General features: G+C 37.5%; 2 protein-coding genes and 2 long non-coding RNA genes across 9 annotated transcripts; 2 read left to right on the top strand and 2 right to left on the bottom strand.

The window, feature by feature from the left end:
- Nucleotides 1–16,762: 16,762 nt before the first annotated feature.
- On the top strand, nt 16,763–18,143 carry LOC110777786 (uncharacterized). 2 transcript variants are annotated; one of them, XM_021982371.2, is made up of 2 exons: nt 16,763–16,921; nt 17,396–18,143. In XM_021982371.2, the coding sequence occupies exon 2, from the start codon at nt 17,464–17,466 to the stop codon at nt 17,872–17,874; it is 411 nt and encodes a 136-aa protein (XP_021838063.1). In that variant the 5' UTR covers nt 16,763–16,921; nt 17,396–17,463; the 3' UTR covers nt 17,875–18,143. The 2 variants fall into 2 exon arrangements, with proteins under 2 accessions (XP_021838063.1, XP_021838062.1); XM_021982370.2 differs by having other exon boundaries at nt 17,399–18,143.
- Nucleotides 18,133–20,133, bottom strand: LOC110777785 (pentatricopeptide repeat-containing protein At5g40410, mitochondrial). The gene has a single exon (XM_021982369.2). The coding sequence runs from the start codon at nt 19,980–19,982 to the stop codon at nt 18,228–18,230; it is 1,755 nt and encodes a 584-aa protein (XP_021838061.1). The 5' UTR covers nt 19,983–20,133; the 3' UTR covers nt 18,133–18,227.
- Nucleotides 20,134–33,529: 13,396 nt separating this feature from the next.
- Nucleotides 33,530–38,051, top strand: LOC110779786 (uncharacterized). Its single transcript, XR_002531229.2, has 3 exons — nt 33,530–33,858; nt 34,853–34,944; nt 37,840–38,051. It is a non-coding gene; the product is annotated as an uncharacterized lncRNA (long non-coding RNA).
- A 3,810-nt stretch (nt 38,052–41,861) lies between these two features.
- On the bottom strand, nt 41,862–48,258 carry LOC110779787 (uncharacterized). Of its 5 annotated transcripts, XR_008920987.1 has the most exons (6): nt 48,042–48,258; nt 43,930–43,990; nt 43,416–43,531; nt 43,147–43,281; nt 42,778–42,834; nt 41,862–42,117 (listed from the first exon to the last, which is right to left on the bottom strand). It is a non-coding gene; the product is annotated as an uncharacterized lncRNA (long non-coding RNA). The 5 variants fall into 5 exon arrangements; XR_008920984.1 differs by lacking the exon at nt 43,147–43,281 and having other exon boundaries at nt 43,301–43,531; nt 48,042–48,256; XR_008920986.1 differs by lacking the exon at nt 43,147–43,281 and having other exon boundaries at nt 48,042–48,255.
- Between the last annotated feature and the right edge of the window lie 23,831 nt (nt 48,259–72,089).

A 72,089-nucleotide genomic window follows, 5' to 3' on the forward strand; every position in this document is an offset into this window, starting at 1 on the left:
AATTAAATAAGTGGATTCAATTATAAATTTATATGAGCTTTAAATTTTAATTAAATTTGTATGTTTCCGGTTAGACTAGAAATACATTTTTATGTTTAAAATTAGTAAAGCATATGAATTTATTGGTTTAAGTGGGAGCAATTTTAGTCATAAACTCTTGATTAGGTCTACAAATCCTTTAAGGTTAAACAACTTGATTAGAATTAATAAGGACTCGATAATTGGTAGATTATTGGTGCCCTTGATTAATTGCTGCAAATATTTATGTGATGCATAACGTGTTTTACTAACCAGCTATGTGGGTCATTCATGATAATGAAAAGGTGAATGGTATATATTGTATATGTACTGTTTTGCAGGTTATGAAGTGACTAGTATGGCCCAAATAGGATAGAAAATATGGTATGCGTACCATTAATTTGAATGTAATTTGTCTAAAGCACCAAATTTGTTTTTCAATTACAATATGGTCTGCGTACCATCAAATAGTTGTAATTAGTTTAATTATAGCTTATCCTATTTGAAGAAAATGGCGCCTCCCACGGAGATTTTCAAGACGGACTTTGAAGTAGAAGCTTCAAGATGAAGTCGGGCCATACTAGATCACATTTATCTTATGCATGCTTTAAGTTATTTATTGCTTTTAAATATGTCTTAAATATGCATGAGACTGTGGCTTGACTATGTTGCATGATTAAGGATTTTAGTTCACTTAAAATCTAACCAACATAGTAAGAGCCTTAAGTTCCAAACTTAAAAATTGAGTTAAAAGGTGCCATGCCAAAATAACACTTACTTGGATATCCTTTTTCATCGATCTTAGTAATAGTTTTCCGCCATAGCGAGGTGTTACTTATCGGTACTAAAGGGGTAAGGTACACAAATAAATGTGAGTACATGTTAGTTTTGGTGAAACTCAACGATATAAGTAAGGAGTCCTTTTATGTCGTGGCAAAATCGATAGGTTTACCTAATAAGTTCTTAGACGTACCTATCAACCAAGAGTAGTTTCTTGACTTTTAGCAAAAGGCTTTTACTTACCTAAAAGATTTTAGAATTGAGTCTAAATACATAATGTGCTTAATTCTTCAATGGTTTTTAGGATATTGGAATCATTTTATTCACACCTGCCGGAACACATAACTTGAATAAAATGCTTAATAACATTAAATTATGCATGTATGCTAGAATTTAAGTTTATTAAGAGAAACTGTGAATGATTATTTATTTGTTTATTCTTTTCAATTGTAGTTTTACTATGGCAAACAACAATCAAAACATCATCATGGGTTCTGAGCTTATGGTCAAGCTGAACCTAACAAATTTTCTTGAATGGGAAGCTAAGCTAGTTGAAATAGTCAGACTCAATGGACTTGAGTATGTACTGTCACATCCCATGCCAAGCTACTATGCCAGAGACATGACCCCTGAAAGATTTTCTGCCTGGGATGCGGATCTCAAAAAGGTTATGAGTCTCATGCTGAACAATATCCCTGATGAATGGGCTAGAAGGTTTGTAGCTTATGAACCTTTCACGCTCATTAAGAATCTGAGGGATATCTGTCGTGGAAGCACGGAGAACAGGGACCTGAACGTCCATGAGTTGATTGAATCAATGTCTGGTCTAAAGGTTAGTTCTCCCAACAGGTGTTATAGGATGGAGGTCCAAGAAACACATGTTCAGCTCCTTCGCACTAAACAAAGGGTAGGCGTCCCACTAAGGTTTCATGTGGATCTTATGCTTTCATATTTTGATCGCCTAAGTCTGCTAGGAACACCAATAAGAGAAAGGATGGTAGTCTCTATCTTGCTCAATTTACTGCACAGTGGGTTTGGTCGCTTCAAGCAACTATACCTAAGTGAACCAAGAGAAGAAACAGTTGCAGAATTTGTTCACCTTGTCAGAAAGGCTGAGATAATACTGGACTGTGAAGCCAAGATTTACTCAAGGCTAAAGGGAGACCGTTCAAGAAAAGTGGAAAGTCCAAGGGCAATGCTAAATCAAAGCAGGACAAGTCCACATCGAGTTGTCTTTATTGTGATGGAATAGGCTATTACAAAAGAGAATGACCAAAGCTAAAGGGAGATCAGAAGAACGGAACAGTTGTTCCATCTTCAGGTATTTTCGTTATAGACTGTACACTTGTTAATTCAACTTCATGGGTATTAGATACAGGTTGTGGCTCACACTTATGTTCCAATTCACAGGGACTAAGAAGAAGTTGGAAGTTAAGCAAGGGTGAAGTCGACCTACGAGTGAGAAATGGAGCACGGATTGTTGCATTAGCTGTAGGAACTTATTATTTGTCGTTGCCCTCTGGGATAGTTTTGGAACGGGAAGAGTGTTTCCATGTTCCAAGTCTTACTAAAAACATCATTTCTGTTTCTTGCTTAGATGCTAAGGGATTTTCCTTTTTAATAAAAGACAATAGTTGTTCGTTTTATTTTAAAGAGATGTTTTATGGATCTTCTAGATTAGTCAATGGACTTTATTTATTAGATCACGACAAAGAAGTTTATAACATAAATACAAAAAAGGCCAAAAAGGATGATTCAGATCTCACCTATCTGTGGCATTGTCGATTAGGCCATATTTACTTGAAACGCATGGAAAGACTTCAAAAGGAAGGAATTCTAGAACCATTTGACTTAGAGGATTATGGTAAGTGTGAATCATGTTTACTTGGCAAAATGACAAAGCAACCTTTCTCTAAAGTTGGAGAAAGAGCAACTGAACTATTGGGTTTAATCTATACAGATGTATGTGGACCAATGAGTACAAATGCTAGGGGTGGCTAATTTCAGCTACTTTATCACTTTCTCTGATGACTTCAGTAGATATGGTTATGTCTACCTAATGAAGCATAAGTCTGAATCCTTTGACAAATTCAAGGAATTTCAGAGTGAAGTAGAGAATCAATTAGGCAAGAAGATTAAGGCACTGCGGTCTAATAGAGGCGGTGAATATCTGAGCTATGAATTTGATGACCATCTGAAAGAATGTGGAATTCTATCAGAATTGACTGCTCCTGGAACACCACAATGGAACGGTGTGTCGGAACGGAGGAACAGAACCTTGCTAGACATGGTTAGATCAATGATGGGTCAGGCCGAACTTCCAATAGAATTTTGGGGACATGCACTAAATACAGCCGCACTCACTATAAAAAGAGCTCCGTCTAAAGCTGTTGAAAAGACTCCATATGAGTTATGGTTTGGAAAGCCTCCAAAAGTGTCTTTTCTTAAGATTTGGGGATGTGAAGTATACGTCAAACGATTAATTTCAGACAAACTTCATCCAAAATCTGAGAAATGTATCCTTGTGGGCTATCCAAAGGAAACAAAGGGGTATTACTTCTACAATACATCTGAGAACAAAGTGTTTGTTGCTCGAGATGGTATCTTTTTGAAAAGGGATCACATTTCCAAAATGACAAGTGGGAGAAAAGTAGACCTCGAAGAAATTCGAGTCGAACAACAAACTCTAGAGAATGCTCAAGATGACATTCAGGATGAAACTCAGAGATCTTTAGAATTTTCTGGTGAGAATCATGGTCAATCTAGAAATATAACCCCGCGTAGATCGCAGAGATATAGATCTCAACCGGAAAGGTACTTAGGTATTTTGACGAACGAGAGCTATGACGTTCTATTACTTGAAAGTGATGAACCCGCGACTTACAAACAAGCTATGACGAGCCCTAGCTCCAAGCAATGGCATGAAGCCATGCAATCTGAATTAGACTCCATGTCTGAAAACCAAGTATGGGATTTGGTCGATTTGCCAGATGGCTACCAAGCCATTGGAAGAAAATGGGTTTTCAAACTGAAAAGGGACAAGGATGGGAAACTCGAAGTTTTCAAAGCTAGATTGGTTGCAGAAGGTTACAGGCAAGTCCACGGTGTGGATTACGATAAAACCTTTTCACCAGTTGCAATGCTAAAATCTATTCGGATAATGTTAGCAATCGCAGTATATTACGATTACGAAATATGGCAGATGGATGTCAAAACCTCTTTCTTAAACGGCGTTTTAACAGAAACTGTGTTTATGACACAGCCTGAGGGTTTTAAGGATCCAAAGAATGCTAAAAAGGTATGCAAGCTAAAGAAATCAATCTATGGATTGAAGCAGGCATCCAGGAGCTGGAATATACGTTTTGATGAAGCAGTCAGTGACTTTGGTTCCATCAAGAACGCAGACGAATCTTGTGTATACAAGAAAGTCAGTGGGAGCAAAATTGCTTTTCTAGTATTATATGTCGACGACATATTACTTATCGGAAATGACATTCCTATGTTGAACTCTATCAAGATTTGGCTTGGGAAATGTTTTTCAATGAAGGATCTAGGAGAAGCACAGTACATATTGGGCATCAAGATTTACAGAGATAGATCTAAAAGGATGATTGGACTTAGTCAAAGCACTTATATCAATAAGGTACTTGATAGGTTCAAGATGGCAGACTCCAAGCGAGGCTACCTACCCATGTCTCATGGAATAACTCTAAGCAAGACTCAGTGCCCAAAAACACTTGATGAACGTAGACGAATGAATGGGATTCCATATGCATCATTGATTGGTTCAATAATGTATGCTATGATATGTACACGCCCGGATGTTGCGTACGCACTCAGTGCTACGAGCAGATACCAGTCAGACCTAGGAGAGGCACATTGGACTGCTGCCAAGAATATTCTAAAGTACCTGAAAAGGCACAAAGATGACTTCCTGGTCTATGGTGGAGATGATAAATTAATTGTTAAAGGCTATACGGACACAAGTTTCCAAACCGACAAAGATGATTTCAGATCACAATCTGGGTTTGTCTTCTGCCTCAACGGAGGTGCAGTAAGTTAGAAAAGTGCTAAGCAAAGCACCATTGCGGATTCTACAACTGAAGCAGAGTACATTGCTGCACATGAAGCAGCAAAGGAAGCTATATGGCTAAGGAAGTTCATAGGTGAACTTGGTGTAGTCCCCTCCATTAAAGGACCAATAGCCCTGCATTGTGATAATAACGGAGCTATTGCACAGGCAAAGGAGCCTAGACACCACCAAAGAGTCAAGCATGTACTTCGTAGATTTCACCTTCTACGAGAGTTCTTTGAAAGAAAAGAAGTCGAGATAAGCAAGATTGGAACTAATGACAACATATCAGATTATTGACTAAACCTCTGCCGTAGGTGAAGCACAACTCGCACACTGCAGATATGGGAATCAAGCATATTGGAGAATGGCTTTTATGTCCTAGTTTATTGTTTTAAAGTTTTAGAGTTTAATACTTTGTAAAACATTATTGGTTAATCATTCACAATAAATGAATAGAATTCATTTTTCCATTTAATTTGTGGTTTATTAAATGATGAGTCCCTTCAATTTGAGGAAATATTCAAGATAGACTGTCAGGACCAGTCCTGTGACTAAGAAATGTCTATCAAGTGAACTTGAATGTCAAAAGTTGAAAATGGTCCCTGGTCGGAGTTTTCTATAAAATTGTACGCATAGAAAACGTTAGACGACTAGAATGCAAGATGACTAGTAGTTCTGTTTCTTGAACTATTTGGACATGGCAATGTCGTAATCATTTGCATAGATACTTACTTTGGGAAGACTAGTATCGGACAGACCTATGAAACTTTACTATAAGAGATGAAGATCTGTCATAAGTAAATTTCATTAAAATTATTAGACAGTAAATCCTCAATACCTGAGTGATTTAAGATTACTTGTTTGAGAACTGGTTACTTTGACGTTGACCAACCGTCGCACCGCAAAAGGAGGCTATAAAGGCAACGCTCAGGTAATCACCTATCAAACGAAGTCTAATATCAAGATCGCAAGATTGGGATTGTCCTCCCATAAATCGGGATGAGATGCTTAAAAGTTGTACAAGGCCACTCGGAGAGCTAGAAACTGTAAAATGCATGGCCGTGCTCGGATAAATCATAGGATATGATTATCTGTTTATTTGATCAGTTGAACTCTGAAACCGAGAAACACCTCTGGACATAATAAGGATGACAACTCTTACCTTATGTTCAAGAGCAAGCATCGAGCGACAAAGGAATTAGGAAATGCACACTTGTCCCTAAGGACAAGTGGGAGACTGAAGGAAATAATTCCCTTGGTCCAAGTATGCATATAATGTTAAGTCTAATAAATGCGGTTCAGTATTAATTAACAAGTTAATAATTCAGTGAGATCAAGTGAGCTGAATGCCTAGCTAGAGGCCGCTTCAGTTCAAGTGGAATTAATTATATTAATCCACAACTTACTCTTGACTGAACCCGTAGGGTCACACAAATAGTACGTAAACGAATCAAGTATTTAATGGCATTAAATACTCCATTTATGGATATTCGGAATCGACGGATCTTGGTTCCAGTGGGAGCTGAGATCGTCAAAGGCAAGAAATGAATACTCTGAAAACGATGATATTGCCGGAAACGGAAATATGGATCGTATCGGGAATATAAATATTATCCAAGTCGTAGATGTTGCCGGAAACGGAAACATGGTGCGTACCGGAAAATATTATCGGAAATGGAAATATTGCCGGAATCGGAAATATTACCGGAAACGGAAATATTGTCAGAATCGGAAATATTATCGGAATCGGAAAATAATTCCGGAAACGGAAATATTAAATATTTGTTCGAAACGGAAATTAATTCCGGAATCGAAAATATTAAATATTGTTCGTATCGGAAGTAAATTCCGGAATCGGGAATTTAATCGGAAGCGTATCGTACGAATTAGCATCGGACGGGGCCTGCCAGACGAAGGCCCAGCATGAAGCCGGGCCATCGCCCAGCAAGCCAGCGCGCCACACGAACAGCCAAGGCCACGCCAGGCCCAGCATAAGGCCAGGCCCAGCAGGCCGTGGCTGCGCGCGCAGCTACTAGCAGTTGGCTGCGAGCATTGCTGCTGCGCTCGCGTGGGCTTGTAGCTCACGTGGGCCGAGCGGCCGTGTGGGCTGTGCGCGGGCATGGCCTGCACGCTTGCGGGTCATGCTCGTGTAGAGTTTGTGTTCACATACGAAACCTAAAGTGTATAGGATTTGTTTAATGATTAAATTCCTAATCCTAAAAGATAAATTAATTAAATAAGAGTTCTACTAGGATTCTAATTTAATTACTTCGTATCCTAGTAGGATTCGATTACTTATTCCATGGCCTATAAATATGAGTTGAGGGCTTATAATTTATATAGATAATTTCAAGTATTCAAACAATAAAAAGCTAAGATTTTTAAGTAGAAAAATCAGCCATATTCTTGCCCTGTTAGCCGAAAATACATAGTACCTTAAGGGTGATTCTAGTTGGTCAATCTTAAAGCGGATCCGGACGTGCTGTGGACTACCTACGGAGGGACGACACTTGGAGTCCTAAAGACTTGTTCTTGTTCGGTTCGGGCGCAGCTAGGGAGGGCACGCTACAAAGTGTATGCATCTGAATTATGCTAAATGATTATGTGTTAATAATATGTTTCCTGGCTTTATGGTTTTTCCGCATGATTTATGTTTAGTCATATATATCATAACCTAACAGTTATATTTCGTTGTCTTCCTCCATCTCGAGCTAATAAAGGTCCTTCTTCAAGGACAACTTGTTGGTGAATGGCTTAGATGCGTACATCTTAATGAATTTATCCCATAACTCCTTTGGATTATTATACTCTAAGAAATTGTACTTGCTCTCCGGTGCAAGAGCCATTCTGATCGTACTAGTAGCCCGTACTTGCATATCCTCCCACTTGTCCTTGTTCACCAAATCAGGTTTCTTAACCTCCAAAGTCTTACGAATACCTTGATGTATAAGAATATCCTTAATTGTACTTTGCCACAACGAGAAATTTGTCTTTCCGTTAAAAGGTTCTACCTTGTAGTTGTTCCCGAAATCATCCATGGCTAAACCCAGCTCTTGATACCGTTTGTTATAACCAAACACGTGCCACGAACGATTATGAAGAAACCCTACAAATACAATATAGAACATGTTGGAATTTAAAGATGGAAAAGCGCTCAAAACCTGCCTGCCAGGTTTTGGAAAACCGGCAGGTTTCTCAAAACCTGCCTGCCAGGTTTTCCAAAACCGGCAGGTTTCGAGCGTAAGTTGAAAAACGGACTTAAAAGGCATTTCTTGAAGTGAACCGAAAACCGGCCGGTTTTGGAAAACCGGCAGGTTTCGAGATCGGTTCTTGGTGTTGTCCGTTTTTGATCTTCTCTTTGGATTCCTCCTTTATGATAAACTTTTAAGTATGATTTACGGACAATTATCATTCTGATTATGGTGATTAAGTTGGTCCATTATTTCTCTTGATTATGGGGGTTATCAACTCTTCATTATCATGGGTTTATGGTTGATTAATATCATTTAATTCTTTTGAAACCTTTGATTTCTTTGGATTGTTTTGTCTCCTCCACAAATCCTATAAGTACTCTTCATTTTCTGAGTTGTTGGTACACACATAGATTGATCTCTTCCTCTCCTCCTTTCCTCTTTGTTTTGGATGGAAGAATTTTGGTTCATGATTAAGTCATGATTATTCGTATCTCTTCAAACTTTTCCTTCTTATTCTTTTGGGCATAAGTTTATGTGGCTCCATCTCATCACCCAAAAGTGCCTTTGTGTGTTGAGAGTTGTGTAAACCTTAGGGAACAAATCGGTGGATACAATTGTGCACCCCGGTTGCACCGAATCTCGTTTTCAAGGCAGTGGTTTGGTTACTACGGCGCAACGATTTCCTAAACTCGTTCTTATTCTTATTCTAGTATTTGCCTTGAAAACCCAATTATTACAACAATTTGAAAACGAGATATATTTCAATGGCTAAATACTTCTTATGGTCTTTGAGGAATTTATATTTGTGAGTTTGAGTGAAAGATATAGGGAATTTAGAGGGTTTCCAAAGATGTTTTTCATTCACGTGTTTCTGGGAGCAGTCTCAAAGATTGATCCGGATGGAGGGTCATCCGTGGTCCGATTATCCTGAAATTTTTGACACAATATTCGGGACATCTTGGGCTTGATTTTCAACGGTCGGATTGTCATTGGATGATCTTGATCGTCAGTTACAACTTCAACAACGAACCTGATTTTTCTGGATACGGAAAGTCAAAAGTAACGTCTTGGAAGAAGATGATTGATGAATGGTGGTCATGATATCATGATGGATGATTGATTGAAGATTTTTGAATGTCATACAATACACATACTTGATTTAATATCAAGGGGAGGTTCATTCTAAACTACTTTTAATAAGTTATTATTCTAACATGTTAAATTCTAATAGTCATTTCAACAAATTACATTTTGTGAAGTTGACAATATTTAAAATTGATTTTTATATTGTCAAATGATGTTTGGTGGAATGATTACTAGAAAGTAGAGATTTTGAATTATTTGTGAAGTATGAACATGTGATTGCACTCCATAGTTTACTTTGGTTTCATGCATGTTTAATTTCATGAGGAGACCTTAGTTTTATTAGTGTTATGTTTTTAGTCTTTTAAAGACTAATGTGAATTGTTTGTGCATTGTCATATTTTCCTTGGTAGAGAATTTTTGGGCTTGTGACTTTGTGTACTTGCTTTACTAAGGGTATTTAGTAAGTAGTTTTATTCTAATGGTGATTAGATTATTAGCCTTTGTACGTTGTCATTTCAAGTGTTAACTTGTCATGGTAATATTGGTGTATATTTATGATTCCAAGATCTTGTTAATTACCATGAATATTGGGTATGTAACATTATAGTTAATGGTTTCTTATGCATTGTTGGAAATATGTATATTTTAATTCCTTGGGGTTTTTTGTGTACCCATTGGAGCAAGTTATCATAAGCTTGTGATGACCCCCTAGAACATAAGTGTTTGAGTTTGTGTAAGCAAACAATGTTGAACCCTTTTCCTTGGAATATGTTAAGTGAATACTTACGTGTAATATTTTCCTAGGATGTATACCGGATTATTCGAGTCACTACACTTTTGGGAATTAGACCATTAATCTTGTCATGTTGTTTAATGAATTTTCTATGGTTGAGACTAATTAGACTTTTTATTCCCACATTGTGTGGGTGTTGGAATTTCATTAAAGTTAGCCAAAAGTTTTGAGACTTGAGTTTTAAGGGTTGATTGATTTTTTAAATGGTTTTATGGGAATTGTTGAGTACATAATTTTATTATGGTATTTTTCATAGTTTAACCTTGTTGAGTGATCATTTTATGATCTTAACTTTTGGGCTTATTATTTCCATGTGGGGGTTGTATTTTGTATGCTCATGTATCTTGAGAGTTTCTCTTGGGAAACCTTTAGACCCCGGTGTTTTTTGGAAAGTGATTGTAAGTCCAAGTCCTCATTTCCGAAGTTTTAATATTTAGACATCATGCAATGAGACTTTAAGCCCACTATATGGGAAGTGCCTAATATTTCAATGTTGGACTAGTTTTCTTGGTCCTTGTATTCTTGTGGGTACTCATTTTATTATGCGTTTAAATCCATGACTTTTTGGGTGTCCATCTTATTGATGAGTCTTGGTATGTATTTTATTTGAGTAGTCTCAATTTTAATGGTAATTCTTCTTTTAGCATGTTTGTGCATGATGAAATTAATTGTTTGGATATGCACGTTGGGATTAAAGTGACTCTTGCTTGATTGTTCTATTTTCTTCTAATTCTTTTGTTAGTAGTGAACAAGTTGAAATTAGAAGAGACTTGAAGTTAGAATTTTCATAGCATGAGCATTGCGCATTATGCTAAGAGACGTTTGTATGTATACCTTGAATTTGTGATGTATTTTCAATTCCTATGAGTAAGACCTTAATTCCATGATTTGTCAATGGAGACTTTTTGTCGTTAACCTTTGAGGGGAAGCTTTTGGGAGTAAGTTAAGCTTACTTTTTAGTTTCGCAACCTACCTAAAGAATGTGAACATCTAGATGTTTTCTTGAAAGGGTTGATGACTGTTCACCGGATGGTTATTAGGAGTTTCAAGGCTATACTTGATTTTTGGGAGAACCTTATCAAAGTAAGGGATTGAGATTTTCTTATTCTTATCATTTTGGGAACAAGTTTTATATCACTTAGATTTTTGAGCAGTTTGACTTTCATTCCTATATTGCATGCTCTTTTATCTTAGGTATGTAAAGTGATTGTTCTAAGTGGTAAAACCATGAGTAATGAGTTCTCATACTTGAGGATAAGAATCACGTGTTTATGGAATTCATTATGTGTGTTGAGGTTATCACCTTTGTAATGGTACATGTACCTTATCAATATCTTGATGCATATTGATTGTGTAGAATTTAAATTCTCATAGTTGTTTAGATTAATGACTTGGGTGGAGTATTTCAGTTCTTAGTTTTCCAAGGTGATAATTATGTTTGGTTGTTTTACTCGAAATGTGGGTGATGTGCTCAAGTTATTTTTACATCCCATGTTGAATATTGAGTTTCAAACCTTCATTGAATTCCATGTCTTCTCCCTTGAAAGTTGAAAGTGTTATTTAAGTAAATGGTTTTGAGTAATATATGAAAATAAACGTTTGATTTTCATAGTAAGTCATCTTCTTAATTTTTGAGAAGATTTGTGAAAATATAAGATCATATCATTTGTGGGTGTGTGGAATGTACTATTTAGCATCAACCTTTATAAGGACCTAACATGTGATTTAGGTTGTGTACGCTGATATAATTTCCACTATGATAATGATATGTATAGTTGGTATTTTGACATAGCAATTATTTGTGAATTTTTTGTGAAATATTTGAGTTATTGTTTTTTCACAAATTTTATGGTGAACGTTTGTTTACTTCATTTTTAAGGGTACCATGGATAAGGTTGAATGGTATTTATTTGCAATGTTTTCAAAGTATGTTACTTTGAAATTTTCGATGCAAATTACAGAAGTTTGATATTGATGAAGTACTTTCACTAAAGTGGCTATGTTGTTTTGAGGATCATACTTTATGAAAGAATTTTTTTGTAAAAGAGAGTTGTACAAAATTGTCCCATCAAATTTAATTTGTTTTGGTTGAACCAAAAACAAAGTGTTTTATGATTTCTAACCCATGTGTGCTTTTGAGTGAGCATATATTATCCTTGCTTGTGGTTATATTTCTAACAGAAATTGAAATGCAAGGTACGCACTATGGTAAGAAGATCTAATTGGGACATGTAATGATCCTTGATGATTGAAATGTCGAGGGGGATAGGCTTCATGCCCATTTGAGTAAAGTAATAAGCATTACTTGCTTATCCCTATGGCATGTGTTGTAATGCTTGAATGAGGTTGAGTCTTTGAACTCTTAATGGTAGGGTTCTAGTTGAGATGCACTTTAAAGAGAACCACCGCTTGTATGAGGGTTGAGTTGTATAAACTCTTAATGAATCTAACATATTGAAATGGACGCATTCAACTTGTGGATTCACCAACCAAATTATTTGAGAGGTTGAACATTATATTATGTTCTTAATGAATCTATGGTCTTGTGGGGGTTAATATGCTACGAGGTAGCTCTTGATGGTTCACTAAAAGTGAACATATTTTAACCCTATTGACTAAGTGCTATTTTGAGAAGCACTTGAGGATTCACCTACGTGGTTGTGAAGACTCGTCATCTTCTATGGAAACTTGGGTAGTTTCCTATAGCTTCCATGAGAACTAAGGTAAACGCATGGCTTAAAACGCGTACACTTTGCGGAGTCCACATAATCTTTGGAATGAGGTATGTGTTGTGGGGGCGTGACTTAAATCTTAGAGTTTCAAGGTTAGTCCACTCTTTGATCAAGGACTTAAGGGTTTCAAGGTTCGTCCACCCTTGGGTTTGTAAGTCATAATTCACTTCACTAAGCATTTGGTTTCAATTTACTTTATGTAACACCAAGTGTTATGTATTAAGCTCCTCTTATGCCCAATATCTTCCTCTTTCATGTGGTATCTTTTCTCATCTTTAGTGGGGGATTGTTGGAATTTAAAGATGGAAAAGCGCTCAAAACCTGCCTGCCAGGTTTTGGAAAACCGGCAGGTTTCTCAAAACCTGCCTGCCAGGTTTTCCAAAACCGGCAGGTTTCGAGCGTAAGTTGAAAAACGGACTTAAAAGGCATTTCTTGAAGTGAACCGAAAACCGGCCGGTTTTGGAAAACCGGCAGGTTTCGAGATCGGTTCTTGGTGTTGTCCGTTTTTTATCTTCTCTTTGGTTTCCTCCTTTATGATAAACTTTTAAGTATGATTTATGGACAATTATCATTCTGATTATGGTGATTAAGTTGGTCCATTATTTCTCTTGATTATGGGGGTTATCAACTCTTCATTATCATGGGTTTATGGTTGATTAATATCATTTAATTCTTTTGAAACCTTTGATTTCTTTGGATTGTTTTGTCTCCTCCACAAATCCTATAAGTACTCTTCATTTTCTGAGTTGTTGGTACACACATAGATTGATCTCTTCCTCTCCTCCTTTCCTCTTTGTTTTGGATGGAAGAATTTTGGTTCATGATTAAGTCATGATTATTCGTATCTCTTCAAACTTTTCCTTCTTATTCTTTTGGGCATAAGTTTATGTGGCTCCATCTCATCACCCAAAAGTGCCTTTGTGTGTTGAGAGTTGTGTAAACCTTAGGGAACGAATCGGTGGATACAATTGTGCACCCCGGTTGCACCGAATCTCGTTTTCAAGGCAGTGGATTGGTTACTACGGCGCAACGATTTCCTAAACTCGTTCTTATTCTTATTCTAGTATTTGCCTTGAAAACCCAATTATTACAACAGAACAAATAGCAAAAACAATAATAAAATACACAAATGTTTCTCCTAAAATATTATCGTATTATTAAGTTCCTACAAAATTATACAATAACCCCTCAATTGATAATTCTCTCACCAATGTGTTTTCCCTCTTATTTTCTAGCTAGGCTTAAATCCCCTTTTATAGGCTAAACTAGAAACCCTCGTCTAATGGAATTATACTTACTCCCCAAGTTAAATAATTCTAGAGATTGTTACATACCAAAACAATCTAATTTCCTAATTACAATTCTAATTAAACTAGGAAACAAATAATATAGGAAGCTAATGTACTTAAATCGCCAAAGAAAAAAATTTACTTTGAGTTGCCTTATTTCCCTATAATATGCTCCACGTAGTTTAGGATTCTTAACAATGAAGTCAACTCTAAGGGCACGCTTGGATTGGGTGTAATGGATTATGGGGGTAATAAAAGTCAAACCACCATAATAAAAGGACAATGAAGGTGAATTGAGGTGGTTGCAAGGAGGGTGGTGTGGTGGTATTGTGATGAGAAGTTGTGGTAGTGGTGGTGTTGTGAGGAGAAGGGAGGAAGGGGGGGAAGTAATTAGCCCCCAAATGAGGGTAATAATCACCCTAGTGGGATGGTGGGTAACTATTCCCCCCATGATGAGGGTATTTGTTCCCCCTTCCCTTTTATTTTCTTCTTGCCAACACTAGCGTGTTCCCTTTGCCACCACTTCATCCCCTCATCATCACCTTCAATTACCTTAGTTGACTTTTATTACCCCTTTAATACATTACTCTCAATCCAAGCATGCCCTAAGTACAATTGTTGTTGTTGCCGCACACTCACTCGTTCCTAGTTTATCCGGTGTTTTGGCATGTTCCCAAATCGAGTTCCGACTCCAACCTCCAATACGAGTCATTGTCGGTTTAATTAAGTTGTGTTTGACTCCTAATACCGTGCATGTAAGGATATTCTATAACTATTTGACCAATTTTTTTAATAATTTGTAATATATTTAACAGAAAAATTTCTCTTTAGTCTGCAGTTTCCGTTCTACTATATATTACGTATTATATATACTACTTTGTTCCTTAATGTTCTTTACGGCTACTATTTGCACGGATTTCAATGCAATATTTAACCACTAATTTATCCAATTTCGTATGTGAAAAAATTATAAAAAGTTGACATTCGAAAAATACATACTGAGACCAATCTAACAAGATCTTACATGATAACGTTTTGATGTATATTAATTTATGGTCAAAGTTTTTATACTTTGAACAATATTCCTAGGCGTAAAAAAATTCCAGGAAAGGAAGTAGTACTCCCTCCGTCCCATATTAGTTGTTACACTTTCCTTTTTCGTCCGTTCCAGATTAGTTGTTACACTTCTAAATTAGGAATGACCCCACAATTATTATATTGTCTCTCTATTCCCACTATTTTTTTTTTGTCCCAACAACCTCTTTCATTTAATTTAAAAAAAATCCCCACTAACTCCTATTACATCTACTTTTTCAATAAAATAGCAAGTGATAACCAAACAACCACTTATCACCTAAAACTTTGTGCAAATATAAGTGTAACAACTAATATGAGACTGAGGGAGTATCTTTTATACCTTAATTATTTGACTCAAATTATTCGATAGACTAACATGCTAATTTGGTCAAGATATTGAGTAACAATATTTTCCATTATTAATATAACGATATAACTAAAATATAGGGCATAATCAATTTTAGCAAATTATATTTCTATGTGGCACATATCATTTCTATAATATATAAAGAAATATTTTTTCCAAACGTAAACCGCTAATAAAAAATACATAGGAAATAATAAAATACAAATTTTTTAGGAAAATTGATTTTGGGAGAAAAAATTTCAACAGAAAGTAACAGGTGTTAATTTTGGTGTCTGTTTTATTAGATTGTGTATGGATGTACAGTTAATTTTATTTTATTTAAATTTTTTTGAGTTTCTCTCTTATTTTATTTTAAAAAAAAGAAATAAATCTTTGGAAAAAAAACAAAGGGGGTGTTTGGTTAGGAGAGGTTTGAGGGAAAAAGAGCTTTTTGGGGTGAATTAGAGGTTTGACCTTTAGAAAAAGCTAATTTGGAGTGTTTGGTTAGGAGAGGATTGGAAGAGAGTTTTGGGGTGAGAAAGCTAATTTTGAAAAAGCTCAACATAGGAGCCTTTTGCAATTATAGGTTTGGGAAAGTGGATAAAACTGACTCTTTTGTCCTACTATTGCCTATTATTACAACCACTATCAACCATGGTACCCTTCATATTTTTCTCCTCAAAACATTACTCACACTCTTTTTTTCATTTCACCATATTTACTAGATTCGTTTTTTGTTGTAATAAATTTTATATTAGTACTTTGATGCAATTGAAGTATATTGCAATCATGCTTAAAATTTCATTAGTAATATTTATCTATTTGAAAAATATATATTATTAAAAAAAATTAAAAAAATATTTTTTTAGAAAAATATACTCCCTCCGTCTCAGATTAGTTGTTACACTTTCCTTTTTTGTCCGTCCCAGATTAGTTGTTACACTTCTAAATTAGGAATGACCCCACCATTATTATATTGTCTCTCTTCCCACTAAATTTTTTTTGTCCCCACACCCTCTCTCATTCAATTAAAAAAATACTCCACTAACTCCTATTACATCTACTTTTTCAATAAAATAACAATTGATAACCAAACAACCACTTATCACCTAAAACTTTGTGCAAAGTTAAGTGTAACAACTAATTTGGGATGGAGGGAGTATTATTTTATTTAGTCAATGTTTATTAGAAAAATATAAAGAGAAAAAATTAACACAATAAAATAATTGTCTAATATTAATAAGAAACAAAATTTATCAATGTGTCATTTTACATATTAAACAGCTAACGGCTATCAGCTAATTTACCAAACACTTTTACACAAACAGCTAATGCTACCAGCTAGTCAAATCAACTAATACAGCTAGCAGCTCCTAACCAAGCAGGGCCGAAGGAATTTTCTCTTTTCTCGTACTCCAACCCCCATGTACTCTTCCTCCAACAAAACCACCTCCTGTAGTCGGCGCCGTCTCTTCCAAACACCTCTCCTTCTCTGCCACCGCTATTCTCGTTATTGAAGAACGACGACAGTGTATAGCTTCTTTTCCTCCTCTATTTTATTCACTTTTCTATTCTTTCTATCGATTTGTTTTCTGGAATTTTCTGCTGATTTCATTTGTATTGTTATTGATCCAAAAATGTTTTGCCTGATCTTATGTTCATGAAATGTTGTTAGATACAGTATATACTGTTGGGTTTTTGGTTGGCTTTATTTTGGTGTTGTTTTATATCTAATTAGTCTATACCCACTTCATAATTGTATTTGAAAATCATAATTAGCCAATTAGGTTTTGTCTGAGGTATGTAGGAATTTCTAGTTAACAAGAATGGGGGAATATCAAATATGTTACTCTTAATCACCATTTTGTTGGAATTAAGAGTTGAATATTTCTCAACTGTGTTAATCAGATGTTCAGAAATCAGTTTTAATTTTCCTGGAAATGCAACTTACTCCATTTTGTTATTCCCAAATGGGTTTCTGAGCAGTTCATATATATATATGTAGCAGGAACACATTAAGAGCTAAAGCGTTGCATTAGAACATTGAGTGTCAACACTAGATTTTAGTGGAACATGGCGTCATTAAGATTCTTTCAAGCATTGTCAAAGGGTAATATTGGAGCAAGAGATGCGGTTTTCAGGAATATGCCATATGATTCAGCCAGTATCCTTGCAGAAGCGTCAAAAGCAGTAATTCAGTACAAAGATTCTGATGTTCAGCCCACGGATGTCCGAGTAGCAAATATTGGGCGAAATGCATGTGGAGAAGCTGATGTTGTGTTGCAAATTGCCGGCTCGTGGCAAAAAAGATCTTTGACAGGTGGGGCAGCCTGGATTATGAAGGATGAATGTTTGCAGAAAATACATGGTAGCTGCTTGCAGACTTTTGGAGTCTCTGCCTTAGAAATGGATGCTTTGGCTTGTTTACATGGTGTTAAATGGGCAGCATCACAACGTTTACATAACGTAAGCATCTACACGTAATCTGGTGCAGCTTTTGCAGGGAAGTACACCACCACTGGACATTGTACTATTATCGACAATCCAGGAAATCAAATGTCAAGCTTTGCAGTTGAATTGGTGTTGTGTTCACAAGGTCGCAAGGTCTAAAATTCAACAAGCTCATAATGCTGCTATTGCTTGTAGGGCTGGGTTAGTTACTCCTGAATCCTGATAGTTTTTAACTACTCGTATTGTTTTGGTTCCCTTTGATGATGTCAATAAAAATTCAAACTGTGAACATTGCAGCTTAACATTATAATTCTTGCATTCATCATGATCAGACAAATGAATAATCTTCATACACTGACTGACAAACAATAGTTCAAATAATATTATTACCAATAATCCTTGCAAGAACAAATTCCATTGGCAAAATGATGAAACCGTTTAGAATCCCGGACAATGATTATACGCTTCTCGATCAACGACACAACCTTCATGACGGAGTGACAGTCACCACAGATTCTGAGGTTCTTTATTATAGTAATTGGCATGCTAGTAGTTGTTACCAGCAAACCAAAAGCAAGAGCTAACTTCTCGCTGTGTTTATTGATCATATCTAACTTGATTTCCTCTGCAACATCATGTAAGATAAATTCTGTTTGGCGAGCTAACCCTGCTTCATCAATCTTCTTAACAATTTCTTCCAGTTTGGCATAGATCTTGTCCGAATCTGGATGAGACTGATCTCCCACTGTAAACTGATATACTCTGTTTCCATGTTCAATCAGACTGTATCCTGGGTTCCCAACTAAATGCCTTCCTTTCATCAAAGACCTGATTTTGGAAGCATCTTTCCATTGACCGGATGCAGAATATATATTTGACAACATGATATAGTTTCTGTGATCGGATGAATTTAACATAAACAAATTCTCCGCTGCTTCCTTTCCTAACTCTACATTGTTGTGAATCCTACAAGCACCGAGAAGAGCACCCCAAACGCCAGCATTTGGCTCCATTGGCATGCTCCTAATCAGCCTAATTGCATCTTCCATTAACCCAGCACGACCTAATAAATCAACCATGCATGAATAATGATCTATCCTAGGATGAACTCCATAAACCCTGGACATATCTTCAAAGTATTTCCTTCCCTCTGAAACAAGACCACCATGGCTGCAAGCATTTAACAAATGAGTCAAGGTAACATGATCAGGTCGATTCCCACTATCGATCATGTCCTCAAAAAGCATGATTGCTTCACTCCCACACCCGTGCATAGCATAGCTCGCAACTATAGACGTCCAAGCTACTGCATCTGGATCTTTTAACTCTCCAAAAACAATTTCTGCTGCATTCAACTCTCCCGATTTCGCATACAAGCTCATTAGAGATGTCCAAACAAGCATATCACCCTCAAACCCACACTTGAAAATGCAAGCATGAACAACTCTTGCCTGTTTGGCAATCCCTAATTCAGTGCATCCTTGAAGTAAAGCAACCATAGTAGCTTGATCAGGCTTAACTCCAACTCTTCTCATTGAAATAAACAACCCCATAACTTCATTGGACGCCCCATGTTGAGCATGTACAGCAAGAATAGAGTTCCACGAAACCAAACTACGCGTTCTCATGCCATTAAACAATACATAGGCAGCATCTAACATACCCAACTTGCCATACATGTTAATCAAAGCATTAACGACCTTAACTTCCCCCATAAATCCCATTTTTACACCAAACCCATGAATGCATCTCCCTTCATACAAAGCTCCATCAACCGTACAAGCTGAAACTACTGATATAAGAGTAACCTCATTAGGCTTGAGGTCCGCCATGTTCCGCATACGACCAAACGCATCCAAGCAAAAATCAAGAATCCCTCGTTTAGAAAACCCAGAAATGAAGGAATTCCAGGACACTAAATCTTTCTCAGGAATTTCATCAAACAGCTTATGTGCATAATCGCTGGAACCCAAATTTGAGTACAACGAAACCAATCGATCACCGATAAATCCATCGTTGATAAAGCGGGATTTGATTACAATTGCATGGATTGCCTGACAATGCCAAAGGGAGCGGCATGAGCTGACAGCGTGTAAAAGAGTGGAAATTCTGTTGTGGGTAGTTAAATTAGTTAGAAACATAGCAACATTTTATTTTAGGAGGTAGGATGTGTCATGTGTGAGTGTGTGACAAAAACTTTCCCTTCCTAGTTGGACAACCCAAGAAGTAGAAGTATGAATTCAAATCGTTCAACAATATCAAAAGAAAAAAAAAAAAAAGCGGCACACAAAAATATCCATTAACTAGAATTAAGTTTATGCAATGCACGGGTATAGGTTAATATTTTGCATATCTAACTTAGTTACTCCATCTGTTTCAGAATACTCGCACCGGTTCGAGTTGACACGCTTGCCAATGCACTACTTTGACCATCAATATCTTTAACTACAAATTATAAAAACTTATGTAAAGATGAAGCCAACAATATATTATATTTTAAATTTTGTTTTCATATACTAGAAATAAAATAGGGTCAAAGTGAATTATGTGAATAGTGCAAAAAGTCAAACCAGTGCGTGTATTCCGGGACGGAGGGAGTATTTAATCTGTGGTGTATTTGCTGCTTTATAATAAACTAGTCTTATATGCACATGAAGCGTGCGTGCGATATAAGAAAGTAGATTTGTATTATTACATTTCAACCCGAATAACATTTGAAAATTTATAAAACGCCTAAGACTGTCTCTTGTTCAACACCCTATAAAGAGGTGCTTTTTCGCCCACTTTTGACTTGACCTTTCTCTATTCTCTTTCTAGAATTGAACATTGAGAAGGAGTACACAACAATTACCATATTTAATATTTCTCTTTTGTTTTACAGTATAGAATTTTTACATCAGACAGTCGTTTTATATTTTTCATTTCTTTCAAAAAAAAACTAAAATAAATAAACAACGCATCAAAGATATACAGGGTAGACAATTTTAATCTACATTCAAAGGATTTGAGAGTTTTCCCCTTGTTTTCCGGCCTCTTAGCAAGTTCAAGGGCAACAATTGTATTATCCCACTAGTACATAATTAACTTTAGGTAACACCGAAAAACTGTTACATAAAGGGGGTAAAGTGTTTCCATAGATAATAGGTAACACTTTATGGGTGATACATCTGCTCGTGCTACCTATTCTATTAGGTAACACTTTTAATAACATATGATAACACTTTTACTAGTGTTACCAAAAAAAAAAATTATGTAACACTTTTCCATTCCTATTGTAGCACTTTAAAAGTGTTACTCGTAATATCTTAGGTAACACTTTTTAACCATTCGTATCACTTTTTTATATCATCTTTTGATTTACAGTAACACTTTATTGAATCGTAGGTGTTGTGGGCAAAATTACCATGCCAACGTATAAATGGACACTTGACACGTATTACGCCCCGTAAGTAAACCATGGAAGTATAAATGTCCGTGTACGCATAAGTATGAGTATCCCTCTACGTATCTACATAGTATACGTACTTGCATTTGCGTACGTATAAATGTATGTACTATGTCTGTACATGAGGGGTATACGTGGCAAGTATCCCACGATGGTCGCAAAGGCCCAAACAGCCCACTTATGCCCTAAAAAGACATAAAACTGCGAGAGGAAAGGACACTTGTCCTCTCCTCCTGCCTCAACCAATTGAAGGAAATAATGCCCTTGGTCCAAGTATGCATTCAATGTTAAGTCTAATAAATGCGGTTCAGTATTAATTAACAAGTTAATAATTCAGTGAGATCAAGTGAGCTGAATGCCTAGCTAGAGGCCGCTTCAGTTCAAGTGGAATTAATGATATTAATCCACAGCTTACTCTTGACTGAACCCGTAGGGTCACACAAATAGTACGTAAACGGATCAAGTATTTAATGGCATTAATACTCCATCTATGGATATTCGGAATCGACGGATCTTGGTTTCAGTGGGAGCTGAGATCGTCACAGCCAAGAAATGAATACTCCGGAAACGATGATATTGCCGGAAACGGAAATATGGATCGTGTCGGGAATATAAATATTATCCAAGTCGTAGATGTTGCCGGAAACGGAAACATGGTACGTATCGGAAAATATTATCGGAAATGGAAATATTGCCGGAATCGGAAATATTGCCGGAAACGGAAATATTGTCAGAAACGGAAATATTATCGGAATCGGAAAATAATTCCGGAAACGGAAATATTAAATATTTGTTCGAAACGGAAATTAATTCCGGAATCGGAAATATTAAATGTTGTTCGTATCGGAAATGAATTCCGGAATCGGGAATTTAATCGGAAGCGTATCGTACGAATTAGCATCGGACGAGGCCCGCTAGACGAAGGCCCAGCACGAAGCCAGGCCATCGCCCAGCGAGCCGCACGCAACGCACGCCTCGACCAGGCCCAGCGCAAGGCCAGGCCCAGCCAAGGGCGCGCGCGCGCACGCAGCACCGCACATGGGTTGTGCGCTTGTCGTGGGCCGCAAGGCCTGCGCGGGTGCACGGCTTGTGCGATGCGTATGCCGGAAATCCTAATTCTATTGGGATTCGTGCGAAGATTAAAATCCTAATCTTATTAGAATTGCTTTGTTATTTAGAGTCCTAATAAAGTTCTAATTAACAAATCCACATCCTAGTAGGATTACAATTCCTTTTCCATACCTCTATAAATAAGGGCCTAGGGGTCATTATTTATATACTACCTCCGTTCCTTAATGTTCTTTACGGTTACTATTTGCACGGACTCCAATGTAATATTTAATGACTTATATATCCATTTCCGTGTGTGAAAAAATTATAAAAATTTGATATTTTGAAAATACATAACGAGACTAATCTAACAAGATCTTACAAGATAACATTTTGATGTATATAACAATGAGAATCCACGGTCAAAGTTTTCATACTTTGGACACATATTCCAAAGCGTAAGGAACATTAAGGAACAGAGGTAGTATAAGTTTTCAAGTATTCAAAACTAGGATTTTTAAGCAGAAAAATCAGCCATAACTCTTGCCCATTTAGCCGAAAATAATAGTACCTTAAGGGCGATTCTAGTTGGTCAATCTTAAGGCGGATCCGGACGTGCTGTGGACTATCTACGGAGGGACGACACTTGGAGTCCTAAAAGACTTGTTCTTGTTCGGTTCGGGCGCAGCTAGGGAAGGCACGCAACAAAGAGTATGCATCTAAATTATGCTATATGATTATGTGTAAATAATATATATTCCTGGCTTAATGGTTGTTTCCGCATGATTTATGAATTGTCATATGTATCATAACCTAACAGTGGTATCACGAGCCTCTTATTATTTTCATAATCTAAATTGCATGAACATGGTTAAATATTACAAATTTGCAAGAATTAAAAGGGGTGATTAATTTTCGTAATTGTTAATTAATTGCAAATTGCGTTTATTTAATTATACGTACGCAGTTTTTCGGCAGTTTCTTCGTTACTCATCCAAATCGAGTGATTTTTGTGTCAATTCCGCATGTAAAAGGCATTCTAAAATTTTGACAAAAATAATATTTTTCTGCCGAACCCAGAATTCTCAAATTCGAAGCCTAACTATAACTTTTCGAAGGTTTTAGTTTTTCGAATGCAAAATTTCGTAAATTTAAGATGTTAAATTAAATATTTGCGATTCTTGTTGATAAATCTTGAATTTTTGATTGACCTACTGTATATGTTTAACAAGTTTGAATGCCTAGCCTTGTTAATTATGCAATCTAATTTGTAATTATGATTAATTTGTTGAAAATTAGAATAATTTAGAATTAATTTGATTTTCATAATTAATTATAATTTAATTAGAAACCTATGATTAAAAACCACCATAAAAATTGTAAATTTATGATAAATTTTAAATTTTATGACCTAGGCTTGAATCCATGATAATCGGAAATCAATTGAATAATAAATTTTCGATTTTTCGCCCTAAAATTATGAAATTAATATTATTTATTAATTTGTCATTAATTTTAAATAAAAATTTTAAATTTTTATGCGATTCGTTCATATAACTTGCACGCACAAAGCAATGGACGATTCGTGTTACCCTTAAGGGGTGTTGTATAGTGCGGGCATGCGACGACGAGCAAGGGAGCTCGTCGCCCGTGTGGCACGAATGCAATGAGCAAGGGCATGGTGCACGAGCACAAGGCAGCAGCCCTGCCTTGTGTCGTGTGCCACGAGCTATGGATGAATGGGCATGGGCGAAGGCAAGGCATGGCAGTCGCGTGTGGGCAGCAAGCGAGCTGCGCCACAACGCGCACTGCCTCGCGCAAGCGCTCGCAGCGAGCGCAAGCTCGCGTGCCACGAGCGCTGCGCCCAGCGCTGATCGCGCGCAGCGCGCAATTGCTCGCGCACAGCGAGCGATGGCTCGCGTGCATCAAGCGCTGGAGCGCGCGCAGCAAGCGCTGGCGAGCGCGCACAGCGAGCGATGGCTCGCGTGCGTCGAGCGCTGGCGCGCGCGCAGCGAGCACCACTTGTGCGATGGCTTGCGATGGGAGATGCAGCAGCTATGCGATGAGCGCATGGGCTGCGCGCACATGGCCAGCGATGGCTGTGTGCGTGTGGCCCATGGGCGTGCGATGCGTAGGGTGTTTGCGTTGCGATTAGATCGTTTTGAATGTTTAATTTGAAATTTTCAGTTTACGTAATTTTAATTAATTTTAAAATTAATAATTTAAATTATTTTCTAGGATTTTAATTTTGAATATTGTAATTATAATAAATTTTATTTATTCTAATTATTTTACTAAAATTAAAATCATGAATTAATTTAAATACGACTGAAATGAAATTAAACTTTTTGGATTCAATTATAAATCTATATGAGCTTTAAATTTTAATTAAATTTGTATGTTTCCGGTTAGACTAGAAATACATTTTTATGTTTAAAATTAGTAAAGCATATGAATTTATTGGTTTAAGTGGGAGCCCTTTTAGTCATAAACTCTTGATTAGGTCTACAAATCCTTAAGGTTAAAACAACTTGATTAGAATTAATAAGGACTGAATAATTGGTAGATTATTGGTGCCCTTGATTAATTGCTGCAAATGTTTACGTGATGCATAATGTGTTTAACTAACCAGCTATGTGGGCCATTCATGATAATGAATGGGTGAATGGTATATATTGTATATGTACTGTTTTGCAGGTTATGAAGTGACTAGTATGGCCCAAATAGGATAGAAAATATGGTCTGCGTACCATTAATTTGAATGTAATTGGTCTAAAGTACCAAAGTTGTTTTTCAAATTCAAATATGGTCTGCGTACCATCAAATAGTTGTAATTAGTTTTAATTATAGCTTATCCTATTTGAAGAAAATGGTGCCTCCCACGGAGATTTTCAAGACAGACTTTGAAGTCAAAGCTTCAAGATGAAGTCGGGCCATACTAGATCACATTTATCTTATGCATGCTTTAAGTTATTTATTGCTTTAAATATGTCTTAATTATGCATAAGATTGTGGCTTGATTATGTTGCATGATTAAGGATTTTAGTTCACTTAAAATCTAACCAACATAGTAAGAGCCTTAAGTTCCAAACTTAAAAATTGAGTTAAAAGGTGCCATGCCAAAATATACACTTGCTTGGATATCCTTTACATCAATCTAGTAATAGTTTTCGCTCAGCGAGGTGTTACTTATTGGTCCTAAAGGGGCAAGGTACACAAATAATTGTGAGTACATGTTAGTTTTGGTGAAACTCAACGATATAAGTAAGGAGTCCTTTTATGTCGTGGCAAAATCGATAGGTTTACCTAATAAGTTCTTAGACGTACCTATCAACCAAGAATAGTTTCTAGACTATTAGCAAAAGGCTTTTGCTTACCTAAGATGTTTTAGGATTAAGTCGACAAACTGTGCTTAGTTCTTCAATGATTTTAGGATCTTGGAATCATTTTATTCACACCTGCCGGAACAATAAATTCGAATAAAATGCTAATAACTTGTTGAAATTGCATGATTGCTTTGATTTTCAAGTTATTATTCATGATAAATGTTTAGACTTTGCATGCTTCAATGTATGTTTTAATTATTGTTTATAATTAAATATCTTGCACTGCAATAAATCCTTTTAGAAAGGTAACAGTAAATTTCCTCGATTGGTAGTGAATCCAAGAACGATTCACGGAAATGAGAGAAAGTGAGCAATTTAAAATGTACGTTTCTTATAGCGACATTTATGGTTGTTTTCGAGTATCAAAATCGAATGGCAAACCGATTGGTGCTTGTGAATTCAAAATACAATGTAGTTTTGAGATCATAAAGCATTGAGTTTAAACGCTCAGCTTTACCAATGGTTAACAACCTAATATCTTTGTCCATTTAATTCTCGAATGAGTCTAGTCCCTAGACATTTGAATAGATCGATGCTTAGAGAACTTTAGAAGCTTCTGGTAAGATCATCTAGTTGAAACAAAATATTCAACATAAATTAAATGGTAAGAACCTTGTTGGGGTGACATTGGACATGTCTAACAAAGTATAAAAGTCAACACTAAAGAATTCAATTCTTTAGACTATAAGAAAGGGTACATGAAATAGGAAAACAAAGGAACAAATGAAAGGAATTTACGATTCCGTTTCTACCTATAAGTTTATGTTTAAAGAGAAGTGACCTAGCAATCAAACTTCCTTGGTATCATATACCGCTTGAGGTTCTTACTTCGGTAATAACTCAAACAATTGAAGCTAGGATACACTAATGACCTACAACTGGGAAATGAAGCATGGCAATGCTACATTAGTTGTAGGGTCATCTAGTTTGTTTTAAGTCCTTTCAAATGCTGGAACTTAATGGCTATTTTGTTCCATAATCAACATACCTAAATTTCTGTTTTCAAACACAGAAAGACTCACATTCAAGAAAAACAAAAACAATGTTTGTTTGTTTATTTGAATGAAATGGTCAATTACAGGTTGAGTCAATATGCTTGATTAAAACAAACAACTCTTTAAAGAACTTTACTAGGTTCAAATCAACCCCTTGATTTGAGTTCCACTAATCTTTGGCATTGTTGCTTAGACCATATCAACAAGTTAACATTCAAAAGCTCTATTTTTATGGACTTTTGAAAGTTCATTGATTTCTAGATCAATTTAAGGCGACTAGTCTTACTTGTTGAAAGTAACAAAAGATATGAACTATTGTTAGAACGCCTAGACAATAGAGTTCAAAGCTAAAGAAAGATTTTATGACTTTATTATTTCACATAGATTTGAGTGAATGTAGGTTTATTTACTCAAATGTGATATAAGTTGAATCTGTTTGGCTAGTTCAAAGATTCAGAAGTATAAAATCCACTTGGCAAGAAATCATAAAGATCTAGGTTAGATCATGTTGATGATTACTTGAGACCAAATATGATCATCAATGATTGTGTGTTGTAATTTCACAATCTAGGTCCATAAGATATGGCATATCTACGTTGGAATGATCGAAGTCAATTAGTACTTGATTCGATCAATGATGAATCATAAAGACTTTTCCTATAATTTCTAAAACAAAATGCTCAACTACCACCAAACTAAACCAAATTCGTCAAAGCTATTGAAAAGTAATTTTAGAATAACTTTTCATAAAATATATCTAGAGAGTCGCAAAACTCAGTGGGAGCTTAGTGTTTGTCATTCGACAAACTAAGGCCCAAGTATAGATATATGTTTCATTGTGATTTATTCAAATGAGACACAAGGGTATTGTTTCTACCACGAATTTTTGAGAACATAATGTTTGTTTGCTCGAAATAATGTCCTTTTGGAGATTCATTTCCAAAATGACAAGTGGGAGAAAACAGACCTCGAAAGTCTTCGAGGCAAACAACAAACATAAACGGACATTCCGGAGGCTTTTCGAAGTGCTTCAGAAAATCCGAACTTATTCTTTAAGGACTTTAGAAGTGGCTTTAAAGAATAGACATCTCTTAGAAGACTTTACAAGTGCTTCAAGGAGAACAGAATATTCAAAGGACTTTTAAGTGGCTATTGATATTCTATTTGTTTGATGTTCTATACCCAAAGTAGGCATAGAGTTCAAGTCACTGGAACTATGATATTCTTCTATTGGATAGTGAAGAAACATGGAGTTCAGGTCACTGAAACTATGCAATTCTTCTATTAGATAGTGAAGAAACCTACAACTTACAGTCAAACTATTATCATGTAGATTAATGAGTTTGTGACCTGTAAGAAAGCTATGACGAAACCCAGATTCCCTAAAATGGTTAGAGGCCATATATAGACTCAAATGTTTTAGATGGTTAAAGGCCATAAAACATACTCAATGTTTTGATGACAAAATTAAAATTTTGTTGATTTGCAAGAATAGTTTCACACCTATTGGTTGCAAGTTTGTTTTAAGGATAAAAACCATCAAACATGAAATTGTGTTCACACGCAAAGCTAGATTAGTTGCTAAAGGTTACAAGCAAATTCATGACATGGATTGTGTTGAAACCTCATGCATAATCGTAATGCTCAAGTCTATAAATCAAGCAATGATTGCATATTGGTACATATGGCAATTGGATGACAAAACATATTCCTCAATCAAATGTTGGAAGAAAACTATGTACATGGCATGTCATAGGATTTGTGGATCCAAATAATGCTTGAAATGAATGCCAGCTTAGGAAATCTAAGTACAGATTTAAGCAAGCAATTGTGAATTGGAATTGTATTTTAGTAAAGCTAATAAGTATTTTAGTTTCATAAAATATACATGATTCTTATAGATATATAAGAAGTTTAGTGGGAGTACGTAAAACTTAATTGGTCCTATGTGTATCACACACATATCTCTCTATTGTGAAATAACATTCAAATGCTAATGACTTAGATTTGAAATTATTCATCAATGATGGACCATGGCGAAACTTAGTACATACTGGGTATTAAGATCTATTTACAAAGATCTTATGATATTGTTTTTGATTAAGTAATGGCATTTACTAAATCAAACACGAAAGACTCCATTGGAGATATTCGACCCATATGAATAAATCTAAGTAAAGGATGTTTGAACTATGTATAAGCATTTACTAAGTTAAACATCAAAGAATCTAAGTAAGATTCTTAAACCTATTTTATATGTCAAAGAATTTAGCTGGATTTAGTATCTACTGAAACTAGATGAGCTAAAGTTACATGAATAGAATTCAATTGGGAATTATTCTGCAAAAGAATTTATCATGTATGATATAATATGAGGATCGCCAAAAACGTATCGTATGACTTTAGCCATGACGAACATATACCAATCTCTATTGATCTAAGTAAAGATCAACTAGATTGAGATCAAGAATACTTATGGTACTTGAAAAGGTACATAGGAATAGTTCTTGATTCAAGGAAATAAAGATATGCTAAACTTTGATGCTACACGCATAAACACTGGCAAAGGATCAAGCAAGATCCCTTTGGAGTTAACCATTGATAAGGACGAGCTATAGAGCATCGAGTTTTGAAATGGCAACATGGATTGGAGACCATGAGTTGTTGCGTGGGAAATTAAAATAATAATTTCTATGTTCTAAGATACAGTTGGAGAGTCTTCCACATATCTATGAACTGCTTGGATAGGTAAATCCAAACAAAGCATCACTAGCAACCTATACAGTTGAAGTAAAAGTAATTATTGCCTAAGAAGCAATAAAACAGGGTTGTTTAAAGTTCTTCACTGAACTTGGGTAGATCACCTATCTACTGGCTTGATGGTTCTTCATTGAAAAATGCGTAGAACCACTCTTGAAGCAAGAAAAACGTCTGCTAACTTGATGGTTCTTCATTGCAAAATGAGTAAAACCACCATCGAAGTAAGAAAGACTAGATCACATAATAAACAAACTCGAAAAGATCTTATCATCATATCTCGAAGAACATTTGATGAAAAGGATATTAAGATTGGCAAAGCATGATAACTAAACCTATGCAACAAGTGAGAAGCAACACTCACGTTGTAGCACTGGAAATCAAGCATAGCTTTGAATTCCATGAACTGTTTTAAAGATGGGTTTGAGGCCCATGGTTGTAAAACAATGGGGTTGAACATTTATCATATATGAAATGTATTTTCATATTCCATTTAATCTTGGTTTAGTATTAAATGATGAGTCCCTTCAAATTTGACGATATATTCAAGATAGACTGTCAGGACCAGTCCTGTGACTAAGAAATGTCTATCAAGTGAACTTGAATGTCAAAGGTTGAAAATGGTACCTAGTCGGAGTTTTCTATAAAATTAGGACGCATAGAAAACGTTAGACGATTAGAATGCAAGATGACTAGTAGTTCTGTTTCTTGAACTATGTGGACATGGCAATGTCATAATCATTTGCATAGATACTTACTTTGGGAAGACTAGTATCGGACAAGACCTATGAAACTTTACTGTAAGGGATGAAAATCTGTCATAAGTAAATTTCATTAAAATTATTAGACACTAAATCCTCAATACCTGAGTGATTTGAGATTACTTGTTTGAGAACTGGTTGCTTTGACGTTGACCAACCGTCGCACTGTAAAAGGAGGCTATAAAGGCAACGCTCAGGTAATCACCTATCAAACGAAGTCTAATCTCAAGATCGCAAGATTGGGATTGTCCTCCCATAAATCGGGATGAGATGCTTAAAAGTTGTACAAGGCCACTCGGAGAGCTAGAAACTGTGAAATGCATGGCCGTGCTCAGATGAATCATAGGCTATGATTATCTGTTTATTTGATCAGTTGAACTCTGAAACCGAGGAACACCTCTGGACATAATAAGGATGACAACTCTTACCTTATGTTCAAGAGCAAGCATCGAGCGACAAAGGAATTAGGAAATGCACACTTGTCCCTAAGGACAAGTGGGAGACTGAAGGAAATAATGCCCTTGGTCCAAGTATGCATTCAATGTTAAGTCTAATAAATGCGGTTCAGTATTAATTAACAAGTTAATAATTCAGTGAGACCAAGTGAGCTGAATGCCTAGCTAGAGGCCGCTTCAGTTCAAGTGGAATTAATGATATTAATCCACAGCTTACTCTTGACTAAACCCGTAGGGTCACACAAATAGTACGTAAACGGATCAAGTATTTAATGGCATTAAATACTCCATCTATGGATATTCGGAATCGACGGATCTTGGTTTCAGTGGGAGCTGAGATCGTCACAACCAAGAAATGAATACTCCGGAAACGATGATATTGCCGGAAACGGAAATATGGATCGTGTCGGGAATATAAATATTATCCAAGTCGTAGATGTTGCCGGAAACGGAAACATGGTACGTATCGGAAAATATTATCGGAAATGGAAATATTGCCGGAATCGGAAATATTGCCGGAAACGGAAATATTGTCAGAAACGGAAATATTATCGGAATCGGAAAATAATTCCGGAAACGGAAATATTAAATATTTGTTCGAAACGGAAATTAATTCCGGAATCGGAAATATTAAATGTTGTTCGTATCGGAAATGAATTCCGGAATCGGGAATTTAATCGGAAGCGTATCGTACGAATTAGCATCGGACGAGGCCCGCTAGACGAAGGCCCAGCACGAAGCCAGGCCATCGCCCAGCGAGCCGCACGCAACGCACGCCTCGACCAGGCCCAGCGCAAGGCCAGGCCCAGCCAAGGGCGCGCGCGCGCGCACGCAGCACCGCACATGGGCTGTGCGCTTGTCGTGGGCCGCAAGGCCTGCGCGGGTGCACGGCTTGTGCGATGCGTATGCCGGAAATCCTAATTCTATTGGGATTCGTGCGAAGATTAAAATCCTAATCTTATTAGAATTGCTTTGTTATTTAGAGTCCTAATAAAGTTCTAATTAACAAATCCACATCCTAGTAGGATTACAATTCCTTTTCCATACCTCTATAAATAAGGGCCTAGGGGTCATTATTTATATATAAGTTTTCAAGTATTCAAAACTAGGATTTTTAAGCAGAAAAATCAGCCATAACTCTTGCCCATTTAGCCGAAAATAATAGTACCTTAAGGGCGATTCTAGTTGGTCAATCTTAAGGCGGATCCGGACGTGCTGTGGACTATCTACGGAGGGACGACACTTGGAGTCCTAAAAGACTTGTTCTTGTTCGGTTCGGGCGCAGCTAGGGAAGGCACGCAACAAAGAGTATGCATCTAAATTATGCTATATGATTATGTGTAAATAATATGTATTCCTGGCTTAATGGTTGTTTCCGCATGATTTATGAATTGTCATATGTATCATAACCTAACACCAATCATATGAAGGGAATGTTAGGTCATTCCCCCAATAACCTAGTACTATAAAAAGCTCCATTTCCCTAGAAAAAGGGGTCACAATCAGAATACAATCAAGAACTTTTACTGCTCTGCCTTCTCTCTACTTTATCTCTCTAAAAAATATACTCTTGCTTTAACATTGGCTACCGGAAACCTCCAAGTCTAGTCTCCCGGAAAAACCCCACAACAGCAGGTATCACTTTCACCATATAACGTAACACCTTGTTCATTATTTAGGAACACTTTTATATTCTTAAGTAACATTACATATTTAACACTTTTTAATATCTATTGTAACACTTGCAAAATAATGCTTTTCATTAAATATAATAATTTAACAAATACTACAAAATTGGTTCATAAATAATAATAATAATAATAATAATAATAATAATAATAATAATAATAATAATAATAATAATAATAATAATAATAATAATACTACTAATAATAGGTTTAGGCGATTAGGCGACGATTATGGGCGTTTAGGGCAATTTCAACGTCCATAATTCCGGCGACGATTACACGGTGGCGGATACACGGCGGCAACGCAGGGATCAGGCGTTTCAGGCGACGGTTTCAGGCGACGGTTGTAGGCGGTTTTTGAGGGGGATTCCACGATTTTCCGGCTCAGTTCTGGTGCAGTTCCGGTGCATTTTCGGTGCGGTTTACTCGAATTTAAGGTGCAGTAACGGTGCGGTTTCAGGTCGGACTCGCGGCTGTTGTTACATCGACTTTACGGTGGAGTTGTTACAGCGACTTTCATCGACTTTCGACTTTCGGTGTTGATTCGTTGTGTTGGGGGAGGTTCAATGCTGATTCGTTGTGTTGGGTGGCATATCGGTGGTGGTGCGTTGTGTTGTGTGGTGTTTGGCATATCGGTGGTGGTGCGTTGTGTTGTGTTGTGTGGTGTTTGGCGTTGGTGAGGTGGTTCGTAGGTGCTGCTCTGGTGGGTTACTGTTGTGGTATTGTTTTTTTTGCGGTGAGTATTGGATTTTTGCGGTGAGTTGGTGTCACTGTTTGCAGTGCTGCGCTAGGTTGTGCGGTGGAGTGTGTGTGTGGCTGTGAGGTGTAGTTCGAATGTGAAGTACAGTGTGTGTGCAGCTTTGAATTGTAATTTGTAGGAAGTTAGGTGCAGCTTGCCCGTGGCATAGGACTTTAGCCACAAGCAGGCAGTGGAGTAAGCTGTTCGCTGCGGATTTCTTGTCCGTGGTTGGGGTTGTTTAACTAGTAGAAAAATCGTCATGTGCTTCTCTTCAAGTGCGGCTCATTTCGTAAATTGGCAGCACTTGGTAGCACTAAAAAAAACAAAAAATTTATATTTTTCCAAGTGCGGGTCATTTTAAAAAATTGGCAGCACTTGAGTCCAAGTGCGGGCTTTAAAGTAAAGTGCGGGGTTTTTCACAAATGAGCCGCACAAAACAAATGCTCATTTTCTCGCGCTCTCAGCTCTCTTCACCTCAAACAACTGTCGTTCATTCTTTACCTCAAACCCTCAATCTCTTCCCTTTGCTTCTTCTCCGCCGGTAACCTGCCACCACCATTGCTCTTGCAGACGGCACGGAGGCTTCTGTCGTAGTTGTTTTGTTGTCGCGCTGCCCTGCTTGTTGTGCTATTATCTCTCTTGCCTGCTCCATCTTTCTCTCGTCACTACTCTGTATCGCCACCGCCACAGTGGCGGAGGATGGTGGCTGAGGGTTTTTCATCCTTGCTACCCTATTGATCGGTAATTTCCTATTTCCCTTCATCAATTAAGTTGAATTTAAATAAAATCAAAACTCCCAATTTGCAAACCCTAACTTCCTATTTATTTTGTTTTTGGTTAATCTTTAATGTTTCTATTTTTTATTTTGTTGATTATGTGTAATTTATTTCATTATTTGATCTGCTTTGATTGAATTTTAATTTTCAATATAATTGGGAGTTTGTTCATTTTTGTAATTTAAGATTTCATTATTAATTTCTTGGTTATATGAGAAATGAAAGAATCCTTTTCTACCTCAGCGGTACCTCCTTTAATTTAGCAAGTGATTGTCGAACAACATCACCTATTTTTGTAGCTTTTTTTCTCATCTTTTCTCCTTCCCATGTAGCCATCAGTGTTTTAACTGCATTCTCTATAATGGAGTGGGTCCTTCACGAGTTAGAAGAAGAGGAGTGAGAGTATGCTTTTTGTTACCACAGTCTGTAACAAAAATGAGTCTGTAATTAGAATTGTGAAGAATTTGCGAATGTGCGAGAACTGTCATTTGGCAATTAATTAAGTTTATTTCTAGTGCTATTAATAGAGAAATATTTCTCTTGTGTTAATTATTGGTAACACATAATAGAAAAGAGGACAATGCTATACGGGGTATACTTCGTTGGTGACTTGAATGAATTATAAGTATTTTGTGGTACTTTATGGCATTAGCTATTGTAAGTACAATCAAACCAACAAAAATCAGATTTAGTAGAATGATATTTAAGGGCGTGATCAATTTTGATGAAAAGTCCTGATTTAGTAGAATGATATTTAAAGGAGTGATCAGTTTTGAGGTTCAATGATAGAGGTGGTGGTTGATACGAGGGAGTGATGGTTGTTGATGTTGGCCTAGTTGAGTAACTTGGGTTTAATCGGGTGGGGTCTGCATCAGCTGCTGGTAACACTGTCAGATGGATATGCCTAGTTTCAGTTGGTATATTTGGTTGTTTGAATCTGTCTTTTGTCTTGAATGTAGATGGATAAAAGCCCTACCACAGGCAGTGTTTCAACATTTGCTGAAGAAAAACAAAGTTTAGCCAAGACTTCACTCACTTATAATTGTAAAATGTAAGTGAATGACAGTTTATTGTTGGTTTTTGTTCTCCTTTTGGTTGTTGCCTTACAATGTCTGCTGATTAGTATTGCATATAAAGCCATTTTGCCTCGTGGTTTGTTATTACACTATGCGCATTAAGGCCTCATGCACACAATTTCATTTTATTTGGCATTTCTTCATACAATTTGTAAAGAGGCCTTAGGTCAAAATCTACTGTGAATTGAAACATCCAAATAAGCTGCTTTTCTTTTTTCAATCTACTGGAATTTCCATCTGCATTGCTTAGTTTGTGGCTCTTAAGTAACCATGTTATGAATCTATTTACTATTATTAATTTGTAATTGAGCACTATAGGGGTAATGGAAATTCCATGTTCCAGTGACAAATAAATGTGATTTTATGCCTGAATGGACTTTTGCTCTTTCAATTTGATTGTTGGTGTTTGCTTTGCGATTCAACCAGGTTGCTGATTGTCACTGATTGTCGGCTTTGGCCTTAGTTGAATTTATATTTAAGAATGAGTCTTTGAAACATTAAACAAAGTCTAATGTACATGTAAAGGGTTCAAAATACTTATTTAATTTCAATTAGTTAAAAGTTAGAAGCGAAATAAGCAATTTTAGCCTAACTATAACGAATAAACGAGTCTTAAATGTACATAACTTGACCAAAGTAGGTGATAATGGGTATTTCAAACATAAAACTAAGTAAATTAAGTATGTAAAGCGTTTTAAATACTTATTTAAGTTCATTAGTTTAAAGATGAGACCAAAATAAACCAGTTTAGTCAAAATGTGGCCTATAATGATCAAACAAGCCTTAAATGTATATAACTAGATTTTAGCCCGTGTGATGCACGGTTTCTATTAAATTGTTACGTTAAAATAAAACTCCTACATATATCAACTGCTATATTTTATATATTAGATTAAATTGATTTTTTTTATTTTGGATTGAATTTTATTTTAGAATTTTTTTATAATTATTATAGTGTTTGATTTTGGATGAAATTGTATATAAGAAATATTAATAATTATTTAATAAAAATATTTACGTGGCACCTAATTATTTATCTACGTGGCATTCGACTTTTTAATTCAAAAATAATTATGAAATTTTTCATTGGCTGAAACCATTAGATTTCCTACGTGGCGCTCTAATATTGGATTAATTTTTGATTTTGGATTGAATTTTATTTTAGATTAGTGTTTGATTTTGGATGAATTTTATTTTAGATTTATTTTTTAATTATAAGCGTTTGATTTTGGATGGAATTGTATATATTAATAATTAATTAATTAATTTAAATATCTACGTGGCACCTAATTAATTATCTACGTGGCACTCGATTTTTTTAATTCAAAAATAAATTAGAAATCTTATTTTTAATTGGCCGAAACCATTAGTAATCCTAGGTGGCGCTCTAATAATTCAGCAAATATGCCTCCTTTATATATGTATATTAGATTTGACCAAAGTAGGTGAGAATGAGTATTTGAACTTAAAACTAAGTATATTTGACATATAAAAGGTTTAAAATACTTATTTAAGTTCATTAGTGGAAAGTTAGGATCCAAATAAACCATTTTAGTCAAAATGTGATCTATAATGATCAAACGAGCCTTAAATGTGTATAACTTGACCCAAGTAGGTGAGAATTATCTTAGAAACATTAAAATAAGTATAATAAACATGTAGAGGGTTTAAAATGCTTATTTAGATTGATTAGTTCAAAATTGGGAGCGAAATAAGCCATTTTAGTCAAATACGACCTATAATAAACAAACTAGCCTTAAATGTGCATAACTTGTCCATAGTAGGTGAATTGAGACTTAGAAACATTAAAATAAGTCTAGTAAACATGTAAAGGGTTTTTAATACTTATTTAGGTTCATTAGTTCAAAGTTGGGACTAAAATAAGCCATTAGTCAAAATATGGCCTATAATGATCAAATGAGGCTTAAATGTGTATAACTTGACCAAAGTAGGTGAGAATGAGTATTTGAAAGTTAAAACTAATTATATTTGACATGTAAAAGGTTTAAAATACTTATTTAAGTTCATTAGTTAAAAGTTAGGACCAAAACAAGTCATTTTAGTCAAGATGTGACCTATAATGATCAAACGGGCCATAGATGTGTATAAATTGACCGAAGTAGGTGAGAATAAGTTTTTGAAACATTATACTAAGTATAATTAACATGTAAATGGTTTCAAATACTTATTTAAGTCCATTAGTTGAAACTTAGGAGCGAAATAAGCCATTTTAGTCAAAATATGAACTATAATGAACAAACGAGCCTTAAATGTGCGTAACATGACCAAAGTAGGTGAGAATGAGTGTTTGAAATATAAAACTAAGTATATAAATATCTAAAGGGTTTAAAATACTTATTTAGGTTCATTCGTTGGAAGTTGGAATCTAAATAAGCCATTTTAGTCAAAAAGTGACCTACAATGATCAAACGAGCCTTAAATGTGTATAAGTTGACCAAAGTAGGTGATAATAAGTCTATGAAATATTATACTAAGTCTAATGAACATGTAAATGGTTTTGAATACTTATTTAAGTTCATTAGTTGAAAGTTAGGAGCGAAATAAGCCATTTTTGTCAAAATTTGAACTATAATGAACAAATGAGCCTTAAATGTGCATAACATGACCAAAGTAGGTGAGAAAGAGTGTTTGAAACATAAAAATAAGTATAATAAACATCTAAAAGATTTAAAATACTTATTTAGGTTGATTGGTTGAAAGTTAGGAGAGAAATAAGCCATTTTTTTTTATTATTATAAGGTTCATCATTTCATTGTTGTGAGCAAATTATGTCTTACATTAATGTACCACATAATATTTATAATGTAACTAACATATTTTTTTTTTTCTCGGTGGTCGATCTTCTTTAGGTATTCAACAATCCGAGGGAGCAGCCTTTTACCATTGAGTAGATAAATGAAGTTCGAGAAAAGTTGGCAAACTTCATTACCATTTATTGTCTTTGATATTTTCTTGTAGTGAATCTTAGATTATGGATGCTAGTTTTTCAGAGGATTGTAATGTAATCAATTTTTATATTTATAATTAATTATTTATATAATTGGATACTATTTTTATGTGATGTATGGAGGTTAACTAGTGGGCGTGGTCTAATTGTATAATATATGAAGCAGGGATATCAGTTATATAATAAATTTCTGGATCAAGTGCGGCTCATTTATATATCAAGTGCGGCTCTTTTTTATGCTTGTGCTGCCAATTTTTATGTCAAGTGCGGGGTAATTTCCAAAATTGGCAGCACAAATTTTGTCAAGTGCGGGCTCATTTTCAAAATTGGCAGCACAAACTTTGTCAAGTGCGGGCTCATATTGCAAAATTGGCAGCACCAAATTTGTCAAGTGCGGGCTCATTTTGTAAATTGGCAGCACTTGATACTTCAAGTGCTGCCAATATTTTGGCAGCACTTGAGAAACATCAAGTGCGGGCACGCCATGTGCTGCACATGTAAAAGCCCGCACTTAACCCTTCAAAATGAGCCCTCACTTGAGCTTTTTTCCTCTAGTGTTTCGCTTCGTGTTGGCTACCTTTTTTCTCTCTAATGCCTTCTAATATGGTACGTTTTCATTGCCCATTTGTGGGTCTTAATGGGTGTCAAGATGGCGGGGGAAATTGGCTTACTAGGAGCTCTTTGATCACTCATCTTCGTGATCGTCATTGTAGTGATGATGCCGCTAAAGCAGTAACACGACACTCTCTTACCACTGACTTGGCTATAATCGTATGGGGATTTGGCTTTGCGGGGATTGTTTTAAGACGCATGCTATTCGTTCTAAATGTCGTCATGGTGTAGGTTCTAATTTTGTGGCCCCGCCTGATAATGGGGATGGTGTTGTTCGGTTTGTGCTCTATGGTCTTTCTAAACCGCAACTCAATTCCGATGCACCTAGTCATGTGGATACTACGGTGCAAGAGCTTGATTGTTGTTTTACCGTCACTCTTCTTGACAGATTGCTTTCTACACGTCTTTGCACCGTGAAATCCATCCCTCCTAAATGTCGTTTGGGTTTTTCCCGGGTATTGAAAGGCGCGCTTGATAAGGTGATTTGCAAACCTGACGACATCTCTTGTTGGGTTAGTCTTCTCGTGTTGCCTTTGTGTATCCTTAGGACCTTTAGTCCGAGGAGTAATCGCGAGTGTTCTTCTGCCGTCAGGCGGCAACGACAGGAAGAGAGCATTGGTAATGCTATTCGTACTTGGAGTGAGTCGGGTGGTAGTATGTTGCTTTTGCGGGAAGCTTTGGCAGCTGGATCCCCTGCGTTGTTGGATGTTGATGGGGATCTTAATTTAACAGAGCGTAATATCAAGCAGTGTCGTAGGAAGATTTGTGATGGTCATTACACTGCTGCAGTCCGTGTTCTTTCCTCTTCTGGTGTTGCGCCTTATAATGAGGCCACTCTTGCGGATTTACACTCCAAACACCCTTCTTCTCCAGCTCCGTCCTTGCCTGATATTCATGTTGATCACCATCAACTCAAGGCTACTTCTGCTGTTGTTTTGGATCGGATTAGGAGCTTTCCTCGTGGCACATCTTGTGGGAGGGACGGTTTGCGAGCTCAGCACATTATGGATTGTTTGAGTGGTGCTGCTGTGGCTGTTTCAGATGAGTTAGTTGACTCCATTTCTGGGGTGGTTAATCTCTTTTTAGCTGGGAAATTCCCTATGAGTTTGGGTGAGTATGTTGCTAGTGCTCCCCTCACACCTCTTGTCAAGCCCGGTGGGGGTATTCGTCCTATTGCTGTGGGTACTGTTTGGCAACGTCTGGTTTCGAAGGTTGGTGTTGTTATGGTTGGTCTTATTTTGATGGTCTCCAATTTGGTGTCAGGGTATCTGCGGGTGGTGAGGCAATTCTTCATGCTGTGAACAGGTTGATTGAGGATCGGGGTTCTGATGTGGGTCTTTCAATGTTGTTGGTGGATTTTCAAAATGCCTTCAATTTAGTTGATCGCGCGGCCATGTTACGAGAGGTTCGACTTCGTTGTCCGGGCATTTCGCGATGGGTTGAGTTCTGCTACTCTACTCCAGCCAGATTTTATTATGGAGAGCACACGTTATGGTCGTCTCAGGGGGTGCAGCAGGGTGATCCCCTTGGTCCTCTGCTCTTTGCTTTGGTTTTACAGCCCCTGGTTTGTAAAATCAGGGACACTTTTGATGTATGTCTTCAGGCATGGTATTTGGATGACGGCACTATTATTGGTGACACCTTGGTGGTTGGGAAGGTTCTGCAGTTAATTATGGAGGATGGGCCTTGTCTCAGGTTGCATCTTAACGTGGAGAAGACCGATGTTTTCTGGCCTACAGAGGACCCTCGAAGCAGGCTTTTAGGGGTCTTTCCACCTGATATTGCTCGTCCTTTGCATGGTGTTAAGTTGCTAGGTGGTCCCGCTAGTTCCAATTCAGTTTTTAGTGGTGAGCTTGTGATGCAGAGGGTGACCAAGACCATTGGGCTTATGGATAAGGTTGCTCAGCTAGATGATCCTTAGTGTGAACTATTGTTACTTAGGGCATGTACCGGAGTTTCTAAACTCTACTTTGCTTTGCGTACTTGTCCTCCTGGTATCTTTGAGGCGGCTCAGCGCACTTTTGATGAGGCTCTTCGATCTTCCTTGGAGCGTATTGTTACTGCTTTGGGGCCTGGATTTGGCGATTGGCAGTGGCGTCTTGCCACCTTACCTTTTTCTTTTGGCGGACTTGGTGTTTATTCCGCAGGTGATGTTCGTCATTATGCTTTTCTTGCTTCTCGATTGCAGTCTTTTGGTTTGCAGATAAAGCTTCTACGACATGTTGGTATTGTTGGTCATGGTCGAGTATTTGAGGATGCGTTGAGTCTATTTAGTAGAACGGTGGAGTATGACATTCTGAGTAACCCTAGTGAGATCGCTGCCCCTAAACTCATGAAGAAATTGGCAGATATATATTTCACAAAGGTTATTGCATCTACAGAATCCACCTTCTCTTTGTCTTCTCGACAGTCGGCGTTGTGGAAATCGCAGCAGGGAGATCACACCTCTGCTTGGCTTCGTGTGGTCCCCATATCAGGTTTGGGACAGACGATGAATGCTAAGGCTTACCGATGTGTCTTGTGTTACCGGTTGGGGGTTCCTTTGTTCCCTGTTACAACGCCATGTTCTGCTTGCTCCAGGGTCTTTGCGGGAGACATCTTTGGTGATCATGCGGTGTCATGTGCTGGCACCGTGGGTATTAAACATCGGCATAATGTGGTTCGGGATACACTTGTTGATGTTTGTTATCGGTCTGGGATCTCGGCGCGGAAAGAGGTTGATATTGGTCTATCTGGAGCGAACGATGGAGCTCTCCTACCAGCAGACGTGTTGCTCTACTCTTGGGATCGGGGTTGTGATGTGTGTGTTGACTTGACGGGATCATCTCCTTTGACACAATCTGAGTTGTCTGGCTTTACTCCGGGCTTGGTTGTGACAGATGCGGCTGTTCGGAAGCGGGTCAAGTACGAAGCACGTTGCAGGGCCATTGGTTATGGCTTTCTTCCGTTCTCTTTCTCTTCTTTAGGGGAGCTGGATACGGATGCGGTTGCGTTGCTGAAGCGGATTCAGAAGTATTCTAGGACACAGGACATTGGAGCTCGTGCTGCTGCTCATATTTTCACCATGATAGGTTTTGCTATAGCTAGAGGGGTGGGGGCCCAGATTGTATCTCGGCTTCCCACCAATTATTTGTAAAATATTTGACTTTGTTAGCATTTGATTCATATAATAATAATAATAATAATAATAATAATAATAATAATAATATTTATAATAAATAATAAATTTATAATTTTTTTTTTTGGTAAAATAGCAATTTTATTACCAAAAGATAGTACGTACACAAAATAAGTTCCAAACAAGGAAACAACTAAAGGAAGGGAGCACACCCGCTCCCTAACAAATTAACAAATTCAAATATATAATAGTATTTGATGTACGATCTATGAAAATTTCATTATTATGTTCAAAATAAAATCAAATGGTCATATCCAAAACTAAAAGGTATAATCCAAAACTAAATGTCTTCTATCTTTTCATCTTCAACTGGTTTCCCTTACGTCTGCATGATTCTCAATGTCAACTTTAATCTTCATTTGCTATCCGATCCAATCTATCATCTTGATCCTATAAGAAGTATAAAATTAGTAAGATCCAACATCCATAATCATGTTAAGCACAACCAAGACATTGCATTACAAGAACTGAAGTTAAACATCCATAATCTGCTGCTTATAATTCAAAAATGAGATTAAGAAGAGAAGGAAGAAGCCTGATACCAAACACTGATATACTATATAGGGAGTTTTTGGATTATTTGCCTAATATGCAGTCTTAGGAAGTCATAAACTCTGGTTACTAAAATGGTTTTATGATCTATTACAAGATAGTGATAGTTTACTGTTAAATCAGAAGAAAAAAAACACGATAAACTCAAGTTAAACCTGTAGTCAAAATGAATCAGAAACAGGCAGCACACCTAAACCTCCACTAATTATGAATTTATTATTTCCAAAGTTAAAATCAATTGAAACAATAGCAATCCATGCTTAATACCAGTAAATTTACCACAAAGTGCAACAAATATTTAAAAGTAAGACCAAATTCAAGCTAATTAAGTGAGTTACGCACACTTTGAGACATTTCCAAGTCAATTTCAAATTCGCAACACCCAGATTCAAATCCACCATTTAGAATTCAATAAACAGCAAAATAATACTTCACAAAACCCAAAATTGATAGTTTTTTACAAAAACTAAAAAACAACTATAACAATTTCTAGCTTACCAATGGGAATTCTGAATGTTCTGTGTAGTTTCTGCTAAATGGTAATGGCTAACCTCACTACAAAGGATATCAGTAGACCATAATGTGAATCAGAATTAATATTGGGAAAGGTAAATTGAGCAAGTAAGTAAGTAGTAATGTCAGCAAGTTTTATGCATGGACACGTAAATTGAAGTTTCATGGAAGAAACTTATGCAAGTGTTTGGATTGTGCCAATAACAATTAACAAGATGAGTTGTTCTCTTTCAGAACTCTAAGATGGGTAACTGATGAAGAACTAAAAAAATAATGTAATCTCCGCAAAATTCAACATCTGATTATATAAATGTCACGTAAGCCATGCGAATAAACTTTCTGATCTTTCATTACCTGTGATTTCTTATAGGCTGTAAAGTGAACCTAGCATGCATTATCTAAGTCTATCATTTTTTAATTTCTTTGTTTGCAGCTGTAATCGATATTGACACCAGTGGCATCCATGCTTTAGAAGACTTAAATAAGAGTCTGCGAACGAGAGAGATACTTGTAAGAACTAAAATGTCAGCAATAATGCCGAAAGGCTCAAGAAGCATTAATAGTTGAATTTCCTCAACACATCCATGGAAAAAGATGCATCGCTCATTGGAATTGACCAAAACCTGAAAGATTATGAGACCGATGAGCACAAGCTGTATATCATGAAACCCGAAATTCTCAAATAGTTCCTTTGAATTTCTCACAAGAGTATATCATCCGAATTGCAATGAAGTAAGATCTGCAGAAGTTCAAACATACGGAAGTATCAAAAAACCATTAAAAGATTGTTAAGGCCGGAGAAGCTCAATGAGAAGAACATACATTATATATTTGGTTGAGTAACACAAAAAACATCAAGTTGAGATTTTAAGCATCGTCATGATCACAAGCAAGACAAAGTATTGAAAATGGCAGGCAGGCCAATTAAATTGTCATCGAGTCACCTTGGCAGAGCCCACAGTAGTGTCAAAATAGAAGAGAGAAAGATTATGATCATCTTAATTCTTAAGTGCGGTGAAGCATGGTATCAGTGGAACCAGGGGTCTTTAACATCTTAAATCTTAATTCTTCTATATATTTATTTGCAAGACACATATACCTGATGTATCACAAATTCTGGCAATAGTAGAAATTTACCTCAGTGAAGCCGCCGCAACTCATCTGCTGCCCGAGCACCTGGATACCACATAACTCAAAACTGCACAAGTGCAAAAAATTCCACTATAATATCAAACCTTGAATGAATTCATATCTTATCATATCTTAAAACTTTTTCCAGTATGCGACTTGCAGGACAAAATTCTGCTTTAGCCGAAGCTATACTGAAGAAGAAAGCTAAACCGTTATCAATCATGTGATTTATATCAGTGGACCTTGTAAATTATTGATTTTGGAAGTTAGCATAGACTCTCAAATATGTTCTAGCATCTAGAGTTCCAGACCTAACAGCTACTAATGCCTTAAACATGAGTATTTAACCATAAACTAATTCTAATCAGCATGGCAACATTACCTTATAATGATTAGGATTTAGGACTGATAGTTTTTGACAACTTGTTTATTGTTCTGCAGGTACTTGTAATGAACTGATAAATTTGAGCAGAAAATTAATGACTAAAATATATTTAATTTGATTGAAGGATGAAGAACACAAATTGGAATGTAAAAGGTAGTGACTTGAGGCCACCAATCTCCAAGTTAGTGACTTGAGGTCACAACTCTCCAAAGCCTAAGCTTTACTAATTTCTCAACATACCTCTCCTAACCTAATGTGCCCTTATTTATAACCATTCTACTACAACTATCTAATTTGTCTTCTACCTAATATTACTTGCTACCTATTATGCCCTTCCCTTACACTTGATTCATTACAATACCGGCCCCCTAAACTTCCACCTTGTCCTCAAGGTGGGTAGTAATTCGCATTGACTTGCCAGCCTTGGTAGTAGTCATTTTTATCGTTCCTAGGTCTAATGCCTGGCTTCCATTGGTGCTCAAGGTCTTGGTTGATGAGGTCTCTTGGTGATTCTGGTTGCAGGGTGAAATGAACATGAAGATTATGGAAAGCAGTCATGAAGTGAGTGAGGTTGGGTAAAATGATTATGGGTGGGGAAAGTGGGTTTTGAGTGAGAGTAGTCAAACATGGATTTGGGAGCATAGGTGGGATGGTTGGGTTTATAATCAGCCTCTGTGGGCTGTAATGTTCCTCCTTTGAAGGAGTTGTAAGTGTGAGGTTTGGGAAGTAAGAAGGGTTTTCTTTTAAAATATGGGTGGAGTAAAATGGGTTTAGAAATTGGTTGGAAGAGGTGGGCTTTAAATTGACAATTGCTAACATGGGCCAATCCAACACATTCATGTTTGGCCTTAATATGCCAAGATTCTCCATCACAAATCTGATGTTACCCAGCTCCAACTCACCCTTTTCTTTAAATTTCTCTGGAATCTTCCCCAATGATGAGTGGTGAGCAGCAAGTATGGTCCCACCACCAACTCCCTTGTCCTCATATAATCTGTTTTGGTCAACAATAAGCCCCTTTACCGTATTACCCCTACTAACATCATCTTCTAAACTTGTCTTCTTCTCTAAACCAGTGAGCAACTCAGCAAATCTCCTCCCACACACCACTCTTTTTGGAATATTCAGGAATTCTCCATTGAAGCACCATCTTTTGCCTCCAGTCATACCTCCGGTGACACCAGAACAGTGGCAGCCACTCACGGAGTAACCCGGCCCCCCACCAGAACCACTAGCTGCTCCTGATCCTCCCTTCACGAATCTCTCTCCTTCCCTCTCCAGGCCACCGCAAGTGGTGGTTCCACCACCAAAATTGCACTTACCGTTAAAGGAACCACGACCACCATCAGATCCGCAACCTTCGTCACGTCCCCTCGCAAATAACCACTTCTTCCGTTCACCTCTGAGAACATCAACCACGCCACCAGCAAATCCTTCTAGTCCCTGGCCTCCGCTCATCCCACCACCCGAATCCTTGACGATGAAGCCTCGCCTACGTTCGCCACGGTGACCACGTGGACAAAAATGGGACTCACAGCCTGGATTATGGCATGAGGCGCCTTTTCCACACCCTACACCATTTGGTGCCACCGCATTTTCGCCGGGGATGAAGGCTGGATATTCTCCAGATCCCCTTTTCTGCAGATATTCCTGTTCCACCACTTCCGCTTCAACCACCTCCGAATCTGCTTGGTTCTCTTCCTCTTTGAGTATCTCTTCTCTAATTTCAGTAAACTTCTCTCCTAATTCCTTCAATTCTTGCCGGAACGAAGAAAAAATCGGAGAAAGACCTTCCATAATGTTTTTCACCAGATCTTCCTTACATTTTTGGAAGATCTCATCCCACTCCTCTTGAAATTTCGGATCAGATCTGTTGAACTCCATTCTTTTTTTTTTTAACCCCTTTTTTTTTAACCCTTTTCTTTTTTTTTTTTTGAAACTCAGAAAAATCAGATCAATAATCCCTCCCAGAACTGTACCGCTCTGATACCAAGTGTAATGAACTGATAAATTTGAGCAGAAAATTAATGACTAAAATATATTTAATTTGCTTGAAGGATGAAGAACACAAATTGGAATATAAAAGGTAGTGACTTGAGGCCACCAATCTCCAAGTTAGTGACTTGAGGTCACAACTCTCCAAAGCCTAAGCTTTACTAATTTCTCAACATACCTCTCCTAACCTAATGTGCCCTTATTTATAACCATTCTACTACAACTATCTAATTTGTCTTCTACCTAATATTACTTGCTACCTATTATGCCCTTCCCTTACACTTGATTCATTACAGTACTACTCTCTAGGGTCAATCTTTTTCTTCAAAGGATTAATCTTTTTGCATATGATTAAAGTTATAAACTTAAAACCAGTAACTTATCAAATTAGGATACTTTAGTTACGGTTAGAAACTTAAAACGAGTAATTAAGGTTTGATTGGTGTTTGATCATGGTGCAATGAACCCTCCAACACAGCAGGCAGGACTCAGAAGATCAGGGAACTTATTTGCAAGACATATTTACCCATTGTATCTCATACAAGTACAGATTCTTACTACAAACTAACCAAAAGAGTATTGCAGATTTTACATGATCTATTCCCTCGTATAATCTTTCTTAAATTCGGTCAATAGTAGAAATTTACCTCAGTGGAGCCCCTGTTGCCCGAGCAGCCGCACAGACAAAAAATCATAATTCATAAAAGGGAAAAGAGGCACTTAAAAAGAACTTTGACTAACTGATATCCTTTGTGATCTCCACAAATTAAGAACATGTATTACTAATCGGGCTATTCTGGATTGCTAAAGATCACTTAATGAGGGTCAACCTTTCATAATTAAGTCCTCTCAGTTACATCAAATTAAAAAGTTCAAAGGTTATAAATGTTTAATGGTTGAAGAGAAGAAAGAATCTTTCATCGCAACTTGCTTAACTGTATTAAAAAAAATTCACATAGCCTAGGTTTGTTTAATGGACAAATCTGGAACACCTAATGTATACTTCGCATTTTGTATACGAAGTACAAATCAAAGGAATAGGATGTGAACCAAAGGAATAACCTGGAACTGATATATTGAGTAGACCAGTATTGCATTATACATCCTCCTAGGGAATTCACTATATCTCACCTTAATATACTTGCAGAAAGTAGCACATACATGACAATAACCAGAGCAGCTGACATAATTTCAAAGAATCTAATGGATGAAACCAGAACAAATAGACTTAACATTAGCAGTCTTTGAGTTCATCAGTACCAGATAACCACATTTAGTACCTTTTGCGAAGTTCAAATCAGCAGTGCAGACAATGATAGATATTTATCTACATTCAAATCAGCAACTGGGAATGCAAACAATGGTATAAACAAATGATACCTTTCAACATTCAGAAGTTTATGATTTAGAGTTCCAACACTAGTATAATTGAAAACTTTATTTGGTACCAAATTGCCACAAGGCCGACAAAGTAGCTTCTAAATTAAAGAAAGAGAATGAAGAAAACAATAACACACAAGAAAATTCAGAATCAACAAACCAAACTCCAAATAGCAAATCAAGAAATCAAAAAAAAAAAAAAAATTAACACTACATAAAACACAAAGACAATAACCATCCAGAATCCAATCAAAAAAATAAACGCTATAATAAAGATTGTAACAATTCATTGATTCTTGAAAACTAGCGATTAAATAACCAAAAAAAATTAAAAACATCCACAAAAATTAAAAAATACCTGAAATTAGAAGCACGAATTCGATGAAACCCAATATCACGATTGAGACGATCGATTTTCTGATGAATTGCGCGAGACGGAATTGATTAAACCTAAGGAATTATCGATCGTTGCTGGGAAGAGGAAAGAGATTGACTTTTTTTCCTTATTGCGGGCGGTTTCATAATTCTTTTTGGCCCAATTTCTATTTTTTCCCTTTAGCGGCAATTTGACTTTTTCATGAATTGTTAAATTTGGGGATTAGCGCTTAAGTTAAAAAATGGAATCGTAAAGTGTTACAAACAAGTGTTACCTTATATCAAAGTGTTACCAATTAGTGTTACCTAATATCAACTGTTATAAACAAGGGTTACCTAATATGAAATTGTTACTAAAGTGTTACGTATACATCGAATAATTTTGCAACTTTAAAATGTTACCATTTTGTGTTACATAAGGTCAGTTTTGTACTAGTGTCCCCAGATGATATCCCAACCTACATATTAAACAAAGTGAAAATCAGATGATGGTGCTATTAACATCTAACAGACAAGACATTGTGTTGTCAACTTATTACAACAGGCAATTCTGAATCCAGACAACTTATTAAAGGACAGAAGAAATCAATTTGTAGGAAGAATGGACAGGAGAAATAGCGAAGCATGAACATATGGCCAATATGAGAAATGAACACAAGAGAGCTTTAAATCAAGCCACCTGATATGACGATTTAATTAGATTGTTGAAAGACAATACAGAACTTTTAACAACCAAGAAATACAAAGAGACAATTGAATATAAAATCTACATAAAAAGGGGAAATCATGTTATCAAAGAAATCCAAGCTAGAAAGACCATTGCTAAAAGGACATGGAGAAAGAGATGAAAATACCATGAATCTAATCAAGCTGACAACTCAGCAAAGTCCTTTCAGCTAAGCCTTTCTTCAATATTGGTGGTGCAGTGGATATTAAGTGGATATTAAGTTACCAGCCAGAGTCTTTTCCATTTGTTCTAGAGATATGAGGCTCCCTCTTTAAGAAGACCATGGCACCCAGCCTTAATCAGAGTCGGGGTTAGACCCTGTTCATGTAAAACAAACATTTCAGTACTCAAAATAATTTAGAATGTGAAATACTTTTTAAACTTCAAATAATACGAAGTACATGTTACAAAGGTAAATCATATATTTTAACCATCAACACTCAAAATTGAGTATCAAGTAGCAGAAAGTATCACTAACAACAAATATCACCCATGATGAAAGTATGCGCAACTATTACTATCAACATGTAACACATAGTCCTCATCTCACACTGGTAAAGCAAAGAGTAGTTGAGAATTTCAGAAATTTATACAAATAACACTCGAATGGAAGTTGAGAATTGTAATCAAGCCCACTTCCAGACTACATCTTTAACATGTATAAAAAGTTCAAAAAGAAAAACCCAGAAAATATAAATCCTGATCTTCAAAACTGCACCAACAATGGTGGACCTCTTTCTAACACCACTTCGTATCAACCACCCATCAAAGTTTTCTCAACCTACTATTTCAATCTCATATAGAACCATGGACCTTATGATTAATTTCATGGACCTTATGATTAATTATAATAGAGATTAAAACTCAAACACAACTTTATAAAATTCCCATGTAAATCAAATGTTAAAATCCAATGGAACATTCTTTCTCATCGTATCAGTACTAAAAATAAACAAACCATCTTAGCATTAATTCAAATGAGCAAGGGTTTGCAGAATGCATTATTTCAATTAATTCCCAACAAAAATATTATAGAGATTGATTTCATTGCAAAATCAAAGCAAACATCACTTTAAAAAGTGAACATAATGTTCCACAAAATCCACAAATTTCTCATGTCATTAAAATAAAATTACTGGTTAAGCTTGTTCTTGTACTTAACTGCCTCATCATCATTAGGAAAGAAACCTATGAATCTGCCATCAGAGTTCTGGTAAGCACACATGAACCCTCCCATCACCCCTGATTAGCCCGCTCGTCACCATCAAAGGACCTTTAATCCTAGGCTTAATCCCTAAATCACAAAAAGAACCCAGAAAAAAAATTAAAATAAAAGAGAGGAAATCAGAAACGAATTACAGTTACTCACTATAACACAAATTAGCAAAAGGGAAGAAGAAATAAGAAATTCACCTGATAGTGAAGATAAAGCTTTCCTGACTTTAAGCTCACATCCATTACATTATATTCTGACTTTGAGCTCAACAGTTTGAAACTGCTTCCTGTTCTTCTTATTGTGCATATGCCGCCTACCACTACCCATCATTTCTGAAATAAACTCCAATGTACCTCCTCCAACTCCCATACCGATCTCTTATAATTCTTTACAAAATACAAATTATGGGGACCCTCTGAACAAAGCTATATCAATCTTTCTACCCCTAGAACTTCCACCTAAGAGAAGTGATTACGCAACCAAGGATTTGCAACGTATGCTTACAAAAAGTAAATATACTATGTGGTAATCTATTGCGAAATGGGTATTTGATAAAAATAATTAGTACTGCACCCGTTGTTGCATGACAATCAGGCCCGATCCTTAACGGGCCCAAGATGGGACTCGAAACAGGGCCTCGGCCTCAAAGGTGCCCCAAATTTGGATGAGAAAATGAATATATCCCAAAACACTCCAGATTATTACACTATTTCCTAAATAGTCAGCATGTTTCCTTGTTTGTTTCTCTCTCTTTCTTAGCTTTTATAGTTTCCCTTCCCTATGTAAGATCAGTCACAATCACATCTATTGTATTGTTGTCCATCATTATCTATTTATCTTTCTACTTTGTTTTTTTAAGAAAACTACTCCTCATCTGTACTTTCCTACGTAAGATTGTAAGAGTAGCTTCTACTGAAAAAAAATTCAATAGTAATTTTTTATTTATGAAGGGGCCTATTTTAAACATTAGCACAGGGCCTCTATCTTTAACATAGAATACCTGATAGATTTGATAAATTAGGTGTTATTACCTTATGATTAGCTTGCTCTACATTTATATGACGCAACTTCCTTGAGCAGCGGTTATTGATGACCACATCTTATTTGTTTTTCCATACTCGTCACAGATGGAGATTGCAGTTTCCTAGTACCTGATGAACCCGAGTATGTTAAAAAGTTATGTATTTTGAAACGAAAAATTGGGGAAATTAACATGCTTAATCATTTTGATTGAAATTTTCTTATAGATAATCTTCGTTTGTGCGTAATTATCATCCTCAAGTCAGCTACTCTCCTTTAAAGAAACTGAATGATATGTGGGATAACCTGATGGTTTCAAGAGGTGCCAAAACCGCCTTCGATATAGCCCCAGCTAAAGCACCACTAAGAAACTCCCCTACTTCTCTGGTTCCAAAAGAATCCTGAGCCACATTAGAACAGCATTTCATTCAAGTACACACATCAACTCAACCAATTAGACAACGGACTCGCTATCTAATGCTAATCAATCGAAAACGTCAAAGCATAATCAAAGATATACAACACAACACTGTTCATATTTCGCAACATTCTTAAAACTGCAACATTGGAGATGAGATCATACAATAATTTCCTCATCTACGAACATAACTACTTGCACATTGCAAAAAATCCATAAAGACAACACTAAAATGATTATATCAATTAAATTAATCAAAACCTATCGACTAAAAACAAAAAAGAGTTCGGCATTGATGAACTATTAAAGAAAAGCCAATCACCAAAGAACAAGTGGACATACCAACCACCAAAGAACAGCCGTTGGTATTGGAAGAAGGTATGTGGTATTAAGAGATATAGTTAAAGGTGTGATTATGCCTAATCAATCTGGTCCTGATAGCAGTTTCTCTATTAAGAATTGATTTGACCTCCTAAGTCAGCTAGTACTTAGGTGTAACTGGGCTCAGGTAGTCTGGTAGAAAATGGCATCACCAAAGCACACGTTTTTAGTCTGGGTAGCTATTCAGCAAGGGTTTCCCACAAAGGACATACTGTATAGAAATGGAGTAAGTCAGTATGAGGTTTGCTTGATTTGTGTCTCTGCCTCTAAAATCCACAATTATTTGTTGTTTGAGTGTTGCTGCAGTAAGAGTTGGAGTTGTTTCCAGGAAAATTTAGCATGGGTGAGGGTCCATACTGGGTTTAAGAATTTTAAGGATAGGAGGAAGCAGATTGGGGATAAGTTCAGCCGAGGTATTATTCTCACTGGGGTTCAAGCTACTATTATCACTTGTGGCGTGCAAGGGATGTTGTCCTCTAGAATCACAAAGCATATTAAAACTGATGTAAATAATAGACTACATAGTCTTTTGAGTCACAAAACACAAACAGAGGGGAAAAAAATCCAAGAAGAAAGTCATCAATTTACTTGATATTAAAGCCTAAATTGATTGGCGGTTACATTTCAATTTCATGAATAAAATTCAATTTAAAATTCCCCCAATAAATTTAAATTCTAATTGATCATGGCTTCAATTGAAAATCCCAAATCCAACCATATTAACGATGAATTTCAATAAGCAAGAACCCTAATTGACAAAACCCCAATTAGACATTACCCCCAACAACACAAATTCTAAATGATCGGGGATTCAATTGAAAATTCTGCATGAAGTTGAATTGAATTGAAGTAAAACCCTAAAACCAGATTACGAATCAATCCCTGAAATGAAAAAGTGGAGAGAGAAGCTTGAAATTAAACCTGAAAGGATGAAATTGAAGGTGAGCCGCCATCGTCGCCACCTCTAAGGAGCCATCACCCACCATCATTTTCTCTCTCCTCCATTATCGGCCTCAATCTGTTCTTATCTATAATCGAATCCCCTTTCCTAAACCCCTAAATTCGATTATTTATTACGAAAGATTGAATTTGAATCTCTCTCCTCCAATGAAAAAAAAACAATTACTAGAAACCCTTAAACCCATTTCCAGTATTTGGCAATCAGTTTCAGCACCCGAGTCAGTTCGTCACGGTTGTCGAGGGAGATGCCGCCGTCGAGGCGAATATGGAGGCTATTGAAGACCATCTTTGCGGGACGACGTCGAGGAATTCTAACCCTTTCTAGGGTCAATGTTGTTTGGTGAGGGAAAAGTGAGGAGAGAGAAAAGTGAGAGAGGAGGAGAGAGCTCAGAAAATGCATAAATCGAAATAGGAGGAGAGCTACGTGAGGGTATTTTCGTCTTTTTGCTTGGGGACACGAAAAGTGGTGTTACTAAATTGCCCCTCCCCTCTTGGCTTATATAATAGAGATTAGGGTGATTAAATTTATTGGATGTATAACATTATAGTTGTTGTGTCCTTATTCCACCCTCGACAAAAAGATTTCATATGTATACCTTTAGGCTTTAGTGCTTCTAGTATGAGAAGTTCTTTTTTTAGAAGTGTTAGGAAAATTTACAAAATTAGACCATAACTGTTAGTATCAAATATCAAAAATTAGGCCACAAATATAATATTTCAAGCCTATAAGTCTTACCAGATGAATTACCCTGTATAATCTGCATGACTGCATACTTAGGAAAAGAAATACAAAAAAAGGCATATTAATTAAACGTAAATCGTATTAATTTACAGATAATCACCAATGGCTACAAGAAAGAAAAAATGATTAACTAACACATAAATTAAGGAAAAAAGAAGTCATTCTAAATTAAGTAAATAAAACTATAAATGCACAATATGTAATATAATGATAGGCTACATATCTAAAAAACACAACGCCAAAAAAAGCTTTTTTTTAATGATATGTATGCGAAATGGTGGAATGAACGGGCATTACGGATAGACTTTATGAGGAACTATTTTTCAAAATAAGTTTAAAAATGGTACTCATAAGTTCAAAAACGGTACTCATAAGTTCAATAATAATGAAACTATATATTTAGCTACTTCAGGGAAAACAATATGTGAAGCGTGATAAAATTTTCTCATAAAATGAAATACATAAAAGTACATTTAACAACGGTTAAAGGAACCGTTGTTAAATGATAACCCTTCTAAAACAACGCGTTCATCTACAACGGTTGACAACCGTTGTCTATTGCTATTTTCAACCTTTGTTTATAACAACCGTTGTCTATTGCTATTTTCACTGGCAAGCTTTGAGGCGAGTACTAAAGTATTTGAAGAAAACTATACATTATAGTTTGGCTTATACGGTATAACCTTTGGTATTAGAAGGATACTCGGAGGCTAGTTGGATCACAAACCAAGAGGATTGTTCATCTACAAGTGGTTGGGTGTTTATTCTTGGAGGAGGTGCCATTTCATGGGCTTCTAAGAAACAAACATGTATAACTCATTCAACTATGGAATCGGAGATCATAGCATTAGCTTCATGTTGCGAGGAAGCGAAATGGCTAAGTGTTATACCTCGTATTTTTCGTAATTTATAAATATATTTTATTGAATTATAAATATTTTTATGAATTTAATTGCATTTAATGGGAATTTAATGTATTTTATTTTTAAATAATTTAATTATTAATTATTTACGAAAACTGGATTTTTATTAAATGAATTAAACGAATTTATTTAATCGGGAATTGTTGGGTCGTATTTTGAAAACGAATTTAATTCTAATCTAAGCCCAATCCAATTTCGTTGACAAACCTAACAAGGCTTGCAAGAAACTAATTTTAATTAAGCCCGTAAGCAAGCCCAACTCAAAACCCTAAAACCTAGCCCATGAGGGAAGAAAAATCTATAAATACAACCCTTCCCCTCATTAAATCCCCACATTAATTTCAGAATTCTCTCTCTCTCTCTCTCTCTCCACTTTCTTTCGGCCGTTTCTCTCTCCTCTCGTACCCTTGCCTTCGGCCGCATGCAACGAGCCTTGCTCGCTGCCCAGCGCACACCCGTACCGTGCTGCTGCCTGCCTTGCCCCGTGCCTCAAGCACACCCTCGCATCTCTCTCGCATCCCCTCGCTGCCCAGCAACGCACACTGCTGTGCGTTGTTGCTGCGTTGTGCCGAGAAGCCCGCACACCACTCGCCCTGCTCCCCCTGCTCGCAGTGCACCGTTTCTGCGACGAGTGCTCGTGCCCCTGCCGAGTGCTCGTGCTGCTGCTGTTGCTTGTGTCGCTGCCCACACGCAATAAAATCGTGTTGTGTGTGTGTGTGTGTTGTTGTTGATCGATTTCCGTACTCCGTATACTTTTAACTTTTCCAAATTCCGTTTTTAAATTATTTAATTTTGATTATTGTTTTGGGTTATTTAAATTGCTGGGAACGGTTATGAACACCGTGTTTTAATATTGTCGTATTTAATATTGTTGAAATTGATTTTAATTATAAGAACTATTATTTTCAGATTTAATGATTAAATAAAATGTCAATTTTTATGGTCAAAACATGGTTTATTGATGACCTATTGATAGGACTTTAGTTCCAATTGTTCAAGCAATTGATTCACATAATCTAATGACGATTTAAATTATGGGAATCAACTTAAAATTTCAGATTTATTATAAAGCTTTAAAGTGTTGATTTTAATGACTTTAAAGTCAAAAAGTCAATGTTTTTATGCTAGGACTTGAGCTGACTATTTGAGACTATTAATTTAACGAAAAACGATTAATTTCTAAATAAACCAAAGGTTTTAGAATATTAAATAGTTGGTGGAAATTTAGTAAACATGGATAATAATTAAGTTTCTCCTTTGTGTTTATAGGAGTTGATTTCTAGCTTGAGTCGTGATTCGCACAATGGCCCACGTACTTAGGTATTCCAGGTACGTACATGACTAGGGTGACCACCTATCCCATGAGGACTTTATGATGTGTATTGATTGTGAATCATGTGAACTTAAGTGTTGAGAATTCATGTTTGATGTGTGAACAAGAATGTTTTAAATCTATGTATTCTACAGAATGTCGAGTTATCTCAAACAGTGTTTTTGAGAAGGAACAATGGGAGTAATTTCACTTGTGTCCTATGTTTGATCACAAGTCCTAAAAGGTTAAAATGAAGTGTCATTGTTTGATTGTTTAATTGTTTAATTGTTTGCATGTTATGTCATTGGGTTGAGTCTTGAACATAACATACTAATTAACGTAAAGTGCAACCCGAATAAGCTTCAAAACTCTTGGAACGTATATTCCTTGAGTATGAACAATGGGGGGAGTCCCTTCGGAGAAACTCGTACTCCTTGAATGATACAAGACTTTGTAAATTCTTTTGGTTAATCGCTTATAAAAGGCGCAGGAATTCCGTCGGTATGGTCCGACTGTCGGTAGAATGCCCGACCTTATTTTATTTGGTGCTTGGTGGGCTCCCAACACCCTCAGTTTCCCTCAGTGGTTTTGTTATTATATTTTACCTGTTCGAAGCTAATTCTTATTAATCTATGAGTTAAGAGTCGTGTCAAGTCTCGAGTATGTCTTCATGATTAATTGTTTACTTGAATGGCTTTTGCATGTGGATTATCATTATTGTTGAGTGAAGCATGTTAGACTAGAATTTCATTCCAGCTTGTCCGTACTCAGCTTTTGCTGACTTCGTGCTTCATGTCTTTCGGTCATGGCCTTCGCCTGAATGACCCTATGATGATCCATTATTGCACTTGTATTGTTGGGGAGTAGTTTTCAATAAGCAGGTTGGCAGAGATAACTTGCGGGAGAAGTTATCATTGGAATAGTGTTGAGAGACTATTTCATCTTTCGCATTGATAAACTCTATTTTGATGTTTAGTCATGACTATCACTATTACTATTTCTATTATTACTTAAACTATAGTTAATGGATTTTAAACTATTTAATACTTTGGTGTTGGGCCACAATGGTTCCAGTTTGTTAAATGACCATTAACTATTTTATATGTTTTGAAAGTTAGTTATTTTCGCTGCGTAATTCTGGTAAATAGCCTTAGCCGTTATCACGGTGGCGGTAATATCTTGGTAATTCTTTTATATTAGTCGGAAAAAGATAATTATAAATATAAGGAATTATCAGGGTGTTACACTAAGGGATTTGTTGAGAGAGGTAGACTTATGGGTAAAACCAATGCCTCCTATTGTTATAGATTGTGATAGTGCTTCAACAATAGCTAAGGCATATAGGCAAGTATATAATTGGAAATCAAAGCATATTGGTGTGAGACACAGTTATAGGAATGAATTGATTAAGAATGAAGTTATTACCATTGATTATGTACGGTCTAATCTCAATTTGGCTGATTAGTTTACTAAACCATTGTCAAAAGAGTTAGTGTGAAAAATATCTCAACGGATGAGTGTAACTAATTAAAAACGTTGTAGTCTAGACTAAATAAAATAATTAGAGTTTAGGATAATGCAAGTACAAAAACTCTCTCAACCAACCCTTTGAAGAATTACTTGTCTTGCAAGTCACCTCTAAAAATCTGTTATTGATAGACTACTCCCCAACAATGCAAATGAAAATGATGGATCATCATAGGGCCATTAAGGCAAAGGCCATGACCAAAATACAAAGCACGTAATCAGCAAAAGCTGAGTACGAACAAGTTAGAATGGAATCCTATATCTATCATGCTTCGATCCAACGATAAATTAGATCACATGTGAAAGCCATCTAAGTAAGAAATGAATCATGAATACAACAATCGACTCTCGACACGACTCTTGACTCATAGATTAATTAGAATAAGTTTCGAATGAGACCAAAAGAAATATCCATTGCGAAAGAGTGTTGAAAATGAGGAGAGAAACTCTGAGGAGATAGAAAACAAAAATGAAATATTTCTTGTTTCTGAAAAATTTATATGCAACTTTTTTTTAAAAAACACATGCCTATATAGCATATTTATTTTCTTTAAGGAACGGGCACACCAATAGATGGATATACCCTGATATAGCCATCACGGATTAGGTTATGGTCCTTCGGATGTTGTGCCCAAAATTTAATGCTTGGGTAGTGGGCATAAGTTTACAAGGGCCCATAAGCAGTTCAGCTTATGATATTTAGTAGGGAGTAACAAACAATAGCGTATTTTAACTGACGAACAGTAATCCTCTATCTTTCTATACTAGTTGTTAGACAAGATTATGATGTTGATCTGAGTATAAGCTGAATTGCTCGTCGAATGAAGGGGTTGATCTTATTATTACCCGAGGGTTTGATCTATAGTAATGTTTTGATGTACCCTACCACAACTAACCACTCCCTTTTTTATAATCAAATTAATTCATTGATAAAAAGTCATACGACATTGTTTATGCCAAAATTCGTATGGGGGCGACTTTCGGCTAGGATCGACACTAACTAAGCAAAGAATTAATAACACAAATAAAGAGACACGACACAGAGAAGTGTTGACGCGGAAAACCCAGGAATAAGGTAAAAAACCGCGGATAGCTATGAGGCTATCAATCCACTAAGTATTCTATATGATTGTTTATGCTTTTTTCTAAGAATCAATACTGAAAATCTAAAATATAACAATGAATGCTAAAACACTTGATAGCTTAAGAGTTTGAGTGCTTGAGTTAACGTATATCCTCCATTATGCTGTTCCTTATGCTTTTATATGCCAAATGCCAACGGCCCTATTGGTTGGGAAAATCCCTGGAAGATAGGGATCTCTCCTTGGCCGTTGCTCACGTCTCCTTCCCCTCTTCAACAAACTCCGCAGTATTCGGTCAAAGCTTGGACTTTTTCCTATCTTATGACGGCGTGGCCTGCGTTGGGCTTCTGGGCTTGGATCTTGACCTATCTTCACTTACTTGCTCGAGCGTTGTTCTTCCCTTGTCGTTAGTGCCTTGTCGCTGGTCTTATGTCGCCTAAGCCTTGTCGTCTGTCGCCTTACTTGACAGGTCCACTTGACGCGACGTTACCTGCGACACGATGATACCTGGATGGCACGACAATATCAGACGTCAAAGCAGTTATGTCGTTAGTTCAATAAAGTGGGATAACAGACATCTATATAAAGATTTGAATCTAACAAATACATAACAAACGAATCAAATAAAAACTTCTTTTCACCATAGCTACGATCATAGTATATAAAATATTTTGTATACCCTCTTTTATATCGATGTGTTTTACAGCCTTTTTCGGCGAGGGGGGCTATACATCTGTTGTAGCCGTGACAAACATCATTTCCGTCTAATTCATCTGATTATAGTCGAAAGATTGACCTTCTCTTCGATCCCCCACAAAGCTTTACCAAAGAAACAACTTGAACTAAACTAAACACACAAAACTTAACTAGAATCAAAACCATCATAGGGGTACTTAGTACACAAAAATATGTAATTTTATTGAGATCTAACGAAAAAAAAGGAAGAGAACGGATCGGAAATAATTAACCAAATTCCGAAGATATTTGGTTAATTCCGCCCTAAAAAACCCTACCTTTTAAAAACCCTAAAAAAGGAGAGTAGAGGAAGAGAGGGAGGAGGCGGCTCGAATTATTATCCAACACACCATAGGTTTTGTTGTACTCAAAATTAACTGTATTAAAAATTAAATGTAAAATGTGCACATACGCCTTTCGTATTGTTTAGAAGTCATACTTTCCTGCCGTATTTTATTAAGAGTACACTTCTATTTTTAGTAATTTTTTTCCCCACTTTCTAATTATTTAATATATTTTATTTCCTCTAGGTACCAACAATACAATAAACTGTCGGCATCTCCACTTTTATTAAAATACTTTTCTATCATCTTTTTTCTATTTGTTTACTACTCCTTTCCCACTTGCTTTAATATTTTTATTAGATTCAACTCTCATTTCTTAATACGCGTGCCGGTCAACATTGACTCATAATAAAATGTAGAGGGGAGTATATTGATAAAGAAAGTCCATGAGAAGAGATATATATAGAGAGAGAGAGAGAGCAAGTGTGAACCTTAATCTACATTTAAGGTACTCCTCCGTTTCAAAATAATGGAGACAGTTTACCTTTTCACGCTTGTCAATGTAAATGTTTGGACACTAATATCTCTAATTTTGTATTCGCAAAAATTATAAAAAGTTGATATTCCGAAAATACATATCGAGAAGAATTAAACCTCACACGACTATATTTTTCCTTATCCATAAACCACAAATGATCAAAAGCTTTTGTGTAAGATCGTCTAACGGTTAGACCACTTTTTTGGTACTAACTAAACTAGTGCAAAACATAACTATAAGTAATAAAATCATAACTAATTGAATAACAAAACAGTTAAGGTATGAAGACAAATAGTTAAATTTGTGAGTCGAATAGTTATTATTTTCGAACAAACTTATTAATAACTAAAACTCATAAATTCTTAACTAATTGATCTCCTTGCTTAACTAGTCAGTTTTGTTGTGGGATCTTTTGTGGTGATGACGTGTCACACGTTCCTCGGAGGTATCAAGTATGCGTTGGCACGATCCTCCTGCAACCTGCAAAACAAGAATATTCCCGTAGGAATATTCCCTCTGATGCCTAAGTAAGAATTAGCTAGAGAGAGAAGTAATTTGCAGAGAGAAGGCAGAGCAGAAAGTAGTTTAAGGTACGTGGGAATGTATTGAATGCCCCTTTTACCTTGGGATCTGAACTATTTATAAGGCTAGGGTTCCTTGGGAAGTGATCCCATAACCCTAGCTATATGATGTGATGTCTTCTGGGTATTGGGACACGTGTCCAGAAGTGGAAATGTGAAGTAAAGCCTTATGGATTCTTTGGACTTGGGCCTGGTCATGGACAACTTGGGATTTTATCAAGAGAACGACCTTTCAGGGCTTAAGTGATGTGGTTTGGGCCAGCATCTGAGCCTTGGACCCATATGCCATATGTAGGTGGGCTTTAGTTTGATCACCTTTGTCTTGGGGCCCATTGTGGAGGTACACCAAGCCCACATCATTTGCCCCTCATGAGGAGTGAAAACGGATGTTAGTTTTTACTGCTCTTGGGTTCTCCTATGCCGTAGTAACACGTGGCGGTGTTAATAATTTCTAACCCCTCTATAAATAAGTGGTCATTTCAAGTGAATTTCCCCCTCATTTCTAGAAATCTCTTGAGAGCAGCAGAGGGAGGGCGATTTCCGGCGTCATTCAACCACCAGCAATCGTTGTAGAACCACCATCACCTTCAACTCTTTGTTCTTGGAGTTCTTCATCTTTGGGAATTTAATTTTCTTGGAAGTTCCTTCTTTGATCCAACAGGTAACCCTTCTTCTGTGGAAACTTGTTTGTTGGTTTGTTTATTTTATTTTCCTTTCCTGTCAATGGTAACGGCGGCCCAGTCAAATTTGAGGATGGTGACCTGTTGTTTGACGCCTTCACTTCAAGGGTTATGCCCCCGTCCTGAGCCAATTCTTCAGCCTGTGCAGGACATCATGGTGCGAATAGGTGAAGATCCGTGCTTCGAGGGGGAATTTTCTTTTCCCATGGAGGAGGACGTCCCCGTATCGGGACGTGCAGAGGGTGCAACAGCGGACCGTCTAAAAGTGAAGAAGGCCACCTTCACCCATGTGAGATCTTTCCTCTTCAGACGTGGATGAATTATCTGACTGAGCAAGGGGCTGACTATGGCGCGTCTTTAAACCTGAGCCCCGAATATAAATTTTGTATGCCTGGGGGCATGGACTGTACCAGCTTTGGCCTGGTGAAAGGAGAGTTTGCCGTGTACATGGCCGTCTTGAAGGTGGGCATGAGGTTTCCTCCAAACCCGTTTGTGGTGGAGTTGTTGGATGGCTTCAACATAGGGTTGAACCAGATGTCCCCCAATTCTTGGGCCGGCGTGTTTGGATACATCGCCAGGTGTGAGCTTGAGGACATCACTCCTTCTTTCCCAGCGTTTCTGCGAATAGCATCGCTGACCAAAGTCCCTCAAGCCGCCGAGGGTTGGCTGGCCCTTAGTTACAAGGGAGCATACAAGACGGTTATGGGTAAGGCGTCCAAATGGCACCATTGGCGGAAGAAGTGGGTAGTCATCAAGACTACTGACCTGGAGATGTGTGAACGGATGAGGCGCTGGACGCTTCAACCTAATTTTGTTGGAAGAAGTGGCTCCTTTCCTTCTGTTTCTGCCAGCCTGTGGAAACAAATTTCTTCTCTCTTTAAGGCCAAGCCGCTTATCGTGGGGACGAAGACTGCTTGGATTCTAGAGGGGTGGTTGCCCCATCTAGATCAGTTGGACGACCCTACCTTCCTCTCGGTGTAGACACCTACTTTTGTCCCCATTCCCGAAAGGGAAAGGTTCGATGATGAGAACATAAATCTCCACTTGACAACGCATCTCCTATAAAATAACGAATCTCAATCACCCTTTTCATTTCACTCAAAACCTGCTATTTATAGAAACCTGCTATTTATGGAAACCTGCTAAAAATAGTAACTGCCGTAATGGGTAGTTGTTAAAAGTGGCAAGTCATAAAAGATAGAATCCTGTCAGAATTAGGTGTTGCACTCCAACATAAATCCTAAATGAGATAGAAATTGCAAGAGAATCCTATTCCTAATATGATTCGAAAAAATAAGAGTCACGTATTAATTAAAATCCTAACGAGCTTAGAGTTCGTAACGGGCCCAGACGCATTCCGTCATGAAGTTAATACGCACTAAAAGACTCGATTAAGTCTCAAACACTCCGGATTCTAAGAGTCCAACTCTGACAAAGAACTCGGCACAGACATCACTTTCAACGCCCAGAGCTGGGCGCCGGAATCTTTGACGCCCAGCCCTGGGCGCTGAAATTGCATGGATCTCTATTTTCAACGCCCAGCCCTGGGCGCCGAAATCTTTGACGCCCAGAGCTGGGCGCCGAAACTACCTGGGACGTGTTTTTTCCTAATTCTTCGTGGATTAGAGCTCTACAATTCTATCTTTCCACAAACTCTTTTCTATAAATATAGCCCAAGTTCGACGTGAAAACACAACACACAATTATATTCTGAGTATTGACTCTAAACCCCTAAGCCTAAGCCTCACGCTGCGAAATTGTTCACCCGTTCTGTCGCAATCGATCCATAAATCGAACAGAACGTATCCTGTCCCATAATTTGAGATTCGTTAAATAAAAAGGAGAAATAGCAAAGTCAAAGTGGTTAGTTTTCTGAGAACCGTGACGCATCTCTCAAGGGTGCGTCGTAATGTGCCCCTTCTCGATGATTTAATTGCTTTCCTCGCCCTTTTTATGAACTGTTAAACTAACTGAATCTGATTGTTCTATCACGCCTAACAAATATAATATTTTCGGGAAATTGGATTATTATGCCAGGTCCCTTAATACTATTTAAATCAGATAATCACGAATGATCTAGTATTATATGTTGCATATTGCTAAAATCAACTCAGATTAGTTTAATAGTTAACGCATGTCCCTTCAATTATTTATGCTGAGCTAGTAAGGATATCCTGCCTCTGGAGTTATCGACGAGCGAAGTACTCCTCTCGGTAGCTACAGTCCCCCGAACCCTCAATCTCTACCTTGCGGGTGTATGTTGAGAGATCCCCACACCAGGGATCACAAGGGAACCTACGGCCGTCGTGGTCAAACATAATTGCACTCCCTTTATGTCACGATAACCGGGTTTTGTCAGTTTTTCTCATTGTCGTTAAAAACTGAATGGCGACTCCTATATTACTAGTCAATTGGGTGTAAACTCACAGGAAATCCAATTACATTTGATTGAATAAAAAGAATCGTCACACCCACGAGGGACGAGGTCACACATTAGCCTCGTGCTTTTTCGACCCCCCTCACAGTGGCGACTCCGCTGGGGATAGTGAAGGAAATACTCGTGCTTGTAGGTAATCAAAATAGCCGAAGGGTGAAACGATCCTACCCCGCGTTTATTTCCCCATCAAGTTGGGACGACCTGAAAATCAGCATATTAATGTGAACGGGCAGAACCGCATAACGAATCTCGGCTCCCTCGGGAGTTGGGACTAAGGATACCTTTTTTTCGCCAATAGGGGGGTGCATACGCCGCGCATGTTGCCCACTCGGTACTTGTGCAGGTAGTACACCTATCCCGAACCCAATCGCTCGCTCATTAGGTCCCTCTCGCCTGCATGCCCCCTTGGCTTGCACTTGCGGGTTGGCCTCTTGAGCGAAATTCGTCTGTTGAAGACACTACCTCGACCGGGGCATGTGTTGGATCTACGATAGAAGCGGTACCAAGCCAGGCGCAAATAACTACCCATAGAAGCCTATCATAAACTACATGACATATTATTATTGCCTCATGATGGAATGTTAGTTATGTGTAGCGAAATATATTATTGTGTGTGACAAACTGTCCTAGAAAAACCAACGACCTTAAAATTTCCCAAACATTCATAAACCAATTTGCCAAAGAGTTATACCGAAACACGTGTTCCGCAAGCCCGAACGATCGCCACAAAAATAAGCGACGCTCGGGATGGCCGTAACGAATCCCACAAACGCTGCACAACGCGTAAAGGACGTTATTAGGCAAGCACGCAAAATCGAAGTCGCATAAACAAAAGTAGACGCAAGCAGAAAACGAGAACCAGCCAGGGACGCATTTTCAACGCCCCTGGCTGGGCGCCAGAATTTCTCACGCCCGACGCTGGGCGCTGAAGTTGCTGTTTGGCCTTCTGGTCAAGCACAGCAGCCTCGGTGCCCGCGCATAAAAAACATATACGTAGCAAAAAAAAACTTTTCGAAAAAATTGCTGCGAGGGCGTATGAAAAGGCACTCGATTCTAAAAGCGACTTGTAAAAAATAAAATAACTCTTTGTGTCGTTGTTAGGCCTCCTATGACGACAATGTTCGGCTACAAAACCGAACATGCTAATTAAATGACCTTGAATGTCACATGGGCAAAGTATTCAAAAAATGATGTTCGAATAAAATTTTCAAAGAAAAAAAAAATGTTCAAATGAAAAATAAGTAAATCCGAGTCTAGACTAGGCTATGCCAAAGTACAATCTAAATCCTAAATCTTAGTTGTCTTATCCATAGAATCGGTCCTAATGCTTGGTGTCGTTCTGCAAGTTAAAGGTTAAACCATATTGAGTCTCCCTTTCTAACATTTAAATCAATAAAGCACCCATATGTAATTGTCATCCCTTGCTAAGAATCCACGGCCTCAATACTCTCTCTCACCAATAAAAAGAATATATTATAGTATTTGCAAAATGGAAACAGTCACATTCTGAAAATCATTCCCCCATAGTCGCACAACCCCCAAAGTGTACCTAAGGTATCAATACCATTGGCAACAAAAATTAATGGCCTCAAGGCTTATAATCACATTGGGTCACGACTATCATAGTCCTCTCGAGTCACTCGCTCCTTGAAATACTACTAAGTACAGACTAAAAGATTTTCCATGAATGCAACGTGACCAACCATGAAAATACCCAAATCGGCATACCGTAAGGCTACCATTGGGGTAAAGCAATACACACTAAGAGAGAAGCCTCACTAATGATTCTAGTCTCGCAAAAATAAAAATTTGATCTCCCCAACTAACTACCTTGCCAACATTAAGCAAAATGGCGCATGACAAATGAACACCCAAGGGTTAAAATCTAAAGTGTCAACCAACGAAAGTTATGGTCCAATTAGCCTAAGTCTGAGAGTCGCTTGGTCAAGTGTTATAGGCTTACGCCACGTCATTATTTTGAGTCTAGGCCACCTCCTTATTCATGCACGGGTTATAATCAGAAAGATTAGTGAAAGTTTGAGTCTAAATCACAACTTCCAATTAAATCCCAGAAACTGGAGTCTGAAAAGAAACAAAAAATTATTATTTTCGATGTAATTCTTTCGTTAAATTTCAATAAGGAAAAAATAACATTTTGAATCTACGCTATTTACACATTTTAAGAAACGACTAAATACGCTTGCAAAGTAAGACAATTAAAGGTCCACTATAGGCCTACCAAACGAGGCTCACTCAGTCTCGCCTCGTGACTCAAAGACCACAACCATCTACCTTTTAGCCCAAATAAAAAAAATTGAAGGATTTATGTTGGGGAAAAATCCCAAGCAAAAAGAGAAAATAGAAAGAGAAAATAGAAAGAGAAAAGGGGAGAACGAAAAGAGCGAGCCATGAAATACTTAGCCCGTACCTCCCAAAGTGCGAAATTTACCCAAGTAAACGAACGAAAAGAATTGAGTCAACCAATCCAAATCATGTCACAAAAACTACAAAAAGTTCTACGATGTCTACCCTTTCCAATCCTTATGTTCTTAGACGCCTTCGCTCTGGGCCCCTGTTCAGCTCATTTAACCCATCCATGCTCTCATTGCCATAACCCAAGAAACCATTACCGCGACTCTTGTTCTTGAACTTGTTATCAACTGCAAACCACGCACGGTCATTGACACGTGCGTCATACCCATTATTTCCAAAACCCAAACATGTTCTTACACCACCATTAGCATAATGACCATATAAATTGTTTGGATACATCCTGTTGATATACCCTTGAGCCGTCCCCATGCTACTCATTAGCCTTGGTTGATGTAAACTCGTGACACTAGCACGAAGCTGCAAATTGTGAGCCCTAGCAGATGCAATCCTCATGCTTGACTAATACCTATACAAATTATCCCAACTCATTCAACCCATCTTTCAAACCGTCTTGAGTCACGAATAAAAAAGGAAGACCAATGAAAAGTACAAAAAAATAATAAATAATAAAAAAGCAAACTTTGCAAAGCGCCTCTAAAAAAGTTCGTCTAAAAGGAAAAAGAAGCATTTAGCGCACCAAAAAAGATCCGCCCAGAAGTCATTTTCAGAGCCCAGAGCTGGGCGCCGAAATCTTTGACGCCCCAGCCTGGGCGCTGAATCTCTCTGCTCGCCAAATTTCTTCCAGAAGTGCTCGTCATTTTATCCGCACATGCACGGAAAAATAACGAACACTTGGAGGGGTACAACACGTATTCAAACATACGTACCACCAAAAAATACGTGTACTCAAAAAAAATATAAAACAAATTTTGGCTTACGGCAAGGCAGCAGATTAAAATAATAATAAACTTCACTTATTCTACCGTTTCAAATAATATGTTTTCGCCTCAGAACGTACTTATTTAAAATCGGCATTCTAAGAAACCATTTTCTAGGCTAAGAACTACGCAAGACCTGATTCCAAATTAAATCTATTTAAGGCGGATACGTAGGCAATCCATGATTCGGTCCAACCAATTTGCAAAAATATTAAAGCCTATAGAAAAACAAGAATAAGAAATAGAGTCCCTTATTGAAATTTAATTACTTGCAATCCAAGTCGAAAGAAAAATTTAAGTCAAAGGAAGAATCCAAGTTATCAAGATGCCAAAACGAGCACACATCAAAAAATAATAAAGGGCATGTACCCTTGCCAGAAGGAGCACTCACACTCCTAGGCACTTAGCCAAGACTCAAAAGACCGCTTTGCCTCAATTGAATGGGGGCTAGCGCGAGCGTCCATGACCTCTAAAATACTCGACTTGACCCTCCCTAAAGCGAACTAACTCACTTAAATACCTTCTTTCACCACTAGACACAGTCACAATCGCCAACAAGTAATAAAGGCAGTAAGCTTGCAATAAAGAGGATTGTTCTACGGCATCGCCCCATCGTTCCTTGGAACTCAGGGCACCCGTTCATGGTAATTCAAATGCTTGCAAATCCCCTTTGAAAAAAAATCAGACATTGTCAATAGGACTTGGCACTTAACCAAGGCTCACCCTACTCAGACATATGACACGGGCATCTAAAATCGAAATCTGAAAGCATCATTAATGGGAAGACATAATAGCAACTGGGGGCTAAAAAATTAAAATGAAAGGGCTAGGGAAAGAACTAAGTATACCTTGACCTTTTGTACAGACATACACCAAGTAAATCTAAGTCAGTTTGAGAGCGGTTTATATTCCCGCAATTCTGGAAAAGATGGCCCTAAAAGCCTAAAGCATATGCCAAACGGGCACAAGTATATCTTGACGCCTGCACCCTGGCTTCAAGCAAATCCTTAGACAGCATTCCCAAAAATCGTAACAGTATTTTGATTCATTCATGTAATCCTGTACGAACCCTTCTATAAGTCAACTTACTTAGGACACCTCGGACTGTACACAGTAGGATTCGGATTTTAAATAATTTCCAAATAATTTTCAAAGACTTCTTCGAACATAATAAAGAGTCGTTGGTTTAATCTAAGTATGCGTTTATCCCGATGTTGCAAGTGAATCAAAAGATTTCTAAATATCATTATGGGTAAAGAAAGGCACCTAACTTTTGGTCAAGGCACACTTCCACATATTACTACCTTGACCATGGCGATGTCGCATAATACGACATTTACAAGAGAAGTAGTAGGTCACTACTCGAACGTACCTCGCACTAAACGAGTCTGGTTCAAACTATTCATGATCCATGTCACCATGAATTCATAAAGACGTATGCAAAGCATTATAGCACCAAGACAATCCCGTAGCTACGATTGGGGGCTTGAGAAAAACACTCTAAAAATACTCGAAATGACGATTTTATCGCAAATTCTCGACGCTAATGCTATACATACATCATAGGGGCACAATCCTAAGCTTTAATCGTGTAAAACGAACCATAAAATGGCTACAACCCCTCCCAAATTCTAAAGCACTACTTAGAATATATAAAGTCACCCCACTGACAAAGGGTAACTGAAAATCGCGAGTCACCAAAACTCCGATCAAACTACTGCACATAACGCTCGCCCTACAAGCGCCCGTTACTCAGTCTACCTCGTTCCAAAGCAAAAGCGAAAGAAAAAAATTAAGGATAAGAACTGTCAAAATATACTCAGAAATCATTGTCAACGCCCAGAGCTGGGCGCCGATATCTTTGACGCCCCAGCCTGGGCGCTGAATCTTTCTGCTAGCCAAGTTTTGCCCAAATAAAAGAAAAAAGGGAAGAAACACCTATGAATCCTCGCATCGAACAAAGTAATAAGCCGTGCAAACCCACGCAGAAGATGCTACACTTGTTCGAACACCTGAACGAGGCATGATGAAGTACTCCAATGCAAAAAATAATAATGATATCCCAACACTTGGAGGAATGTTCTAAGACACGCCGTTAGGCCACACAAGCCTACGTTGCACCATAAGTTCAACCATCCCACAGTACAAGTCTAAAAAAAGTAAGGCACATTGCACTAATGCAAGCACGACCAAGAGTAAGAGGCAAAGACTACTTATCGCCCAAATGCAAGCCACACGACTTCTACATTAAGGATTAACGGTAGCAAAACATTACCTACCACAGAATGGATAGCTCGCATCTACACAAGCGAAACCCCAAGGCATCTTTCTCGAAAGAACCTACGAAAATCGTACGCCAAAAGGAAGCATCCCCACATGCATACTTGGGGGCTCCAAGCTACGAAACAACCATAGCAAAATAAAAAATCTCGAAGCAAATGTTTGAACAATCGAAAGGGCACGATGTTTGAGCCCACTTCATGAATGGGCATGCCCCCTATCAAGATTCTAACCAAACTATACAAAATCAGTCATTGCTCAAAAAAAAAAAATGATTCAAGCAAACTGATTAATGGACCGCACACAACGACCATTCTATGAACGCTCATTCACACATACATATCATCTTTTCTAAGTATCGAACATTTACGAACGCGTTCAAAGGAAAAAAAAGGAAAACGAACGAACAAGAGGCCAACTGTGTCATCAAGAAACCTCGCCAGAAATTATTTTCAGCGCCCAGCGCTGGGCGCTGAAATCTTTAACGCCCAGGCATGGGCGCCGAAAATGATCCCAGACCCAAAAAAAAAAAACAGCTCTGACTTCTATAGAGCCCTGCCATATTTATTCGACTTGAAAATTGCCGATTCCTTTACTGAAAGTCGCACCTCGCGGCTTTGTTAAGAATAGCACTCCACTACAAAGATCGCTCGCACTTACGAGCACAATCCCAAACACGATCAAGGACATTACAGAATGCGTATCCCTAAGGAACCTCTTTGACAAGAAATGACCGTCAAGCACGAATGCTTGGGGAGCCCGAAGGAAAATATATATTATGCAAAGTAAAAACAATATTCCCAGACTACGCTATACGAAGTCCCGTGTTTGGATGTCTCAAAAAATAAAACCGGTTTACGACCTCAAGACAAAGGTCGCCGTTGATGCTTATACATAGTCCCCTAATCAAGGACCCAGGTAGTGGCAAGATTGAGCCATAAAGACTAGCTCAAAACCATGAAAGATGATGACCACAAAGACAATGGTCCGTCTAAGCACGTTGTCAACCCACATTCAGGTTACAACTAAATCCGAGCATCCCTCGAAAGAATTCGCTCTTGCAAGAATGAATAATAGAAATTCTCAAAAGAAATCACGACTTGCCCACCTCAATCGGGCAAGATCGCGCCACGAACCACGCGAGTTCCAAATCGAAAAGACGAATTCAGGGGCGTCCACCCTTAGCAGACAGGGCTCGCCCCCCTTCAGCGGGCGGGGTCTGCGTCACTAGCTGCGCAGGTCCTCAGTTTTCGAAAAATAAAGTCTTCAAATTCAAAATAGGCTCGCCATCTTCAGCCGGCGGGGTCTACGTCACAAATCACGTAGGTCCTTATTTTTAAAATGCACAAACAAATTTAAAAATAGATTCGTCCACTTCTATCGGACGGGGTGTCCACCCTTAGCGGACGGGTTCGCCATCTTTAGCCGGCGGGGTCTACGTCACAAGCCGCGTAGGTCCTTATTTTCAAATTTCAAAAACAGATTCGTCCACTTCTATCGGAGGGGGTTTCCACCCTTAGCGGACAGGCTCGCCATCTTTAGCCGGCAGGGTCTACGTCACAAGCCGCGTAGGTCCTTGTTTTCAAAAAAAAGCAAACAAACTTCAAAACAAGATTCGTCCACTTTTTCGGACGGGGCATCCACCCTTAGCGGACAGGCTCGCCATCTTTAGCCGGCGGGGTCTACGTCACAAGCCGCGTAGGTCCTTAGTCGCTGCAGCGATAACCTTTTCTGGTTTTCCCTTTTCCAAAAATTAAAAGGATTGGTTTTCCGTTTTTACCAAAAAAGAACGATGTGCTGGATTTTCCTTCGTTTTACGTCCCATAAAAACAAGGGGGTTTTCTCGTTTAGCTAACCCTAAAAATGAGAATCTTTAAAAACATTTTTTACCTCGTGGTTGGGCTTGGCCAGGCTCAATTACACTTTATAGCTTTGATTTCGAAAACATCTGTAGATACTCCCAATGACAAAGTGAGGGAGTTTCTATACATCTTTAGATCCTTCCAATGACAAAGTGAGGAAGTTTCTATACTATCCGTTGACTAATCCCAATGACACGTGAGGGATATGTCGACACTTCAAGTGATGACCCTTAAGTCAAATTTTATCACTCGGGGGCTCGTGAGACCCTCGCAAAAACAGGTCACCATGGCTTGTGTGACGCACTCCGTCTAGTACTTTGACCATCGTCTTGCTCCAAGACTCAGTCAAAGTAAGGGCTAACTGTAGACACCTACTTTTGTCCCCATTCCCGAAAGGGAAAGGTTCGATGATGAGAACATAAATCTCCACTTGACAACGCATCTCCTTATAAAATAACGAATCTCAATCACCCTTTTCATTTCACTCAAAACCTGCTATTTATAGAAACCTGCTATTTATGGAAACCTGCTAAAAATAGTAACTGCCTTAATGGGTAGTTGTTAAAAGTGGTAAGTCATAAAAGATAGAAACCTGTCAGAATTAGGTGTTGCACTCCAACATAAATCCTAAATGAGATAGAAATTGCAAGAGAATCCTATTCCCAATATGATTCGAAAAAATAAGAGTAACGTATTAATTAAAATCTTAACGAGCCTAGAGTTCGTAACGGGCCCAAACGCATTCCGTCATGAAGTTAATACGCACTAAAAGACTCGATTAAGTCTCAAACACTCCGGATTCTAAGAGTCCAAATCTGACAAAGAACTCGGCCCAGACATCACTTTCAACGCCCAGAGCTGGGCGCCAGAATCTTTAACGCCCAGCCCTGGGCGCTGAAATTGCATGGATCTCTATTTTCAACGCCCAGCCCTGGGTGCCGAAATCTTTGACGCCCAGAGCTGGGCGCCGAAACTACCTGGGACGTGTTTTTTCCTAATTCTTCGTGGATTAGAG

The sequence above is a fragment of the Spinacia oleracea genome, chromosome 5 (genome assembly GCF_020520425.1).
Source record: "Spinacia oleracea cultivar Varoflay chromosome 5, BTI_SOV_V1, whole genome shotgun sequence".
Lineage (NCBI taxonomy): Eukaryota > Viridiplantae > Streptophyta > Magnoliopsida > Caryophyllales > Amaranthaceae > Spinacia > Spinacia oleracea.

Excerpts from the sequence above, each read along its gene's own strand:
- LOC110777786 (XM_021982371.2), top strand. The coding sequence starts at position 17,464 with ATGGCGTCATTAAGATTCTTTCAAGCATTGTCAAAGGGTAATATTGGA.
- LOC110777785 (XM_021982369.2), bottom strand. The coding sequence starts at position 19,982 with ATGTTTCTAACTAATTTAACTACCCACAACAGAATTTCCACTCTTTTA.